Source organism: Xyrauchen texanus, chromosome 45 (genome assembly GCF_025860055.1).
Source record: "Xyrauchen texanus isolate HMW12.3.18 chromosome 45, RBS_HiC_50CHRs, whole genome shotgun sequence".
NCBI lineage: Eukaryota > Metazoa > Chordata > Actinopteri > Cypriniformes > Catostomidae > Xyrauchen > Xyrauchen texanus.
Window position 1 is genome coordinate 312,375 of NC_068320.1, and position 72,089 is coordinate 384,463.

Genomic DNA, 72,089 nt, shown 5'->3' on the forward strand with positions numbered 1-72,089 from the left:
GCTGAGGCTGCGTTTGCCAAACTAAAAGGCCGCTTTGTTTCAGCCCCAATTCTGGTTACCCCTGATCCATCACGTCAGTTCGTGGTGGAGGTCGATGCGTCAGAGGCGGGGGTAGGTGCAGTGTTGTCCCAACGTTCTCCCACTGATGACAGAATGCATCCTTGCGCGTTTTTATCTCACCGTTTGTCCCCTGCCGAACGTAATTATGACATTGGTAATAGAGAGTTGTTGGCAGTCAAGTTAGCATTGGAGGAATGGCGCCACTGGTTAGAAGGGTCGGGGGTACCTTTTATCGTCTGGATCTAGAATACATAAGAATCTAGAATACATCAGAACCGCTAAAAGATTGAACTCTCTAGGCAGGCTCGGTGGGCACTTTTTTTCGGACGTTTTAACTTTACTCTCTCGTACTGCCCGGGCTCTAAGAACATCAAGCCCGATTCTTTATTGCGTGTTTTTGACCATTCCGATCGCCCGTCTACTCCCGAGTGCATTTTTCCAGAGACCTTAATTATCTCTGCACTCACATGGGAGGTCGAATCGAAGGTCAAGATGGCCTTACAAGGGGTAACGCCCCCGGTCGGTTGTCCTCCGAACCGTTTATTTGTGCCAGAGGGATTACGGTCCGACGTTATTCAGTGGGGGCATTGTTCTAATGTGGCTTGTCATCCAGGAGTTAGTCGCACTACATCTTTAGTCAAGCAACAATTTTGGTGGCCATGTATGGCTCGCGACGTCCACAGTTTTGTTTTGCTTGCTCAGTTTGCGCCACTGGTAAGACTTCCAACCGACCCCCAGATGGGCTCCTTCAACCGCTGCCGGTCCCCTCGAGACCCTGGTCCCATATCGCACTAGATTTTGTCACTGCCCTCCCATCCTCTCAGGGTAACACGGTAGTTTTGACCATGGTGGACCGGTTCTCGAAGGCGGCTCATTTCATTCCCTTGCCCAAATTACCCTCAGCCAAGGAGACGGCGTTAACAGTCGTTATCCACGTCTTTCGGCTACATGGCCTCCCGACAGACGTGGTTTCCGACAGGGGACCCCAATTTGTGTCCAAATTTTGGCGAGAGTTTTGTAGATTACTGGGTGCGACTGTTAGTCTGTCCTCAGGGTTTCATCCCCAGAGCAATGGTCAAACTGAGAGAGCCAACCAGGATTTGGAGAGGATGTTGCGATGTCTGGTCTCCAAGAATCCTTCCTCATGGAGCCAACTACTGTCAATTGTGGAGTATGCCCACAATTCGTTACCAGTGTCATCTACGGGCTTATCTCCGTTTGAGTTTAGTTTAGGGTACAAGCCACCGATTTTTCCTAGTCTGGAATCCGAAGTCGCGGTCCCCTCCGCTCACGCCTTCGTCCAGAGGTGTCGTCACACTTGGACTAGAGCCCGTGAGACTCTTCTCCAAGTGGGAGCGCGCACCAAGGCCAAGGCCGATCGCCACCGGTCTAGACCTCCCTTATACGTCGTCGGTTCCAAAGTGTGGCTTTCTACCAAGAACATTCCGCTCCGCTCCGTTTCTAATAAGCTTGCTCCCAAATTCATTGGCCCGTTCACTGTCACCAAGATCATTAGCCCGGTGGCAGTCCGCCTCAATCTTCCTCCAGTGTACAGGAGAATTCATTCTGTGTTTCATGTATCCAAAATCAAACCTGTATTTTATTCTCGCATTAATCCGCCAGCCCCGGTTCCCCCACCTCCGCGACTCGTAGAAGGGGAACCCACCTATTCGGTTAATCATATTCTGGACTCGAGGCGGAGGGGACGTGGTATCCAGTACTTGGTGGACTGGGAAGGTTACGGTCCGGAGGAGATAAGTTGGGTGCCTGCTAGAGACATCCTGGATCACTCCCTTATTGATGATTACAATCGACAGGTAAGGGAGTCTGGGGACGCCAGGAGGCGTTCCTAGGGGGGGGGGGTACTGTCACGGTTCATGAATTCGCTGTCTCCTTCATGTCTCGTGTGATTGTTGTTCTACGTGTGTAAGCGTGTGTGAATGGGCGTTGCCGCTTGTTTCATTGTTTAGTGCACTTGTCATCATTCCCCGCACCAGCTGCTGCCTATTAACTCCCCTATATCAACTCATCACACTCTCCTCGCTTTGTCAGATCGTTGTTTTGTGCCCACAGTGTTGTTTCTTCGTTTACCTGTCTGCAGTCCTGTTCTGGTTTGATTCATGTTCCTGTTCAGTGTATTCGTGGTTTCGTCTCGTCTGGATGTTTACTCGTACTGGATTCACCACTCTTTGTACCAGCACGCTGACCATCTAGCCACTGCGTCACCAGCCCACCCGAACTCCAGCACTGCATTGTTTTCCTTCACTCTAATAAAGAGTTACTTGCATCTTTGCTTCCGTCTAGTGATTGTGACAGTTGCCTGTGGCACTCCGTGACACAAGCTCCACTAGTCTTGGATGCCTTAGGTCATATAGATGGCCAGCAAAATGCAAAAATATGCATATCCCCCCATCCTCTTGCTACACAGGGGAAACAATAATACCAGTTACGCCCAGACAGTGTTGATATCGTCAACCAAATTACTAACGACGAGGCGTAAATTAAGAATCATGACAGTAATTTGACCATTTTAATTTAAACTGGTAACAAAAATATGATGAGAAAACAATTATGCTGCATGATACAATGCAATGCCAACGTTTTTAGAAGAGGACCAAATGTCTAGAACGAATATGGTCGATTCAAATAATCAAATTATTGTATGTTGCAGATTGTGCTGATTGAGCTGGTACTTCATGTAATAATCACTTCAGAGCTCCAGGGTCATTAAATTTTTTTTTAAATGTTTTGCTGGGCAGTTATGTAAACACATGCAAGATTATTTGTTTCTAAAACAAAATCAAATAAATAGAAATGAATATGGATTCTTTGTTCACTGTTATTAATTCTAAATAACTAATATCACAGATCATAACAAAAATGGAATATGTATTCAGTGACTTCAAAATCACTTTATGCACCAGAGACACTAGTGTGCAGCCATCTTGAAAATGTTGTCATGGAACCTCTGGTCCAATGGATGCTATATAGATATCTGTGGTGTTGATGTCAAAATGTTATTAGCTTGTGAAGTGGATTTACAGGTTGTAAAGTTGCCATGAGTATTTTGAAGTCTTCAGGGGATGTCATAACTTAGTGGACATAGCGGCCACTCATGACCTATTTGTGGTCTTATCTACAGGCAAACATCCTCTGGTTCTAGCCCCTTTTCCTCCCTTTGGGTCGGTCAAGATAAAAAGACTACACATGAGGGCATTACACATGTACTGTACGTTGACCATACAATGACCATTCAGGGTGTCTGAACAACTCTTTGTTTGCTTAGGAGGATGGTCAAAGGGTTTGGCCATCTCCAAGCAAAGGACCCATTTGCGGCATCTCCCACCCTTTTCTCCTTATGCAGTTTTCATGGGAAGAGTACATGTAAACGGGTTCAGTGGGAGATGGTGATATCAACAGGGAGACGGTGGCCAACAGCGAAAGCCATCTGTGTTGTGCATCATCATTGTAAATAGGGTTTCAAGGTCACCGCTGCTGAGTTCCCACAGCTTCTCATTACCTCCTTTCAGTGAACCAAGGTTACATCAGCAAGCAAGACCATTTTTAATAAGAAACATATTTTTTTTCTGCAGGGGTGAAAGATGACTACGGATTTTGCCACACTGAAGACATTTGTCTTTAAAAAAAGAGTAATCTTTTATTTATTAATAGCATTTCGCCCTTGAAATCTCCATTAAATGATGAAATAAATGTCTTGTTCATTAATCACAATCGACTGTGATTGGTTCATTCTGATCAGCACTGAGAAAATAAATGCATGCAGTAGACGGCTCCATCTACTATACTTTCATAATAAAGGGGAAAAAGTTTTAAGTAAATAAATTTAAAAAAAGTCTTTGTTGCTTTTTTATTCAAACTTTTGTTGTGATTTCACATAAAAACCCCACAGAGTTAGATTTTCTATTAGTAAATAGTTTTTATTTATGATTATGGAATTCAGCCAACATTATAATAAGATTCAATAAAACTATTCTTCCAGCTTATACTATTTTTAAGCTTTCCCATACAGAAATCCAATATATGAATACATATAAACATAGAATATACTGTTTTTACATAGTACATATTATTATAACTATTTATAATTTATAATAATAATTATATATACAATTATAAAACTATATAAAATTATAGTTCATGCATTTTTTGTATTATTATTTATGTACACTAGTTTAAATACTAGTACTAGTTCCACAATTATTTGGGAAAATATGTTGCACATATTATATATATTTTTAAATATACTAAATGTTGCATATATAGGGAGTTGCGTGGCGCAAAGTGAGGTTTGGAATGGTGAGCTCTGCTCTTTGCTAGTTTTAATTTGAATTTAACTCTTTGTGCCATAAACTGGTGAGATTCGATACACCCTGATTCTTAACTGCTCTAGGAAGACAATATGTCAAAGAATTCAAAATCCTCGGGCTCTGGAGAAATGAAAAGACACTTACGTGCTCAAGCTGAAGCCCCTGAGCAGCAGGCCGAAAGCCAGGAGTCAATTTGGACAGTGAATTGAAGGAAATTCAGCATCAATTGAAGAATGTGTCGGCAATGCTGACGAAGGTCATTGCTGACTTGGAGGATATTGCTGTAATAAGTTGATCGATCACTGCCATGGAGACGAAATTCACTGAGAGGGTTACAAGAGTGGGGGATGTCGAGAAACGGATGGATTATCTGGAGTCATCAAGAGGAAATTAGCTGCTAACCTGCTAGCGACCACGGCAGACTTGGAGCGTGCCTGGGAAAAGTTGGAAGATTTGGAGAATCATAACCGGTGAAACAATGTCCGAATTGTTGGAATTCCTGAGGAAAAAGTAGGCAGAGATATGGTGAAATTCCTAGATGGGCTCTTCCCAAATCTGCTTGACATAACAGGCCATAAGCTGGAAATCAAGTAAGCTCACATAGTTCCAGCTCGGAGATCCGTGAAGGGAGACAGGCCCAGATCAATTCTGGCCAAATTTCAGAGATCATCCAATAAAGATCTTGTGTTACATGAGACGAGGAGTAAAGGAAGGCTTTCTTGGAAGAATAACGACATTTTCTTGTTCCCAGACTTTGCAAATACATTAAGAGAGAAACGTGACCGATTCAAGGAATGCAAGAAACTCTTACATCAGCAGAAGGTCACTTTTGCACTGATGTTCCCAGACAAATTGAGAATAGATACTAAGGATGGCCGCAAAATATTTACATGCCCATAGCAAGCGATGTCCTTCACATTGCAGCCGAGTGAACCAACTTACTGAACATTCACTTGACTGTCTGAGGAAACTGAGCAAATTTTTTGTTTCTTTTTGTGCTGGTTCTGCCATAATTTTATTATTGACACACAATCAATTTTTTCTCATATGTCAAAATGTCAAGTGTTAATATGGGTGGATTGTCTCTCTCCACGTGGATTGTGAATGGGTTGGAGGACCAAAAAGAAGGAAAGTTATTTATTTTCTTAAATGAAATAAATATGATATGGTGTTTCTTCAAGAAACACATCTTTCCCTGCTGGAAGCTGAAAAGGTTGTGAAGATATTGGGTGGACATGTTCTCTTTAGTGCTGGCTCAAGTAAGAGCAGGGGAGTCATTATATTGATAAATAAAAATCTACAATTCAAATGTCTCAAACAGATTAAAGATAAATTAGAAAGAGTCATTAGTGTTTTAGCAAAAATTAATTGGCAAATGTTGATTTAGGCTAATATTTACGCACCTAACGCTGATGATCAGGGCTTTCTTATAGATCTTGAAGGGATGTTGCGAGCCGCTGGCACCCCTCATAATATAATATTGGAAGGAGCCATTAATCTATTGATGGACTCAGTCATTGATCATAGTGAAGCAAAAGTGTGTAAGCCCCCTAGAGCAACAGTGATACTTCACATGATGTGGAATAAATCTTGGTCTTACAGATATTTGGAGACTTTTAAACCCTTCTGGAATGGACTATAAATTTTTTTCATCAGTCCATAAGATTTATTCTAGAATATTAATTTTTTAATATCTAAGTCCCTCATTTCATCTGTTGTTGATTGCTCAATTGGAAACATTTTATTCTCAGATCACGTCCTGGTAAGTTTAGATGTGTTGCTGCATATGGAGAAAAAGTAATCATATAGTTGACGCTTTAATTTATCCATTTTGCAAAATCCTGAATTCAACAAATGTTAAAGACTGAAATCAATGTTTATATGGAGACCAACTGGTCCAGAGCTGAAGTGTCTGATGGCCTCAGAGAATTGACCCAATTAAATTATAGATATAATACTATTTTGTCACAGAAGGTGGAGTTTTGGCTATTCAGGGCAAAACAGTCATACTTTGAGTCGGGGAACAAAGCAGGAAAACTTCTAGCTAGATATATAAAACTGAGAGAGTATTTTTCTACCATTCCTTAGTGAGATCTGCTGGTGGTGAAATTTTTACCTCGGCCATTGATATTAATAATGCCTTTAAAGAACTCTATCTTGATCTTTATAGTTCCACGTCTTCGTCTACTGATGAAGATATTAGAAACTTTATGGAACCATTAGAACTCCCTAAATTGACAACTGAGCCAAAATTCTTGATTCTGAAATAACTTTGGAGGAGCTTGGCTAGGTAAATAAGGCCTTGTTTACAGGCAAGATGGGGCCAGATGGCTTTGCCGCTGAGTTTTTTAGACCTTATGCTACAGAATTGGCTCCACTTTTGTTAGAAGTCAAATCACTTTATTGTCACACTACCATATACACAAGTATATTCGCCATTAATGTTGTGTCTTGCTCTGGAATCATTAGCAGCCGCTATAAGAAAGGAAGATGATTTTCTAGGGAGGGTGGCGGGAGGTATGGTGCATAAGCTTTTGCTTTACGCAAATTATATTTTATTATTCATCTTTGACGCCCATAGATCTATGCCTTGCCTCCACAGAATTATTAATTCTCAGTTAATTAATTATAAGTTCTCAGGATACAGAGTCAATTGGTCTAAATCCAAAGCTTTGGCTCTGACAGCATACTGCCCAGTGAAGGCTTTTCAGCTGGGCATCTTCCAGTGGCCCAAACAAATTTTAAGGTCTTCCCAGCAAATTAGAGTTAATTTTGAACCCTTAATTAAAAGGTGTTTGAGCAATGTGGGCAGGTGGGCTTCATTACATTGATCTATGATTTGGAAGGTTAATGTTTTTCAGATGTATTTTATGATAGACAGACAGATTGTTTTAAGGGATGGAAGTTGACTGGAGCGCCCTCATTTCAGGAGCGGTGCGTGGAGATGGGGTGGGTGGCAGCTTTGAAGGAGTTGTCATGTAGAAGGCTGAGAATCTGGGATTCGTTAGATGGGAAATGAGGCAGTTATTTGGCATTTTGGGGGGACACTTGGGGAGGGCCGGTGGAGAGAGAAGCATAGTTTTAGATGTGTATGATTATTATTATTTTGGTTTTGTGTGTGTGTGTGAGTGTGTATACTGTATGTGACCACAGGGATGTTTATTGAGGGTCAAGGTGGGGTTGGGGAGGGGTAATAGTGGGGGTTAAATGTTGATTCAGTGTTTCTATGTTTTGTTTTTCTTTGTTATCTGTATGAATCAATAATAAAATGTTAATCGGAAAAAAACAATATCATACATGTGTTAAATTTTTACCGCTGACTTGTTTCCCCACAAAGGTAAGTCCTGTGATTTGTAGCCTTCTATCTCTAAATGTGTCCATTATAGCAGGGGGAACGCATCCTAACAGCTGAGAATATTACTGCCAGATACTGTTCCCCCTGTGTTCAGTAAGAAAGAAAGCTCACACAAGTATTACATGGAATACTTTAATAATATTAAAAAAATTAATTGAGCATTCTTACCTTTGGAATATACAATACAGTTCACTTTAGTTGAAACCAGCACAGCAGCAGCTTGCCTTGCTGTCTCAATGTTTTTCAAAAAAGATGTAGAAAGATGGTGATATATTGTTATATAGTGATATATTGTTATATATATTCAGTAAATACTCAAATAAATGGCAGAATGGACAATATTTAACATGTTAACAGAAGAAATTAAGAGAATAACATATTTAAAATGGGGGAATTAATAATATAAATAATACAAATAAAATATATATAGCTATATGATAGATAATTAAGAAGTTTGCATTAAATGTCTGTATCCATTTGCCTTGAAGTACAAGAGGTAGAGTTAATGGAGAATTTGGATATGCGTCCACAGCACTATTTACATATTTTTTCTGCTGCTTTTCCAATTTTCAATTTGACCGATGTCTCGTTTAGGGATCTCTAATGCAAATACTGAAACTGGGTCTTAATTGGGGTGTTCGGTTGATCCAGTCAATGAGCTCCTCATAAGATATGATTAGGTGTGCTGACCTCACAAGCAACTGATGAATGTATATGTTGTTTGTGACATATCTAGCTTATATACACTTAGATATAAGAAATAAGGCTACAGTCCTCTTTTTTTTTCTTTATATGCTGAAAGTAAATAGTCCCCTCAAGTGGTAAGCGCTTAAGCACTGGCTTAAAAAACACTATTATTCCTCAAGGTCATATTGCTGAAGGAATTAACATTGATGCTTACATCTTAACACAATTGTTAAAATGTTATTGCACTACAGACTTCCTGTGATGCCTGCGGAAGGTGGTCAGGAAGGCCAAAGATAGAGGAGAAATTTATGTGTGCAGCATGTTTAGACAAAGATAAAACCTAAAAAATCTGTGATGTTATTTTTTTATCTACAATTTCTTTTGACATTTTCTCTGTAAATTGTGGTGAAAGTGTTGTACAGAAATCCATCAGATTTAGTTTACTGTAAACAGCTGAACTAAAGTGGACAGTAGAGCTCTCTTGTGGCCAAATCACTCAATTGCATTTCTTAAAAAAAAAGCTGGGGTAAAGTGAAATCAGAGAGAGAAATATGATCAATATGTCCATGTATTGCGACTTGTGAGAACGGTCATATATTTAGCCTATACAATCACAGTTATGTGAGTGTGCACACATTTATTCCAAAAGTCTACAACATTAAAAATGAAAACTCTCACAAATATAATATTATTTATTGATAGAAATAAAATGCAACATACATAGGTTCTGTTACCTCGGTTTTTAAATATAACTAGGTGGTTATTAAATTTGCCTTTCACTTCTACAATACAACATTCAACAATCAATGGCAGAGCACAGTCTCTCGGGCGAGCTTTTTGAGAAAGAGCGTTTCCTTCGCCGTTTGGACGGGGGCGGGGTTAGGGGGGAACACAATCTGACGGGGAAACTGACTGCGACACAACGCTGGAGAACTGCAAAATGTTAAGTTTCTCTGGATTTACTACTTATAGGTATGTGTTTGAGTAAAATTAAAATTTTTGTTTTATTCTATAAACTACTGACAACATTTCTCCCAAATAAAAATATTGTCATTTAGAGCATTTATTTTCAGAAAATGACAACTGTTCAAAATAAACCAAAAAAGATGAAATAAATCCAGATAATGTTTTATTTTAGCAGTTTCCAGAGCTGTATATATACTACAATTATTATTCTGGAAGAAAAAGTAATTCTTTAGGAATTTGACCACTCCCGGATGCCGTAGCCAGACGTCACATCGTGACGTCACATCGGGGCCTCTGATCATCAACACAAGCAGACGCTGAATGTGACATGAAACAGAGTAGCGCGTTTTATTTACTAAATAAATTCATGTTGTTTTCTCGCATTGATAACGAGTAAACAGTACTCTGATTATCTGTATATATCGCTATCTAAACATCTGAATGTGAGTGAAATGATCAGACACATTTGACGAGTGATGGATGAAAGCGGACAGAAGTCCCTGTGTGATGATCTGGTGATCATTGTGGAGAATGAAGCGGAGAGTAAGCCGGTGCAGGACAGTGGTGTGATGATGATGATGATGGGTCTGATGGACGTGTGTCCCGTTTGTAAACTGAGTTTCACCAGCAGAGAACCCAAACTGCTGCCCTGCCTTCATTCATTCTGCAAGAGATGTTTACCTTCTGCCTCCACAGCCAGCCCGGCGCAACAATGTAAGACATTCACATTCACACATCAGACACAACCTATTATTTTAGAGGGAAACGTGTCGGTTCGAGCACACTAGGACCTAGCCAGACCAGCTAAACAAGTCATTTGAATTTTTCGGGCCCTAAATATGCAGAGACATCTGTAACATTTGTCTTTAGCACAACCTACGAGATGTAAATAGAGGCCGGGGCTAGTTGTCACACTTCATTCTCGAGTGAACATTTCTCAGGTTAGGTTTTGGCCACAAAAACGGTATTAAACATTTTCATAATATTAATTGAACACATAATGTGATGGTACCATCACAACCACCAAAATAATATCCACACCTGCATCAAAGTGTGAAAATTGTCTGTTACGGTAAAACAATTTTGAAGCACAAAATATTTCATGCAACAACAGAACATACAAAAATATCATTCCAGATAGCACACGTACATATCCAAGATTTCTGTTTTACATGTTTTTATCTGGATAGCATCACAATCTAATGAACATCTACTAAACATCTTAAAAATATCAGAGAATCGTCTCAACCCATCTGACGAATGTCTTATTGATAGGGATGCACCGATGTATCGACTGCCGATATTCATCGCTTATTGCTTTATTGACCAAATTAAAACCATCGTTGGCTATAAGTATGAAATCAATATGAAAAAACAATGCTTTATTTATAATTAACAATCCAGAAATAATAATAATAATATCGGAGTGGTGGTGGCATAGTGGTTAAAGCACATAACTGTTAATCAGAAGGTCGCTGGTTTGAACCCCACGGCCACCACCATTGTGCCCTTGAGCAATGCTCTTAACTCCAGGTTGTTCCGGGGGGATTGTCCCTGTAATAATTGCACTGTAAGTTGCTTTGGATAAAAGCATCTGCCAAATGTTAAATGTAAATGTAAATATCCACAATATGTAGAAGGGTTGGCACTCCTGAGAACATGTAATATTTAGTTTTTATTCTTTCTAGTTTGAACATTAATGTGGACAAACTGTCATAAACGGACGTGGCTGTTGTGAAAGAGCCACTTACAAGTCAGAAGTTTTTTTTAACTCCACAGATTTATTATTAGCAAACGATAGTTTTGGCAAGTCGTTTAGGACATCTACTTTATGCATGGCACGAGTAATTTTTCCAAGAGTTGTTTACAGACAGATTGTTTCACTTTTAATTGACTATATCACAATTCCAGTGGGTCAGAAGTTTACATACACTAAATTAACTGTGCCTTTAAGCAGCTTGGAAAATTCCAGAAAATCATTTCAAGCCTTTAGACATATAGCCAATTAGCTTCTGATAGGAAGTGTACTGAATTGGAGGTGTACCTGTGGATTTATTTTAAGTCTTACCTTCAAACTCAAGTGTCTATTTGCTTGACATCATGGGAAAATCCAAAAGAAATCAGCCAATACCTCAGAAAAAAATCCATTAGTCTGGTTCATCCGTGGGAGCAATTTCCAAATGCCTGAAGAGACCACGCTGATCTGTACAAACAATAGTACGCAAGTAAACATCATGGTACCACGCAGCCATCATACCGCTCAGGAAGAGATGCATTCTGTGTCCTAGAGATGAACGTAGTTTGGTGCAAAAAGTGCAAATCAATCCCAGAACAACAGCAAAGGACCTTGTGAAGATGCTGGAGGAAACAGGTAGACGTGTATCTATATCCACAGTAAAACGAGTCCTATATCGGCATAACCTGAAAGGCTGCTCAGCAAGGAAGAAGCCACTGCTCCAAAAACACCATAAAAAAGACTACAGTTTGCAAGTGCACATGGGGACAAAGAGCTTACTTTTTGGAGAAATGTCCTCTGGTCTGATGAAACAAAAATGTAACTCTTTGGCCATAATGATCATAGTTATGTTTGGAGGAAAAAGGGGGAGGCTTACAAGCTGAAGAACACCATCCCAACCATGAAGCATGGGGGTGCAGCATCATGTTGTGGGGGGTGCTTTGCTGCAGGAGGGACTGGTGCACTTCACAAAGTAGATGGCGTCATTAGGAAGGAACATTATGTGGCTATATTGAAGCAACATCTCAAGACATCATCCAGGAAGTTAAAGCTCTGTCACAAATGGGTCTTCCAAATGGCCAAAAGCATACCTCCAAAGTTGTGTTAAAATGGTTTAAGGACAACAAAGTCAAGGTATTGGAGTTTCCATCACAAAGTCCTGACCTCAATCTGATGGAACATTTGTGGGCAGAACTGAAGAAGGGTGTGCAAACAAGAAGGCCTACAAACCGGACTCAGTTACACCAGTTCTGTCTGGAGGAATGGGGCAAAATTCCAGCAACTTATTATGAGAAGCTTGTGGAAGGCCCAAAACATTTGACCAAAGTTAAACAATTTAAAGGCAATGCTACCAAATACTAACAAAGTGAATGTAAACTTCTGACCCACTGGGAATGTGATGAAAGAAATAATAATAATAATTTTCTCTACTATTATTCTGACATTTCACATTCTTAAAATAAAGTAGTGATCCTAACTGACCTAAGACAGGGAATGATTCTACGATACATGTCAGGAATTAAATATATTTGGCTAAGGTGTATGTAGAGTTCTGACTTCAGCTGTACCTATAGGCTACATGATGAGGAAAACCAGACTTTGACTTCTGAGATATCGAAAATGATAAATGATTTATTGTTAGAACAGTGTAAATTTCAAAGTAAAACAGTGATCTGATGACAAAAGAAGGTAAGTGGTAAAATTTCGATATCAACCAGATATTTTCATATCGTTGCATCCCTACTTATTGAAATCTGAGAGGATGTTACAGATGAGCAAACAACCCCCCAAAAAAATGTCTGCCAGATATGAACACACATCAAATAGAGGTCTGGTGATGTACCTGTGATATCAGGAAAAACATTGTAATTGATTAATTATATAAATGTATTATGTTTAAAAGATGACATGACTCGACATTCATGAAAAGAAAGCTGTGTCTTAAGGACACATTTAAACCTTTAAGTAAAAATCTGCCTTGGTAATAAATATTGACATGTTAAATATCAATATTTATATATTTACACAGCTCACTGGAATACTTGATTCTGATTGGTCGATCGGAGCATTCTGCTGCCAAATACTGGTGTATAGTGAACTGTGTAATTGACTGTTTTCAAGTGATTTCCTACATGGCTGTCTGTTTCATGTCTCTCGTTCTACTCTATGCCTTTTCTTCTTGCATAATAAACCAATTCTGAATAGTTCCACATATTTCATGTGCGTTTATTTCATTATTTGTTAAGTTGACAGCCAGACAGCCATTATCACAAAAAAAGCTTTTTCTTTCTCTCTACTTTTTCTCAGAGACATGTGTAACTTTTGTTATCTTAGCAACCGTACTAAAGCGTACTACTACTTTATTACTTATCCATATCTCTTTCTCTTTTGGAGTCTGTAGTGGAGTGTGTTATGCTTGCCTGTTTATGTTTGGTTTTTAGAAATAAGCATAGACATGTTTAATTTTTATTGTATTAATTTTCGGCACTAAGTCACAACATTTGTCTGTTCAGTGATGTATTTGTATTGTGTGGTGTTGTAACATGTAGTTGGTGTGTTTCTGTGTTTATCAGTGAACACGATCCGCTGTCCGGTGTGTCAACAGGAGTGTATGGATGTTGAAGTCTTGGATAACTTCTTTGTCAAGGATTCCATGGAAGTGCCGAGTAGTACGATGGAAAAGAGCTGTCAGGTGCACGTTTGTTTGGATACAACAATGTCTTTACTGCACTGCATGGGTCACGGCACCAATTAATCTGGTCGGGAATCGAGTTCCATTTTTAAAAAGTCCCATAATCGACTGATTTTATATTTATAACCCCAGTGAGCAGCTGAAGGCGACTGAGACAAGGAACACAAAACTCCATAAGATGTTGATTAATGGAGAAAAATAATCTTTGGAGAAACCAGACTCACTGTGGGGGCCAGTTCCCCACTGACTATCCCCACCCTAACCCTAAACCAGACTCACTGTGGGGGCCAGTTCCCCTCTGACTAACCCCACCCTAACCCTAAACCAGACTCACTGTGGGGGCCAGTTCCCCTCTGACTAACCCCACCCTAACCCTAAACCAGACTCACTGTAGGGGCCAGTTCCCCTCTGACTAACCCCACCCTAACCCTAAACCAGACTCACTGTGGGGGCCAGTTCCCCTCTGACTAACCCCACCCTAACCCTAAACCAGACTCACTGTAGGGGCCAGTTCCCCTCTGACTAACCCCACCCTAACCCTAAATCAGACTCATTGTGGGGGCCAGTTCCCTCTGACTAACCCCACCCTAACCCTAAACCAGACTCACTGTGGGGGCCAGTTCCCTCTGACTAACCCCACCCTAACCCTAAACCAGACTCACTGTGGGGGCCAGTTCCCTCTGACTAACCCCACCCTAACCCTAAACCAGACTCACTGTGGGGGCCAGTTCCCCTCTGACTAACCCCACCCTAACCCTAAACCAGACTCACTGTGGGGGCCAGTTCCCCTCTGACTAACCCCACCCTAACCCTAAACCAGACTAACTGTAGGGGCCAGTTCCCCTCTGACTAACCCCACCCTAACCCTAAACCAGACTCACTGTGGGGGCCAGTTCCCCTCTGACTAACCCCACCCTAACCCTAAACCAGACTCACTGTAGGGGCCAGTTCCCCTCTGACTAACCCCACCCTAACCCTAAACCAGACTCACTGTAGGGGCCAGTTCCCCTCTGACTAACCCCATCCTAACCCTAAACCAGACTCACTGTGGGGGCCAGTTCCCCTCTGACTAACCCCACCCTAACCCTAAACCAGCCTCACTGTGGGGGCCAGTTCCCCTCTGACTAACCCCACCCTAACCCTAAACCAGACTCACTGTAGGGGCCAGTTCCCCTCTGGCTTTTGTTTATATTAAAGTAAAAAATTTGACCCTTTGTTTTTTTTTCTCTCTGCTCTGTTGACAGCCTCAGCTCACATGGTGTTGCTCCCATAACACATCTCTCATGAATTGCATTAGTTGACATTGTATCTTTTGTTCGCAGCTGTGCGTGAGTTGCGATGACAACACTGAGGCGAGCGGTTTCTGCGTGGAGTGTGTGGAGTTTCTGTGCGTCACCTGCATCGAGGCGCATCAGCGTGTGAAGTTCACCAGAGATCACACACTCCGACAAATGACGGAGCTGTCCTCAGGTCTGAACATTAACATGTATCATCAATACAGGACATGAGACGCTTACAGTATGAACGGCTTGATTTAACATTATTCACCTAACTGGCTTTGTTGAGACAGCAAAGTTGATTGGTTGTGCACTAGTTATTAATTAGTTATCGTTGCTTTATGATTAAGATAATTGCTTAGTATGCAAATGAAATTGCATGTAAATCAGTATTACATTTATGTACAGTTTGGTTTTATTACAGTGGCCCCAAAAAGTATTTTAACATTTTAGTCACCCTTAAAAATGTCTGAATGGCAGCCAGTTAGATAACAAAATATCAAAGCAAGTGTCGTATATATGAATGATTGGAAGATCAAGCTCTTGTTTTTTTTTTTAAGCAGAACACTTTTTTTCAGTGTGCAGCAACTATGACAAGCCCATTCAACATTTAATCAGGATTTGTAGGATATGAATTACGTCCATCTATAATTCCTTTTTTACTAGTTAAAATGCTAATTGTTGATATCAGCAATGGAATTACTCCTACTGAAAGTGCCAAGTATCAGTTATCTGAAGAGTAATTAAAGGTATAGAAGTCTGTAACGTGGACTCAGAGAGGGATCCATATGCGGTTTATTTAGCACAGGAAGTTCAGTGTACAGACAGGCAAGGGTCGAATAATCAGGGCAATCAACAATATCAGAGGCAGAGCAGAAATGAGGTAGGGGATCAGGGCACGCAGCAAACAGCAATAGAAGTAGTCCAGGCAGGGTCAAAACACGGGTAGGATAGCACAGGGCATGAATAACGCTCAGAAATGTAGCCGAGGCAAACAAGACTTCACAATGAGTGAACAAACACACAGGACTTAAATAGTTTGAGTCATGTGGAACAGGTTTGTCGTGATCAGTCCAGGTATGTGGGCACTGGGAAATGTAGTCCAATGTTAATACTCAGTTGACAAGACCTCCGGTGGCCGATTGAGGAATCTTCACTGGCGTTCATGACAAAGGCTTTCTTACTATTGACAAACACATTACAGATATCGGAAATTAACATTGCCACTGCCGAAAACCAAATTACACTTATGAAGAATTAGCACATCAGTAGTAAACTGTAGGTATTAATATAAAAGATAGTTTTATGTATTAAGTATTGCATTGCTGATGTCTGTGATTACACTTACAACAGGAGTGAATGACCGATCATTGTCATCATTGTACTAGTGAAAATACAGTTACAGATATAAAAAAAACAATTTACTAGCTGAAATTTCATTTTTGATCTCAAGAATAGTTTTTTCCACAAGTTATGGGGCAAAACATTTTTTTTTCTAGATATCTTTAATTCATATCCTGCACGATTAAAGGCTGATTCGGCTTGCCATACAGGAACTAAATAAAACTGCATAGGAATGCATTTAATATGTTGCGCATGTACTTTTATGAATCATCGTTCACAGAGGCGATGGGGGCGTCCACACAGAAGCCTGTTTTCTGCGACATTCACAAGCAGGAGCCGTTGAAGCTTTTCTGTGAAACCTGTGATCGACTCACCTGCAGAGACTGTCAACTACTCAAACACAAGGACCACAAGTACAGCACACGTTTATATCACATTTACTGACTAAAGGACCATGAGGCTGTAGTAAGAAATCACCTGAAACGAAGATACAAGGATAATAAACACAGAAATAATGTCAGTCCGTCAGTTTTTAAAATCATTAATGTGACACTCATATTTTTATAACTTTGCAAAGACCACGTTAGTCTTGTGTCACAAAAGTCGTGGGGCTATACTTGATAGAGCTGAACTTGGATGGTAGCAGGACATTCCTTTAACATAAATGTATATAATATTGATATCTTCAGCATGAGTTATGATTGAACTGAACAGCTAACAGAGTTTTTCTACAACAGTTACCAATTTATAGAGGATGCATATAAGAACCACAAGGAACACCTGGAAAACATGACCTGTCAGCTTCAGGAAAAGAAGAAATTAATAGAGGACGTATCTAACGCCATCAACAATGGGTAAATATATATTTAAGTAACATTAGCCTAGAGTATCCATTAGTGCTCCTCTTCTTCTGCTCTTGAAGTCTATGGCAGCCCATACATAGGAATGTTTGGCACACTGATAAAGGACACTTTCAAATGTAACTGTCCAGACGCGGAGGCAACTGAGATTCGTTAAAAACTAATTGAAATAAATACAATATTTGTTGTATTTATGTTCAGCTCTAAAATATTTAATTGCTATGAAATTAATTTTGAAAACCCCTTATCCAGTAATCATGAATAACAGGAATAATTTTGGAAATTTATTGTAATAGAGAATTTTCTGTTATATTGTGTTATATTATATTATTATTATTGCCACTGTTCAAATATAATATCCAAATAAAATAAATGCAAATCTTCCAAGTTAATACTATATCTATGTTACGTTTATGTTGTTATTAACAGTCTTCAGCAAGTGGATGAAAATCGCAAGACTGTGGCGAACGAGATAAAAAAATCCATCTGCAATCTCATAATGGAGATCAACAGGAAAGGAAAGATTTTAGTCAATCAACTCGAGGTACTGTTCAATATTTATCCTATTAAAATATGATATATTTGATATGATGTGTTATACATAACTATGTTTAATATTAAGGCGATCACAAAAGACCATGAAACTCTACTGAAAAGGCAGCGACAGGATGTGACCTCACTCTCCACACATCTCGATCACGTGATCAACTTCACTAAGTGGGCAACAGCCAGTAACAGTGGAACTGCCCTCCTCTACTGCAAACGCTTGGTAAGAGTATTGGTCGGTCATTTGGTCCCACATGTGCATTTGAAGTGTTTTTGAATGAATCTTTTAAGTAAACAAATCTTTCTTGTTCATTTTCATTGAATGACTGTGTTCACGTTTGTGTTCGTTTGAGTTAAGGATTTAATGACTCACTTATAACATAAGATGTTCATTTGTCGCCACCTTCTGAGCTAAACATGTAATTTGCAGAAATGGTCAGAGAGCAAATTTCTTTGCAATTCTTCCCATAAGTCCTGCACCCCAGAGTCTTCTCTTTACTGTTGTACATGAAACTGGTGTTGAGTGGGTAGAATTCAATGAAGCTGTCAGCGGAGGACATGTGAGGCGTCTATTTCTCAAACTAAATGTACGAGACTCTGATGTACTTCTCCTCTTGTTTAGTTGTACATCTGGTCTTCCACATCTCTTTCTGTCCTTGTTAGAGACAGTTGTTCTTAGTCTTTGAAGACTGCAGTGACACCTTTGGATGAAATCTGCAGTTTTTTGGCAACTTCAAGCTTTGTATCGCCTTCATTCCTCAAAACAATGATTGACTGACGAGTTTCTAGAGAAAGCCGTTTCTTTTTTGCCATTTTTGACCTAATATTGACCTCAAGACATGCCAGTGTATTACATACTGTGACAACTCAAAAACAAACACAAAGACAACGTTCAGCTTCTTTTAATGAATCAAATATCTTTCAACTGTGTTTGATATAATGGCGAGTGATTTTCTAGCACCAAATGATCCATTTATCATGATTACTCAAGGAGGAGGTGTTGGAGTGATGCTGCTGTCTAGATTTGATCAAAAATGACTTTTTTCAAATAGTGATGTGCTGTTTTTACAGCAGTAATGTCCTGACTATACTTTGTGATCAGTTGAAGGTGAATTAAAGTACCAATTTCCATCCGAAACATCAAAATCTGAACATTATTCCAAACTTTGTCCACCAGTGTACGTTAGCTTTTGCTGTGAAAATAACACACGAGAGCAAGTGATCTCCTGATACTACCCAAGGTCATTAGGACTAATCAAATGAAAAAAAGAGACATATAATTAGGCTGATTTGATGGCAACTTGTGATTGAAATTTAAAGTGTGAAATGTTTGTGTTTAGCCTGTGTAATAACAATTAGATCAAATAATGTAATATGTAATAATTGCGACAGGTGGACTCATGTTGCTGTTCGTCTGACGGTCTTTTTTCTCCTCAGATCACGTGTCAAATCCAGTACCTCATGAGAGCGAAGTGCAACATCTCGTATGTTCCTCAGAGTTCAGTTCGATTCCAGTGTCGAACAACCTTTTGGGCTTCAAATGTTGATCTTGGTAAGATGCTTCCACAATCGATCATTTATGCTCTTAATGTTCTTATGGGCCCATCTCTGGACATGTAATAACATTTGTGACACCCTAAATGACAATCTTAATATGCTAATGAGTATTGTTGATTGAATAACTGCTGTGAAAATCATATGATGCATTTTCTTTCAGCGTTGTCGCTGTTTCTTTTGAATAATGAAAAAGCATTTTATTGAAAAAAGAAAAGCATCTTTCAGTTACTGCTTTTTTGAATAATGAAAAAGGCAAGTGACTTTCTTCATTAAAGTGAAATGAATGAAGGGGCTCTCAATGAATGTAACATTATAATATCAGAAGTTGTCCATATTCCTCATGCGCCATTTTCCAAGTATTTTCATGTAAAACCTGTATAATTAAACTGGTTTAAGGTTTAGACCAACAAGTGGATTTTAAATTCCCCAAACTTTGAGAACAACTTATTTATAGTATGGTTTGTAATATTGTGAAATTCATGCAGATTTACAACTTCTCTTTTTTTGAGGAGATTTTTTCTTTTTCTCCACTATTTGGAATGCCCAATTCCCAATTCGCTCTAAGTCCTCGTGGTGGTGTAGTGACTCGCCTCAATCCGGGTGGTGGAGGATGAATCTCAGTTTTCTCCGCGTCTGAGACCGTCAATCCGCGCATCTTATCACGTGACTTGTTGAGCGTGTTACCATGGAGACGTAGTGTGTGTGGAGCCTTCACACTATTCCCCGCGGCATCCACGTACAACTCACCACACGCCCCACCGAGAGCAAGAACCACATTATAGCGACCACGAGGAGGTTACCCCATGTGACTCTACCCTCCCTAGCAACCAGGACTATTTGGTTGCTTAGGAGACCTGACTGGAGTCACTCAGCACGCCCTGAATTCAAACTCACGACTCCAGGTGTGATAGTCAGCGTCAATACTCGCTGAGATACCCAGACCCATATGATTTACAACTTCAGCATTCTTTAGTTATCAAATTGATATGGCGCTATGTTTTTGTTTTTGGTCAGGATCTATTATCTATTATTATCTACTATTTATTTAAAAAAGTACATTACAAAAGCAATTCATATGAACAGTGACTGTAATACATTTGTTCTATGATGAACATGTTTTCACTTTCTGATTTGAAAGTAATTTTAAAATTAAAAAGTGTGTGCGCGAGGGTGAGCGTGAGGGTGTGACTGCGTGCGTGCGTGTGTGTGAGTGTCCGTGACTGTGCGTGACTGTATGCGTGCGTGTGTGTGTGCATGTGAGTGCGTGTGTGTGTGAGAGCGTGCGCGTGAGTGTGCATGCGAGTGTGCGTGAGTGTGCGTCTGAGTGAGTGTCTGAATGTGTGCGCGAGCACGCGTATGTGGCAATGTGAATATTACAATGAGTGAGAAATCACCTCAAGTTCTCAAATATGTCCATGTTATACTTGACCTATAAAACTTCATTTAAAACATTCGTATTGTGGGATAGGTTATTCACCTAATATTGAAGTTGTATAGTTTATGCATGCATTATCTTTATTTTGTATAAATTAAATTAAATTATACAATTATACAAAAGATCCCTGAAATTCTGGGGTCTATTCTGATAGTACCAAAGGAAAAACTTGCTGGGTTAACTCACCATCTGAGGGTGTCTGGTGCTCTGATGTCTCTTGAGAATGATATGGAGGAAATAATGTATGTATTAAGTTGTTGTTTAATGTGATATATGCCCGGTGATAATCCTATGATGATGTCATCAGAGCATGTGGAACATCAGCACCCTTACTTGCCAAATATAGCCTACTGAATTTAGTTGAGGGGAAAAAAAGGACTGTCTACACCAGAGAACACAAACATACCTGACTTTGTTCCAAATTGCATATAGACTGTGTATAATAGGCTATATAGGAAGTAGTATTTTTAATGCTGTGTAACAGTGTGTGCCCATTCAAAAGCAGCAAGGCGTTACTCCTCTCTCTCTCTTTCTCTCTCTCTCTCTGACTTATTGCATAAAAAACATGAACGTATATCAGAAGTCTTGTTGAACGGTACAATACAACTTACTGAAATGTGTCATATCTCATGTATTCTGACAATCTGTAAATGTTGAAATGACATGGAGAATATCTCATGCTTTTCCGTTAGCGCTCAAGTGACACCAAGTGACAATCGCACACGCAGTCTGTTCATGTTTCATACGCAAGTCTCTCGCCACAAATCACACAGTCAATTAGCTCTTTCTCCATTGCCTCAATGAAACCAAATTTAATACAAATAAATCATAATAAATCCACATAAATACTTATGAATAAATAAAACGACATTAATCCACATTTTCTTTTTACCACATGTTTTTCTCTTTTACTGACACTATATTAACTGATTTGGTTTGGCTAGCTTACCTTGTTGTTTTGATTGTTTCTTAGTACTGTTCAATTAGAATAAGCAGCTTTGCCACATCTTTAAACAAACCTGGGAGCACTCTCACGGGCCTACGTTAGACACACTGTATGTCTTTATCTCATAAACAATTAAATATGATTCAGATACTTTAAATTGCCCTATTTAATTGAGCTTTATTACTAAATTAATTGTAACTTTTTAACTTATTCCATTTTTTCTTCTTGTAACAGTCAAAATAGAGAGCTTCACAACCCCCCGTGAAGCTCTGGCGACCCTCAGTCGGGGTCGTGACCCCCAGTTTTTGAATCACTTAGTTAATGCATTAACTTTGGCAGCTATAAAATACTAAAATAAAAACTAAATATACCAAAAAACTACATTGAAATGACGAATTTAAAATACATATTTCAAAGCTATAATAATGCTGCTTTATTAACCACTAATTTGTATCATGGTTTGCAAAATAGTAAAATATCAACTTCAGCTTTAAGTTCTCATAAATGTTCCTGATTGTTTTCGCAGGTTCTCTAATTGTAGAGAAAATTCCATTCCGTCATCTGAGTGGTCCACAGTCGTTGTCTTTCCATCAAATGAACACAGGGCCCAGACCGGATGGTGTTCAGGGTGGGTTCCTGAGCATGCAGCAGCAACAACAACAACAACAGCAACAGCAGCAGCAGCAGCAGAGACAGAGCACGCTTGTGCAGCTGCAGATGCAGGTGGAGAAACTGAGCCAGCACACCAACCGACATCAACCACCTAATCAGTGGCCATGGTGCCATGGCATACGCTTACCTGGACCGCCCCCTCATAGACCCCTGCAGGGCGGGTCACCATCTCAGTCTTTACCCAGCATGCCTCAACACGGGCGGCGATATAATGCGAGGAGCCCTCCACCTATACTGCAGCCCTCGGCTCTGCCTCCACAGGTGAGGTGCCGTTTTACAGCAAGTGTGCTCTAAATATGGCATTTTTACAGTTGTGCTCATAAGTTTACTTTACCCTAGAACAAACTGTGAGATTTTGTATATTTAGTACTTCCATGAAGAAGCTGCAAAACACACTCCCACACCCATGTTTAAAAGCTCACCTTACATGCATACAGTGCACTAATTGCAAATGATTGCCCTTATTTTACAGAAACCCCCATTAAAAAAATGTTTCAATAATCAATAAATAATATTGTATATTTTTGTAATATTATGATGAACATACATTTCTTTCTTGTTTTTTTATCCTGTCATTGAAAGGACGTATTTTTCCCTCTATCACTCAATCACAGTATACAGATCTGAAATGCAGGTGGAGCACTCACACAGTTAGGAATTCAGTCTGTTTTGTGATCCCAAACACCTTTCCCTCTGTTTCTTTGAATATCTCGGCCTCTGAGTGGACTAGAAGTTTAACCCTCTGGGGTCGACGGACATGCCGGCGCGTCCTGCTGGATATTTTCATCATTACAGCAGAAACAACTGAAATACTCTGTCATTTTTGGGTATACAGATAAGTGTAAGACATCATTAGAGACTATAAAGTGTCTACTTTTATTTGTGTACACTCACAATAACAACAAATCTTGTGCTTTTGTAAAATAAAGAAAATAAAAAGGGTGAGCTTTCAGCAGTCTCTGTGTTCACAAGCATATTTCAGAAACACGTCACAAAAATGAAAACTGAAACTCAGCAAATACTTATCATACAAACATGAAACATATGTCTAAAAAAGCTTAAAATGTCTACTTTTAAATAAAACAATTTAAATTTAAAACAATTATTCTCCTGCAATGCAATCTGTTTCAAACAAAGCGATGTACAGTTTTTCCAAGGCTATCTAATTATCTGTAATGTGATCACACCCATCAGCAGAGCGCGCCATTCATACGCTGATGTGCTGAAGCTATCAATGCAAATGTACACGCCCCCAGCCATGAGGTCTGATGTAAACACAACTCAACTTTTCTGCGTGTTTGTAACGATACACAGGCGACTGTGAGGTTTGATTGAAACACATTTCATTAATTTTTCTACGCGTTTACAACGATACACAGACGAGAAAGCTCCAGGATATTATTGAAGAGTTAACATTTTCCGCAGAATAAGAGCGGGAATCCGATGAATGTTTAAAGCAGGTATTTAAATTGTATGCTGTATGATATAAATATGATATGTAATATGATATAAAAATAATATGAATGTTTAGATTATATTTGATCTTGTGTTTATGCTGCCTCATTATCATCAACAAAGCTTGTGCTTGCAAATATGTGTTCAGGTTAAAAGAGTAAAATAAACTTTAAATATGCCCATATTAGAAAATCAGCATATTATAATGATTTCTGAAGGATCATGTGACACTGAAGACTGCAGTAATGATGCTGAGAATTCAGATATGATCACAAATTGCATTTTACAATATATTAAAATAGAAAACTGTTCTTTTAAACTGTAAAAAGAGTTCAGAATATCAATGTTGTGTCTGTATTTTTGATCAAATAAATCCAGTCTTGGTGAGCAGAAGAGATTTCTTTTAATGGTAGTGTAGGTCTGAAATTAATTAAAGTCTTTATGTAAAGAAAATGTATAGTCAGATTACTTCTTTTAACTTAAAACTTGATTTTGATCATTAAGTCTCCTCACATTCATTCTCTTTCTGTCACATTCCTCATTGATAGGCCAGGGGAGGGGTCTTTGTCTCCTCAGGTGTGAATTACAATCAATATTCATGATAGTTCACGCCTCCTCGCATATGACCTTTCTAAAAGTGTCTTACAAAAGTGAAATGACTATATTGTTTTGTATGAATGAGTGATCAGGATGGTTTTCACATTATTTTGTAGCAAAAACTCTAGGCTACAAGATCCAGTTCTCAAAAGTCTTGTGGACAAATATTTAGTATGTGTTATATGACCTTATTTCAGTGACCTAACATTTTAGTTTTTTAATAAACCACGCATAAACATTATTTTCTCAAAACTACTCTAAGTCTACTGGACTTTATCCTCTTACCACTACCCTATCTTCACATAGCCCGAGCTTTCTGCGAGGATGCCAGACCCCCCCTTTATTTTTCCCTTTGGTTTGTTATTTATTATTTTTTTTTAAAACACCACACCCAATGTGTCTGTCTCTTGTTCAACCTGCCTCACCCTCAAGATTAAGGAAAATCTTATACCTCATTCATGTGGTCCCTTAAATATTGTGCTTTCTTTAAAGCTGCACTACAGAACTTCTATAGACAACCTAAAATCCCAAGTAACTTGCGGAGAAACATTTTACGTCAGTTGTGTTTGACATTGCTCTTCTGCACGGATGAATCTCGTGGTTTGAGGAAGCCTGTTTTGCCTGTGATCATGGAGATTTTCATCAGCAGAGCCTTTTGAAAAAATGCATTTATAACCGAGATATTACTTGCTTTGAGGAAGACAAATAACACTCTTATTTACAGATTTATGATTTTTCAACTTTTACCCACCAAACTATCTTTGTATTGTACTGCACATATAAATGCAAGAGGTGAAACTTGTGGTATGGCTGATATAAGTTTAATGGATTAGTAAACAATATCCCCAGAGTCATTTTCATTCATTAAAGCATGAGAACCAATAGCTAAATAACATACCAAAATATCATATCCAAGCATTATAGCGAGTAAACAACTTGGCAAAAACAATTCAACATCCATCTGGAGACTGCTGTGCTGATGACTTGACCGTCAACACAAACCGTGACGCGATCGCCAGCTCTTCATTCTGTGCTTATGGAGAAATAATGTAAATCTGCAATTTCACGTCCAATTCCACCCGATTATTGAAGGTTTATTGTAGTGAATTAGGGTAAGGCAAGGACAGGGTTTTGAATATGGATTTTCACTTATGGACTTGTGTTCATTTTTAAACAAAAAATCGTACGTAGTGCAGCTTTAAACTAGAAGAATAATTGTGTAATTCTGAACTTGATGTCTTTGTTTCTCATAGAATCTGAGTGGACTCATCAATAATCCCATCTACCCTCCTAAACCAGTGGAGGTGCTGCCGAGAGGACGCTATCCCCACAATGCTGCTGTCTCTGGTGCAGGTTCACTTCCTTCTCCGCATGCTCTCCAGCAGGTTAGTGTGATAAAACACAAATTCTGAGCTTCTGTGCAGAATATTGACTGATAGCCAATTAATTGGCCAATATTTGCCTCTATTTTGCGTCAGCTGATAACCATGCCGGTTTGGTTTAGTGACAAAAATCTATTTATATATATATATATACACATGACTGTATAGGCATTCTTTTCACCATCTTCTGATCAGTGAATGGATACTGAACCATTTGTGCCGAAAAGTGATTAATTGACGATCGATTAATCAATCGAGCCTAATCAATTAAATTATTAACAATGATTAATCAATCATTGATTTATCATTAACATCCCTATATCCTACCCTTTTACATACTTGTGCATTTGATCTTACATATAAACTTACATTTCTTGTACATTTGTCAACTACCCACATTGTACATTTGAACATTATTTCATCAGTTGTCTCTAGAAATCAGCCTCAACCATTGAAAACTCAAACTAAATGTTTGCATATGTATTTGAATGTGTGTTCTGAATATGCTAAAAACTCTGTTGATTTCTTTGAAGCAAAACTTTCAGGTGACATCGTACCTGAACAGGAGATGTGAACCCAGTGTGCTTTTGTCTGGTCAGAGGCAGAATTATCCCCCAGCTTCGCTCTCCACACCATCAGATCGAGCTGGTACGCTTAATGATCTAAAACTCATCTAATGGTTGTGTAGTTCATTATAGACTTTAATCAGAGAAAATGTGACAGTGTGTTCAATGTGTTGAACCTCTTTGTCGATTAGGGCTGTACCATACAGTCATATATCAATAAATTGCGATTCTTTATTATTCTTATTGTACTGATATTTAGATATTTCTATTTTGTATTTATTTATGCTTGAATTCGTATAATTTCCTCTGAAAATCCCCACATTTCTCAGGTCACCTTACTGGACACACTGAAAACAAACTGAAAACCAATTATTTTATTGCGATGCATTACAATGTATTGAATTATATTAATCATGACATGCATCGTATTTGAGGAATTTGGTGACACCCAGCCATATTGTTGATTATTTAGCAGACATAAACATCCATTTAGTCTAGACGGACTTAAGTCTATAATATTTATTCCATGAACAACAAGTATGTTGTGTAAGAGCAGTGGTATACACCACCCGTCAAATGTTTTCAGACTCCTACTTATTCTTTATTGTTAAACATAATTTAAGCAAACCAGAATATTCTTTCAGAATATGGCCATTTTCTATAATACACATTTTGAAAGTTATAAAAATAACTGAAAATGCTTAGAGTACAGACAACCATACATTATTGCAACATTTGTTCTCAGTACGTTTCATTTGTCCTAATAATTTCTTTTTGTTAGAACATGGATCAATCATTTCACAACTTCTGCAGATTAAAATGATTTCAAACACCACAAAAACCTCTTACTACAATAAATGTAACTTTTAGTGGAGTGAATTAACTCTAGATGAGGTTTCTTTGTCATTTATTTTTGTTCACTGATACATTCAGCAATAATTTTTGTAAATCACACCTTAACCAGTTGGGGGCAACAATTGAACGTCTGAGTCATTAAACCATTGATAAAGAGTCATCTAATTATACTTTATTCAAATGTGTGGCTACAAATCTACTAAGAAAATGTTTTCCCCACAAATGACAGCAAAGCATAGATATCATTTTTTGAAAACAATATTAGCTAAAAATAACAGATTTATTTACGTCCTGATGTCATTGTAATGAAATCAGTCACTTTTACTCATAATTCATCCTGCCACTTTTTCTCCTTGTTGAAGGAGATTACCAAAGTAAACGAATGACACTCCTCCTCTCCTTCAGTTGGTCAACAGATCCTCACTCATTCAGCAATGGGGTAGATGCGCTCAATGGGTCAAACCAATGAAATGCTCCTTCACAGCCTGCACTCTAATGCTATTGTCTCACGCTATTATCAGTCTTTACAGGCATGAAAAGCCACTAAAGCAGTCTTTGCTCTTCAAACTAGAGCTTGTTGGCTTTGAATGGGAGAGATGTCAGTGAACAAGAAATATGATCGAGTGTATGGAGGTTAACAGGAATGATTCATTCACTTAAAAGATGATTCCTTCGCAAATGAAACATCACTACTGTATGCAACGTACTTGTAGAAAGCATGCAGCTAGCAAGATTTACGTTGCATCAAGAATATTAATGAACCATGGGAATTTTTTATCAGCGGCGCTGCTGAATGCATATAGGGCAAAGACTGTGAAAGTATAGTAATTACATAGTGAACAAAAATCATACTAAATTAACTAATTTCATGCATATAAGATTTGAAGGCAAGTCAAGCTTTATTATAAGCCCAAGGGGCGAGTTTTGGTGCAGCATAAAAATGAGGAAACATATAATACAAATACATTAAAACAATAATTAAATTAAATGACACTAACATAAAAACACATCATTCAAACACCTTACAAGTTTAAAAGCCTTACTGCAGTGGGGATAAAGGATTTCCTATACCGATAACTTTTATGTTTTCTAGGCATACTTTAATGAACACCAGAAGGAAGCACTACAAATTCATGAAACAGTGGGTGGTTAGGCATTCTGTAAAACAAACCGTTCAAAAATATTTGATAATCCGTTCTGCTTAATGCCTGTGATCTTACCACATTGGTTGACAAAACCATTCAGTGTGTTTCGTACAGTACAGGTACAGCAAAGTACAGGTTCGATGGAAGATTTATAATATATGCTCATAAGAGTCCTACTGATATTAAAAGAAGAGAGCCTTTTGCATAATGCCTCAGCATTGCGTCAAAACGCTACTTGTTGTCAATGATAGTTCCAAGGTACTTGTAACTACTAGCCCAATCCACCATTTGAATATTTATGAATGTTGGTTGCGGGACAATAGGGCTAGATCTAAAATCAATTACCATATCTTTACTCTTGTACATTTACTTGCAAAAAATCATTTAGATTCATAGATTTTCAAAACCATGAGAAACGTACAATTAGTTAAGTGTGTCCAAACCTGTTACTGGTTGTGTATATTTATGTAAATACACCACATCTTCTCTCTTTTCTTTGACCTTCAGCACAAGGAAGACTGTTTTCTCAAATGTCTGTCACCTCGTCGGAACCAAAGACCAAGTAAATATTCTACTAATATTCTTCTGTTAATTGGAGTTGTTTGCTGCAGTGATGTTCTTGTGTTTGCCATTTTCATTTGTTTGTGTCTGCATTATTTTGAAGTTCTGGGCTCTGGAAGCGAGTAGAGGCCCCTCAGAGTGGTCCTTCAAACCCCTCTACTAAGAGAAGGCGCAGGACATCCCCAGGCCCGGTTATTGTCATCAAAGATGAACCAGAGGATGATGATGAAGTTCATTTTGTAAGTGTTTATTCAAACAGTACCTTAGTCTTTAATAGCTAAATGCTGAGCAGATTTTATGAAACACAAAAGAATGTTATACAGGTTTTAAACAAAATGAGGGTGAAAAAATGATTACAGAATGTTCATTTTTTGGTGTATTTTTGTCTACGTTAGGTCAAGAGCAGTGCTAAAGCCAGTCTTCCAGACAGCACGGGTGTTCAGTCCCAGACGCCACAGCAGGGTGAGCAGCCATCAGAGACAACCCCAGAAATAGATGAAGACCCCAATGAGGACTGGTGTGCAGTGTGCCAGAACGGAGGAGAACTGCTCTGCTGTGATAAATGCCCCAAAGTCTTCCATCTTAGCTGCCATATCCCAACTCTTACTGCATCACCAAGGTAAAAGTGTCATTCTTGATGGGGCCGTGTGTAATTTCTGGGCCACTAGTGGCACCAAATAAAATTGCAATTTGGTTTAGTGACCCAACTGAATGGGACATAACAATACTGGCCAACCAATAGCATGAAATTGGGATGTGACTATCGGTTTGGTTGACCAGTGGAAGATGGGTGTAGTGTTTCAAACTTGTTTGAAAACAGTAATTATTTTTGACAACGGAAGTGACAGAAATTATTCACATTTCTTAATCTTAAATTTATAACCCCAAAATGGAAATCATAAACAAGACCCCAGTGAAAATTCTAAAGTACTGAATGAAATTGATTGCATAATAAAGCTTTCACCTACAAGATGAATCTGACAAATCTGATTGTGGTTTCTGTTTGTATTTGTAGTGGTGAGTGGTTTTGTACATTCTGTCGTGACCTTACCACACCTGAAATGGAGTATAACAATGGTTGCAAAGAATCAGACAATGTGAAGAAGGATCCGGATTCTGAAGTATTTACTCCTGTGGATAGACGAGTATGAACAACTTTTCTTTCAGTTTTATTATAGTTAAGTTGTTCCCAGACCTGTTCCGGAGGCCCCCAACACTTGTTGTATGCATCATTTATCTGACTTTGAGTACGAGCTGTTAAATGGAATCAGATGTATTTGAAGAAGCCAGATCTTGGATCAGTGCCAAAAATGTGTAGTGTTGAGGGGGTCTTCAGTAACGGGTTTGAGAACCACTGATTTTGTTGACTCCTCATCAGAGTGGCTAAAATGGTTTTATATTTGCAAAATATTTAGAAGTAGGATTTAAAGACAACTTTCATGATACATTTGTTGTGTTCACGCAGAAATGTGAGCGGCTGCTGCTTCGTCTTTACTGCAATGAGCTCAGCACAGATTTCCAGGAACCTGTAACACCATCAGTAAGATCAAATATCTAACATGCCATTCTAGATAATGACATTTTTATTGTTTTTCAAGGGAAAATATAGGTAAACAACATCAGCAAAATCAAACACAAAGAGCACAATACACAACTGAACATACTCGAGTATAAAATACAGTTTTTTACATACTGGCCAATATTTGGCTCTATTTTGCATCAGCTGATAACCATGCCTGTTTGGTTTAGTGACAAAAATGATAGTACAGTACTACATACTGTGCAGGGTAAACGTTCGTTGGTGCTACTGCTGAGTCCATGGCTGAGAAAATAACTGTCCCAGTTAAGTGTTGTTACTCCAGATGAGATGTAAGATTGAGCCAACCATCTGATGACAGCAGACTGAATAAAAGCTGCAGGAACTTGCCTAAATGTGCTGCGAGATAAAGCACCATGTATAGAATGTCCACAATTGATTGTAACAGTGACCCATCTTTGGCACCAAGATTTTACAGGAAGTACTCCAACGCTTGGCTGAATAATGTTTCAGAAACTGGGAGCTGATTACATCAGGTTCTGCTGCCGGATGGTCAACAAAGTGGGGAGGTGATGTCTTCACTGGGTGGTAGAGGTAGAGACTGAAAAGGGTAGCATATTCAGTTTGTGGTAAAGGTTGAGAAGGGGACTTTAATGGGTGAGGCGTTAGTGTCTTTAATGGGTGGTTGAAGCAGTGTAGTTGTCTGGAAAAGGGAGTATTTTCATTGGGTGGTAGTGTAGTGGTCTAGTATGGAGAGGTAGTGTCTTCAGTGGGTTGGAGAGGTAGTGTAGTGGTCTAGTATGGAGAAGTATTGTCTTCAGTGGGTTGAAGAGGTAGTGTAGTTGTCTAGTATGGAGAAGTATTGTCTTCAGTGGGTTGTAGAGGTAGTGTAGTGGTTAGTATGGAGCGGTAGTGTTTTCAGTGGGTTGTAGAGTTAGTGTACTAGTCTAGTATGGAGCGGTAGTGTCTTCAGTGTGTTGTAGAGTTAGTGTACTAGTGTAGTATGGAGAGGTAGTGTCTTCAGTGGGTTGTAGAGGTAGTGTAGTGGTCTAGTATGGAGAAGTATTGTCTTCAGTGGGTTGTAGCGGTAGTGTAGTGGTCTAGTATGGAGAAGTATTGTCTTCAGTGGGTTGTAGAGGTAGTGTAGTGGTATAGTATGGAGAGGTAGTGTCTTCAGTGGGTTGTAGAGGTAGTGTAGTGGTATAGTATGGAGAGGTAGTGTCTTCAGTGGGTTGTAGAGGTAGTGTAGTGGTCTAGTATGGAGAAGTATTGTCTTCAGTGGGTTGTAGAGGTAGTGTAGTGGTATAGTATGGAGAGGTAGTGTCTTCAGTGGGTTGTAGAGGTAGTGTAGTGGTATAGTATGGAGAGGTAGTGTCTTCAGTGGGTTGTAGAGGTAGTGTAGTGGTATAGTATGGAGAGGTAGTGTCTTCAGTGGGTTGTAGAGGTAGTGTAGTGGTCTAGTATGGAGAAGTATTGTCTTCAGTGGGTTGTAGAGGTAGTGTAGTGGTATAGTATGGAGAGGTAGTGTCTTCAGTGGGTTGTAGAGGTAGTGTAGTGGTCTAGTATAGAGAGGTAGTGTCTTCAGTGGGTTGTAGAGGTAGTGTAGTGGTATAGTATGGAGAAGTATTGTCTTCAGTGGGTTGTAGAGGTAGTGTAGTGGTTAGTATGGAGCGGTAGTGTTTTCAGTGGGTTGTAGAGTTAGTGTACTAGTCTAGTATGGAGCGGTAGTGTCTTCAGTGTGTTGTAGAGTTAGTGTACTAGTGTAGTATGGAGAGGTAGTGTCTTCAGTGGGTTGTAGAGGTAGTGTAGTGGTCTAGTATGGAGAAGTATTGTCTTCAGTGGGTTGTAGCGGTAGTGTAGTGGTCTAGTATGGAGAAGTATTGTCTTCAGTGGGTTGTAGAGGTAGTGTAGTGGTATAGTATGGAGAGGTAGTGTCTTCAGTGGGTTGTAGAGGTAGTGTAGTGGTATAGTATGGAGAGGTAGTGTCTTCAGTGGGTTGTAGAGGTAGTGTAGTGGTCTAGTATGGAGAAGTATTGTCTTCAGTGGGTTGTAGAGGTAGTGTAGTGGTATAGTATGGAGAGGTAGTGTCTTCAGTGGGTTGTAGAGGTAGTGTAGTGGTATAGTATGGAGAGGTAGTGTCTTCAGTGGGTTGTAGAGGTAGTGTAGTGGTATAGTATGGAGAGGTAGTGTCTTCAGTGGGTTGTAGAGGTAGTGTAGTGGTCTAGTATGGAGAAGTATTGTCTTCAGTGGGTTGTAGAGGTAGTGTAGTGGTATAGTATGGAGAGGTAGTGTCTTCAGTGGGTTGTAGAGGTAGTGTAGTGGTCTAGTATAGAGAGGTAGTGTCTTCAGTGGGTTGTAGAGGTAGTGTAGTGGTATAGTATGGAGAAGTAGTGTCTTCAGTGGGTTGTAGAGGTAGTGTAGTGGTAAAGTATGGAGAGGTAGTGTCTTCTGTGGGTGGCAGATTTAGTGTAGCAGTCAGGAATGGGAAAGTAGTGTCTTCATCGGGTGTACAGGTATTTACAGTGCATCCGGAAAGTATTCACAGCGCTTCACTTTTTCCACATTTTGTTAGGATACAGCCTTATTCCAAAATTGGAACTGTAGCTGTAACATAACAAAATGTAGAAAAAGTGAAGTGCTGTGAATACTTTCCGGATGCACTGTATGTTGTCTAGAATGGGTGAGGCGGTGTCTTAAGTTGGTCACAAAAAAATTCGTAATAGTAATGTTGTGCTGTACCTGTACTCACTACCCACCATAGGATACTGACTTCAGAAGTGGTACATTAACAGACTCTTATTGCTGTTAAACTTCAAAATACCATCATAGTAATTGCAATGAACAATGTCGTCTCTTGTGAATTGGTTCCACATGTGATTTTGATCAGACCATTTCATGAGACTACAGTGTTTGTATTCCTCATTTTGTCATACTCGGTGCTGGTCTAGTTTTTCTATTTATTTTGAAGCCAAGGCCAGACTATGTTTCCCAGGCCGTAGCTTTGCTATCAACTGGATGTCTCACGTGTTCTCTACAATTCTATGTTAGATCTTAGCTAAAAGCATCCAAACACCCAATATCAAATCTTTCCATTTAATGACCAGAACTGTTTTCTCTTTGGCGTACTTACCCTGTTTTACTCTTCAAATTTCAGTCGATGCCAGAGTACAGTGAGATAATAAAGACACCAATGGACCTCTCTGTTATCAGAAGCAAACTGGAGAACACTGGATATAAGACCCCAGAGGATTTTGTTGTGGATGTCAGGTTGATTTTCAAAAACTGTGCAACTTTCCATAAGGTATGTCGACATTGGTTGTGTTCCATTTCAGATGCTAATAATATGATCATAAAGATCCTGATACAGTATCTTCAAGAACTTGATTCTACTTAAAACATACAACTTAGTGTTGGGGAGAGAAACTGACATACATTAGTGATGCTACTAACTTAACTACATATTTCAATAATGTCCGCTGTTTTCAAAATAATGTGCATTTTCCAGTAACAAGCTAATTTTTCAACAAGTAGCAGTGTAGCTTGACAAAAAGGTGTTTTTATCACTGTTTTTATGTCACATTAGATTGTGCGTGCAGCTTTAGAGCTAAGCACGCTGAGAAGTTGTAGCTTTAAAGATAAAGCTCATAAATTAAAAGTAGCTTCCCTGAATAAATATATATATATATATATATGATAAACAGTGGTTGCTGCTTGACTGGGCTGCACCATGCAAATCTAACATCTGATGTTGAGTTTTAATGTTTTTTAGGAGGATACTGAGATGGCTAGTGTTGGAACTAATCTGGAGAATTTCTTTGAGGAGCAGTTGAAACTCTTGTATCCAGAACGAACGTTTGCTGGCATAAAGGAGGAAGATGTTGCTTCTGTGGCTCCTGAGAAAACTTCAAGTCCTTCATCAGAGACTGCTCAAGATACTTTGCAAGAAGAGGTAATTGTGGGACCCTCCAGTGAAGAAGTCCCTCAGGGAGAATCTCATCCTACAGATATGGAAGAGGGGCCAGAGAAGTTGAACACCCCTGTGGACTCTTGTCCTGTAAACACAGGCACAGACACAGACAGTAAAGCAGCTCAGGATCTGGAGGGTAATCAGACTTCCTCAAAGAATCTTCCTTCATGACTGGATGGTGACATAAACACTGTCGCAAGAGCGTGAAATCTCATGGATCATTGGCAATAATTTTATTGTATATGTTAATTGTTTTAAGCATTTGGAATATAGGCAATGCAACCACTACAAATGTTATATAACAATGTGATGTGTACTATAGGCACAATCAAATAATAATAATAATAATTTGAGATTTCCATTTAATTGATAATGCAATTACCCATACAACAAACTAAAGATCTGACAAACATGCTATTATTATGCCACTCATTATTTTCACATGTAAATGAGCTTTGCAGTTTGCTGCAAATTATTGGTAAAAGTTAGCAGCTCTTCACCGGTAGTGCTGAATCTGCTGCAAATTGGCGGCATGGGTACACAGGAGTAGAACAGAAACTGAACATAAGTCATGTAATTCAAGTAATCGTTCTTTCGAATTTTCAAATCGAACTTTCTCTTATGAAAATCAGAACATTCTCCATTGTTGCCAAAGGTTTGCCGGAGGTTCACCACTACCGCTGAGGAGCTGCAAACTTCTGGCAAACATTTGCAACAAATCAAAAACTCTTTTGCTCATTTAGATTTGTTTAAATGGATGTGCCGTTATTTTTTTATTTATTTTTTGTGGAACAGAAAATTAGAAATTTAAGCCGAATCTTCACAGACCTCTTTTCCATACAACAACATTTCATAGTAATCATCTGTCAAGGTCTAAAATGGAAAAAAACTGCCATAAAAGTTGTCCATATAATTTGTTAACTTTGTGTGAGGAATAGTCCCAGTTTTTTTTACTGATAATCTTACCCCTGTTGAAGCTTGCATCCAGTGCGGTATCAAAAGGTGCATTTCCACCATCAGGCCGAATGGTTCGGAGCATGGTGAGGAACGGTTCCAGTAGCATTTCCACTTTCTCTGCCTGGATTTCTGAGCACGGTTGGCTAACCATGCTCAACAGTGCTGGTGGAATGCCTTTAGTAGGTGGCACCTCACAGTTGTCAATATGCCAATACCAAGGTAACTCATTTGTTTCTAGGTAGCTGGCAAAGTTTTCTGTGGTGAGGCTGATTTAATAAATGTCTTTTAAAAATAGTGTATGTTTGGTGTATCTTCATGATTTTCTAAGACATTACAGAATCATTTTCTGCAAAGCTGCTTTAAAACGTGTTTTGTGAAAAGTGCTATACAAATAAAAATACATTTATTCTATAATGATGCTTTAACTAGTATCATTCATTATTTTTCTACATACCTTTTTCTTCAGATGGGTAGATTACACTAACTAGCTTAAACTCGCATACAGTGCATCCGGAAAGTATTCACAGCACTTGTTTTTTTTATGTTACAGCCTTTTTCCAAAATTGATTAAATTCATTATTTTCCTAAAAATTCTACAAACAATACCCCATAATGACAATGTGAAAGAAGTTTGTTTGAAATATTTGCACATTTATTAAAAATAAAAAACAAAAAAAATCACTTGTACATCAACCACTCAAAATTGAGCTCAGGTGCTTCCTGTTTCCACTGATCATCCTTGAGATGTTTCTACAACTTGATTGGAGTCCACCTGTGGTAAATTCAGTCGATTGGACATGATTTGGAAAGGCACACACCTGTCTATATAATGTCCCACAGTTAACAGTGCATGTCAGAGCACAAACCAAGCCATGAAGTCCAAGGAATTGTCTGTACATCTCCAAGACAGGATTGTATCGAGGCACAGATCTGGGGAAGAGTACAGAAATATTTCTGCAGCATTGTAGGTCCAAATGAGCACAGTGACCTCCATCATCCGTAAATGGAGGAAGTTTAGAACCACCAGGACTCTTCCAAGAGCTGGCTGCCCGGCCAAACTGAGCTATCGGGGGAGAAGGGCCTTAGTCAGGGAGGTGACCAAGAACCCGATGGTCACTCTGACAGAGCTCCAGCATGTCTCTGTGGAGAGAGGAGAACCTTCCAGAAGAACAACCATCTCTGCAGCACTCCACCAATCAGGCCTGTATGGTAGAGTGGCCAGACGGAAGCCACTCCTCAGTAAAAGGCACATGACAGCCCGTCTGGAGTTTGCCAAAAGGCACCTGAAGGACTCTCAGACCATGAGAAACTAAATTCTCTGGTCTGATGAAACAAAGATTGAACTCTTTGGCCTGAATGGCAAGCATCATGTCTGGAGGAAACAGGCACCACTCATCACCTGGCCAATCCCATCCTACAGTGAAGCATGGTGGTGGCAGCATCATGCTGTGGGGATGTTGTTCAGCGGCAGGAACTGGGAGACTAGTCAGGATCGAGGGAAAGATGAATGCAGCAATGTACAGAGACATCCTTGATGAAAAGCTGCTCCAGAGCGCTCTGGACCTTAGACTGGGGCGAAGGTTCATCTTCCAACAGGACAATGACCCTAAGCACACAGCCAAGATAACAAAGGAGTGGCTGCAGGACAACTCTGTGAATGTCCTTGAGTGGCCCAGCCAGAGCCCAGACTTGAACCCAATTGAACATCTCTGGAGATCTGAAAATGGCTGTGCACCGACGCTCCCCATCCAACCTGATGGAGCTTGAGAGGTCCTGCAAAGAAGAATGGGAGAAACTGCCCAAATATAGCTGTGCATAGCTTGTAGCATCATACTCAAAAAGACTTGAGGCTGTAATTGGTGCCAAAGGTGCTTCAACACAGTATTGAGCAAAGGCTGTGAATATTTATGTACATGTGATTTATTTTTTTATTTTTAATAAATTTGCAAAGATTTCAAACAAACTTATTTCACGTTGTCATTATGGGGTATTGTTTGTAGAATTTTGAGGAAAATAATGAATTTAATCAATTTTGGAATAAGGCTGTAACATAACAAAGTGTGGAAAAAGTGATACATTCCAGATGCACCGTATATTTGTATTATTTGAAAAATATGTTGTCAGTAAATGTTGTTTTTAGCTAGTCTTTGAACTTTTACCTTTCTGTGTGTCCATGTCCGGTGGCATACACAACCCCTCAGCAAATAATGGCAAACCTCTCCTTTTTGCATCATGGGCCATGTCTTTCCTGTGCTTTAGCACAATAAAAAAAGGTGAAAAAGCAGTCCTAAAAACTGAAATATGCAATCATCCTCCATGGCGAAATTGCTCAAAGGTTTACCTCTCGTGCCGTCTCCAACTGACATAAGTGTTACGTACATTAAAGCACCACAGTGGATATATAGCTGGTTGAAAAGCAGCTTTAGTCGTTGACGACAATATTGCTTTGTTTTTTGCCAGTGTTTGCCAATCGAATTCTTTGTTTTTTAAACAAATACAGGCTAAATGCTTCTTTTTAATAAACACATTTACAGGGTTGGGAAGGTTAGTTTTAAAAAGTATTCCACTACAGATTACAGAATATATGCTGTAAAATGTAATTTGTAACGTATTCCGTTAGATTACTAAATACGTTTGATCTCTTCTTCAGCACTGGTTGATTTTTTTCACTCTAAATTCTCATTAAGAATAAATTTTTGCAGTACATCTTTGCCCTAATATCAAAGGTCTTACTAGAGACTGAAGTTATGCTCTAATGTGAATTTTCTTCATAGAATTCATTATAAAATATATTCACACCTGGTAACAGATATCTGTTATAAGTATATATACGTATATTACTTATAGCTTTCTATATGATGTTACAGGCTACATTAGTTAACATTTCTTGTAAAAAATAAATTAAATACCCTAAAGCATTAAAAACATTGACAAGGCATGTAATCATGTATTTATTGGATTTATGTTTCACCTGTCAAAACGTTTCTAACTGTTTTTTTTTGTTAAGCTGTAGAAACAAGATGTAGCTACTCTATTAAGCTCCAAAGGCAAACTTCCTCAATGACATCATATCCACCTTTTCACTCACAAACAGTGTGAAAGCGCTCGTATAAATGAAACTAATAGTGTTTCACCGCTGTTCAAATGCTCATCGGATTGCATCATTTATATGGATGAACTCTACTGAAGAGATTACTAATATATTATGAGTAATATGTTATGAATCAAAATACTTTTGAAATGTAACAGTATTCTGATTACCAATGATTTAAATTGTAACTGTAGTGGAATACAGTTACTAATATTTTAAATATGTAATCCTGTTATATAACGTATTCCGTTAATCCCCCAACCTGCACATTTATTTATTTCTGTATTTCCTCCAATATCATAATGAGGCTATGATGATTTTAGTTGTTATAATTGGTCTTTTTTCAATTCTCATCCTCTTAAGAATGTGTCACCATTCATCATATGTGGTGTCATGTGCGGTCTCATATTTCATGTGGTCGTCAGTTAACGGGAGCTTCCAGCCGTAACGACTGTATCCTAAATTCTAAAGAGCTCATCAACATAAGAACATTTAGAAGACATGGCATTTATAATTGCCCTTGTAATAACTATTCTTCTATTCAGCGTCAGGATGAAGAACAGATCATTGTTTAATGGTTCATATATCTGGACTGGTTACAGCAGAGGGTGGTGAAATGAGCCCATCACCGGCTGTGCTACTTAATATTTAGGAATAGTTCACCCAAAAATGATAATTCTCTCATAATTTACTCAATCTAATGCTGTCTCAAATTTGTATGATGTTCTCTCTTCTCTGGAACACAAATTAAGATATTTTGATGGAGATATGAGATGTTTTAGTCCAGTTTGGTTTACTTTTTTGATGTGGTATAGAATTGCAGAGATCAGCTGCAATTCTATACTTTATAATATTTTAAATATTTTACACAGTGTTTATTATTAAGACGTGTTGCTGAGGTGCACTCAGTAATTACTTCTGAATAATGCTTAAAATAATGAGATGAAACCTTCAGTTATCAGATATCAAGACATATGATCAGAAGAATACTAATCTAAACTATCTATATACAGCAGAAAATAGTTCTTGTTGTATGAAAATATGCTGTGCCAAATATAACTTCTATCCCGTTATTTGATTCTTTGCATACTGCACGTACGCCACTAGATGCCAGTATCTGGTATCTTATCAGTAATCTGACAACTTCCACATTTTGTTCAGTAACACCAAGATAATACTGAATGAACTGGTCAAGGATTCGCAGCACTCTGCCACCACCACGCTCTCAAGTGTGCCATTGGGGCAATTGATGTGTGCTATGATTAAATTAAGGCCCCAGGGGAGGCTGAGGCAGGCGATGAGTTACATCACTGGAAGAAGGAGGACAAAGAGATGTTGAAGAGCCAGAGCTGGAACTTCCTTTATCATTGAGTGATTGATCTCAGAGAATGTCTCTGCACCACCATTGTTGAAATGGTTTTAAAAAAAAACGTACAACCATGTTTATAGTTAATGCAATACAACATTAGATTACACTGCCTGGCCAAAAAAAAGTCACATACTATAATATTTCGTTGTACGACCTTTAGACTTGATTACGGCACACATTCGTCGTGGCATTGTTTCGTCAACCTCATGCAGCACCACAGCATTTATTTCTGTCCAGAGTTGCATTAATTCTTGTATTGATGACGGGAGAGTCTTCTCCAGCACGTCCCAAAGACTTTCAACGGGGTTAATGTCAGGACTCCGTGTGTCCTCATGTCCTCATGCTCTTTGAGCCTGATCAATCTTGGCATTGTCATCCTGGTATCGGCCGTGCCATCAGGGATGAAAAATCCATTGATGGGATAATCTGGTCATTCAGTACATTCAGGTATCAGCTGACTTCATTTCACTTGCTGAGCTCCGACCTGACAACTGAAGATCAAAACACTGCCTTTTTTTCTATACAAAAGGGAGTGTAAAGGAAGTTACTATAGTATTAAAGTGAAAGTTCACCCAAAAATGAAAATGCTATTATCAGTTGCTCACTCTCATGTGTTTTAGCTAATAATTATTTGTAAATATATTTGTGCTGTTTCACAAGTGGTAACATTGGATATCATTAAAAACGTTTGACTCTTTTGTCTGCAGTATTTCTGTGTGCTGGTCAGAGATCACACACAAACTTTACTATTTGTATGAATGAACTGAGGCAGAGATTCATGAGTGCACACAGATTCTCTGCTCTCTTGTTAAATCTCCCGGTTCTCGTATAGTGTAGATTTAGGGTTTGGGCAACGTACATTCAGTAGATGTGCTCTCGCATGACAAGCATTTTCTCTTGACATTTAACTGTATTGTAACGCCACAAAGCTACAGTCTGTTAAAGGTGCACTCAGTAATTTTTGGAAGAATGTTGAGAATGTTGAAGTGACTTAAATTGGCTTAAACTGACACCTAATGGCCTGGATACTGAATCATTTAAACACAGACGATTTCTGTTACCAATGATATTGTAGAAATTAACTATACACTGTAAGCCAAAATTAATTTAATTTATGAATGAAAAAGTCCAATAACAGGCCAGTTACTGAAATTAAGCGAGTATTATTCATCTGGTCATGTGATGCTAAAATAGCTGCCCCCATGAGGTACCCCTGCTCCATGTAAAATAAAAGATCTATATAAGGTTGCTGATTTGACTGAACTCTTCATCTCACATGAGCGGTCAGGACTTTATACATATGTTCCAAGTGAAAAGCCAATTGAAGCATTCTAAGAGCTCTGTCATTAGTTGTGTAACTGGAAGAATTACACTTCATCGTCGTTCTTCGACAGACTATGCAATCTGAGCAGCATTCCTGTTGTAAATCTGTATATTATCTTATATATGAAGTCTTCTAAATAGAATGAGCCCATCTCAAAGTCCAAAACTTTTTTTTTTTTTTTGAGATTGTAGTTTTTTGCTTTAAAATAACAACGTATATTAATTCTGAAACTTGAGAAGTGAAGCCCAAAGTGTCTTCTTTCAAAAGATACTACAACAGTGTCCATACTCCAAGGGGAGCCAGTAGATACAGCCATTTAAGTTGGGTATATCATTTGCATGGTTTGTGCTCGGGAAGGTGGGGCGCACATCGACAGATGAAACTGTGATGTCATGCTCCCTCGGAATGCTCACATCATGGGCTCGGTCTTCCTAGTGAGTAGGGCATAGGGATGATGAATTGGATTGGAACGCACCCATTACGTGATTTGGGTGAAGGCGACTGCAAAATGGGGGAATCTTACTGAATGAAGTAATGAGAGCCCGTATGATAAGCGTTGACTGTACATGATGATATGCCTGAATAATTATCTTAATTCCCCGATGGGGAACGCTCGGGCATGCAGACTGTGAATGACAAGTGAATGAACCTTGACCGAGTTGCCCTCATGAGATTATGCGATTGCCTGCCATACTACGAGAGTGAATGCGCTCTTGACATGAAATACTGGCTTTTGATATTGATGCGAATGCGTTATGATGAACAGGCAGCGTTGCAACTTTGTGATGAACAGGTAGCATGGCAACGGAAGGTCTAGACCCATGACTAGATCTGAATGAATTTGATGGATATGAAAATGACTTAGCTTATTTCTGATGGAAGCCGGCTGCTGCCTGGGCCGATGATTTTGCAGGATTCGCCGGGTCCTGCAATGCGATTGAGAGAGATCTCCTGAGTGAATGAGATATGGGTGAAGATCCGGGTTTGCTGGTTGTTTACTCCCCATGGGTTTGATGTTGGCAAAAGTTGAGATGAAGTGACGACGTCGTTGGAAAGGGAAGGCGGGCTTCCAGAGATGTGCTGTGCACTGGTTATCATGGGGCCTGGAGAGGTTGAAACGCATCTAGTTGCAGTGTTAGCACACCGAAACGCAATGTGATAGATTGTGAGCGGACTTATAAAGCAATGGCTTACGTGCGATTGGCTAGGAGTTACCCAGCTAATGATGTGATGATGTACACCTGCTGGTCTTCCCGCTAGGACTACGCTCCGCTTCCATTGATCAAGATAGAATTCTTTAAAAGCATTATTAATATCAATGGCCGAGGTAAATATTTCACCACCAGCAGATTTCACTGAGGGAATGGTGAAAAAAGACTCTCTCTGCTTTATAAATCTAGCCAGAAGTTTTCCTGCCTTGTCCCCCACTCAAAGTATGACTGTCTTGCCCTGAATAGCCAAAATAGTGTTATATCTGTATTTCAATCGGGTAAATTCTCTGAGGCCATCAGAAGACATTCGGCGCTTCAGCTCTGCCTCTACACTTTTAATATTCCCTTCCAATTCCACAAGTTCTCATGCTTTGGATTTGTTTATGAATTAGGTATACTGTATGATCTGACCCCTAAGAACCACCCTAAGTGCCTCCCAAGCCACGTCCACAGAGGATACTGAGGGCCAGTTGGTCTCCATATAAACATTGATTTCAGCCTTTAACATTTGTTGGAATTCAGAATTTTGCAAAAGGTATACATTAAATTGGCATCTATTTTTCGCCATATGTGGCAACACCTCTAAACACACCACGACGTGATCTGAGACTAAGCTGTTTCCAAATGAGCAATCACCAACAGATGAAATGAGGGATTTAGATATAAAAACTCTACTCTAGATTAGATCTTATGGACTGATGAAAAACATTTATAGTCCCTACCAGATGGGTTTAAATGTCTCCAAATATCTGTAAGACCAAGATATTTACACATCGTGTGAAGCACCAATGTTGCTCTATGATGCTTACACACTTTTGCTTCACTATGATCAAGGACTTGAGTCCATCAATAGATTAATGGCTGCTCCCAATATTATATGATGAGGGGGGCCAGCGGCTCGCAACATCCCTTCAAGATCTATAAGAAAGCCCTGATCATCAGCGTTAGGTGCGTAAATATTAGCCAAAATCAACCTTTACCCCTGAATTTCTGTTAAAACAATAATGACTCTTTCTAATTTATCTTAATACTCCCCTGCTCTTACTTGAGCCAGCACTAAAGAGAACATGTCCACCCAAAATCTTCCCAAATTTCAGCTTCATGTGGGGAAAGATGCGTTTCTGGAAGAAACACTGTATCATATTTCTTAAGCTTAAGAAGAGAAATAACCTTCCTTCATTTTATGGGGTGCCCCAACCCATTCACATTCCACGTGGAGAGAAACAATCCACTCATATTAATATTTGACATTTTGACTTATTAGAAAAAATGGATTGTGTTTCAAAAATAATATTTTAAAGACCATATTCCAACATTAGTGCTTCCCCAAGAACCAAACAAACAGAAAAACGAAAACCTGCGCATTAACCCACGCATGACAGCTCCAACTGGCGTCCATCCCTCTAAACTCAAACAGTCCATGTACACCTTTGGAGTCCCCTCGACAACTTTGCCATCAAATTTTCCACAAACAGTCGAACGAATGTTCAGTGAGCCGGCCTACTCTGGTGTGATAAGGTAATTTGTTGCACTCATCCAGCAGCAATGTCTTGCAAGAAATACTCCACAAAACAAACTCCAGCCAATAGGAAGCATAAGCACAAAGAATGTGCAGATACATCCACAAAACTGTCCTAAAGGAGTGTTATTCCACAAAACAACTACAGCCACTAGGCGGACACCGCACAAAAAGAAACAAAAAGGCGCTCCGTTTCCACAAATAGTCAAGTGAATGTTCAGTGAGTCAGTCCACTCGGCTGCAGCATGAGTACCACAAAATAACTTATTCCATTGACATTATAAAGGACATCACTTGATGTGGGCAAGTAAATGTTTTACGACCGTCCTTAGCATCTATTCTCAATTAGGCCTGGAATATCAGTGCAAAAGCGACCTTCCGTTGATGTAAGTGTTTCTTGCATTCCTTAAATCAATCACGTTTCTCTCTTGTCGAATTCACAAGTCTGGGAACAAGAAAATGCTGTGGTTCTTCCAAAAAAGCCTTTCTTTACTCCTTGCCTCACGTAACAAAAGATCTTTATCGGATGACCTCAGAAATTTGTCCAGAATTGATCGGGACCTGTCTCCTGCAGTGGAACCTTGTGAGCTTGCTGTGAAATTTCCTGCTTATGGCCTGTTATGTCAAGCAGATTTGGAAAGAGTCCGTCCAGGAATTTCACTAAAACCCTCTTCGTCCTCAGGAATTCCAGCGATTCAGACGTTATTCCAACGGCTACTGTTCTGCATGGCCTCCATCTTCTCCCAGACATGCTCCAAATCCACCTTGGTGGCTAGCGGATTAGCAGATAATTCCCTCTCCAATGACTCCAGATAATCGCTCCATTTTTCGACATCCCCCACTGTAGTAGCCACCTCTTAGGAATTTTGTCTCCATGGCAGGGATCGATCGACAGCAAGATTCTCCAAGTCAGCAACGACCTTCATCAGCATTGCCGACATGTTCAACATCTCTTGCAGAATTTCCCTAATTTCTCCGACCAAATTGACTTTCTGACTCGGGCCTTCTCGGGGGACATATTGTCCTCCTAGAACATGGAACAGAGTATATCGAATCTCACTGGTTTATGCCATTAATAGTGTTAAAACTAGCAAAGTGTGCAGAGCTCGCCATTCACACGTCTGGACCTTGCATGGCGTCACGTGACCATATATAGCACTTTTCATACAAACAGAATGCAACACAAAGTGCTTAACACAGAAAAATACCTATTCCCCCATAGACACAGAAAGCATTAAACAATATTATAAATAAAATAATAAGGAGACTCAATAAAATCAGGGAGTAAGGAATTGGGAGGTGAAATTAAATTAAAAGCTAGACTAAAAAGAAAGGTCTTAAGTTTGGTTTTAAAAAGATCTACATTCTCTGCTGCCTTCAGGAAGGCTGTTCCACATATGTGGGCTATAATAATCACCATTAACCATTAGGGAACGTTCTGTATAAGTTATTTTTAGGTTGTCTTTTAGGTTGTATTTTATGGTTGCAAATATAAAACCTAATAAGAATGTTCCAAAAACGTTATTATTTGGTTCCCAAAAAAATAACCAAATGGGAACCAAATGCTAACGTTAGGGGAACATTCTGTGATTGCTAGTTAATGATCACTAATTTTATATTGCCTGTACAGGATGTTTTGGATTTAAAGGCAGCTTTATTGATCACATATACAAAAAGTTGATTGATTATGGCTATTGGTTTAAAGGGTTAGTTCACACAAACATTATAATTCTCTCTCATTATTTACTCACCCTCAAGACATCCCAAATGTGTATGACTTTCTATTTCCAATCTCTTTATTGTGGTATTTAACAGGACAACACAGATCAGCAAACACATGGAAGAAATCAGTATACAAAGAAATGTCCTAATTGTATACATATTAACCCCAACCCTCACCACACACAAACCTTAACAAATTAAGGCACGAGGGAGACAAATGAATGAATTAGTGCCTAGTATATATCATTCATTATCCAGAACTATCATGCTCTAGTAAGCTTTTAATAAAGTTAATGAAGGAATCCCAGGTTCTATAAAAGGATTTGAGAGATTGTAGGATCATACATCTTAATTCTTCTAGATTTATGTAAGCGAAAATGTTTTAGATCCATCCGTCATGCGTTGGAGAAGAAGCGCACATCTATTTTAGAAGGATATTCCTTCTGGCTAACAGTAGTATAAGCAACAACCTGACCAGTGAAGACAGTACAACCGGGATAGGGCAATTTCTACATAAAGTGCTTTTTTTCAGTGTGTCAAATACATTGGACCAAAAGGTTAACAATCGGTTAAAACATATGAACATGATCAGCGGGGGATTGTTTACAATGTTTACAAGCTTCATTCTAAAAATGTAGCTAATTGAATGTTCGTCAGAAGGACTCTATAGGGCACCTTACATTGTAGCAGGTCATGTCTAGCACAAATTGAGGAAGAATGCACCTGGTTTATAATATGACACCATTGATCATCATAATGAGTGTACAAAGGTCCCTTTCCCAAATTTCCTTTAAAGGTCCTGTCAGATCAGTATTCGTAAGACGTTAATGGTTATTTTCAGTCTTATCTGAAAAATGCTAAGGTAGATTAAACTTAACTGACTGAGACGAAAAGGAAAATCACCTCTTCTTTGTACACATCTTTAATTGCAAGAAGACCACTGCATGCCCAAATACGGTATGTGGAGTCGGAACCACATAGTGAAAAATAAAATGTATTTAAAATAGGCATATGTACGGAAGCTCTATGCAGTCTGAAGGATTTCCCAAACTGGGTGTAAATTTTAAGTGAGCTGGAAACTACTGGATTCAATGGAATTCTGTTGGCAACTAGAGGGAGCAGGGAACTTCTAATTGAATGTAGTGCATATTTAATTGAAGAAATTTCAGCATGGACCCAGGGCAGGCAATCATTGGATAAGCGGGGATTATTCCAGTATAGAGTCTTACTAATATTGCAAGTCCAGTAATAGTGCTGGAAATTCGGAAGTGCCAGGCCACCTTTCAACTTAGTAAGTTGAAGAATAGATTTATTGAGACATGAAGGTTTGTTGCTCCAGAGAAAAGATCATATTGTACCATCCCAAAAAAAAAGATGAAAAAAGAACTAGTGATATAAATTGGGACATGTTGAAAGAGATAAAGATATTTAGGTAGAGTTATAATTTTAATAAGGTTGATATGGCCAGCTAGGTATTATGGAAGCTTAGACAATCTTGCCATATCTTCTTTAGTTCAATCAATTAAAGATAGGAAATTATTACAAAAAAGCTGACCCTACAAATTAGTGGAAAATACCCTTAGGTATCTAAGGAAATTGTGCCTACAAAATCTTCCTAGCTTCGGGTTTGACAGGAAATTGTTTTTCTGTACATTTATTTTATAACCAGATAAATGACCGAAATGGTCTAAGACTTCTAAAATTGCAGGAATGGAAGAAGGATTGGAGACAAATTGTAGTAGGTCATTGGCATAAAGAGAAAGTTTATAAACCCAAATATATTGGGTTAATATATATATATATATATTAACCCAAAACGAGAGATACCTTCATAAGTCTCAAGGTTGTGGAGCCATATTGCTAATGGTTCTATAGCTAAATTAAAGAGCAGGGGAGAAAGAGGTCATCCCTGGTGTGTCCCCCTATATAGGGAAAAAGAGAGGGATTGTGTGTTGTTAGTAAGTACAGAAGCATACATTTTAAGAAGCAAAGAAATGTAGGCCTCAGTAAGAGTAGATGGAAGATCGTCTACCTTTAAGGAATCATTGTATAATGTTACTGGGACAGAAGATAAACGAGAACTGAAGGTTTTGTAATATCTATTGTAAAGCCATCCGGTCTGGGAGACTTGCACGATTCCATAGATCTGATCACATCTAGTATTTCTAATTCATAATAATTTGTAATTAGGTCACCCAGATTATTAGCAAGGCTTATTTTAAGAGTGGGAAAATTCAGTGAACTGAGAAAGTGAAAATTTGTGCTTTGAGTTCTCAATGAGCTACCTGACATATATAAATCAGCATAATAATTGGCAAAGGCTACATTAATACCAGCTTAATCGAACAACAGCTCCTCTGTCAGGGATTTTATATATGGGAGCAATCTAGAGGTGCTAGCAGTATGCGTTTGATGCGCTAGGAGTTTCCCAGCTTTATCACCTTGTTTGAAAAAAAAAAAAATACCATCAAACCATGGAATATAGGTAGAACAGGTATGACATGTGGATTTCCGGTTTAGTCGTTCAGCAAATGTTCCCAGTTGGCGTTACTAATCCCTCAATTCAAATACAACAGATCTAGTTAAAATTCCACAGATCTAGTTAAAATTATATCTAAATATGGCTGAGGGAGATGAAGGGGAAACTGAATGTAAGGCAAGAGAAAGAGGGGAAAATTGATGAAGATGGCGAAGTTGATTGACAAAATTGCGACTCTAACATATCTGTGCATTCAATGGTTCCTAAAATGGATATTCAAGATAGTATATGAGCCATACACTCTGAGATTCTGGCCCTACATTCAGACTTCAAAGGTGAATTGAAAGAATTTAGTAAAAATTTCAGAGATGACATTAGGAATGACTTTGCAGATTTCAAAGAGGAAATTAATCAAAAACTTGTTGAAGCCACAAATACCCTGGAAACTACGGGACGAAACTGGCTCAACCCGGAGATTGTAAAATCTTGCAACGGTATTGGGTGTCGACCAGCCTGCTGCTCTACAGATGTCTGTTAGAGAGGCGGCGTTCGTCAGGGCCCAGGAGGATGCCACACTTCTAGTGGAGTCAGATGCCCTGAACCTAGTGTGCTAGGCTTCAGTCGCTGACTTCAGTTGCTGCTGACTCCAAAGAAGGAGATGGCGGGCAAGTTGCTACATGCAATGTGAGCGTAAACCACCGTGGCGATTTATATGTGCTACCATCGGCATGTTATCTGTCCGGACTAACAAATGCTTGCCCTGGATCAACGGTCGAAACCTCTGCAGAGCCAGCAATACAGAAAAGAAACTCGAGGTAGTTGACGATGCCCCAGCCTGACTTGGACACATCTGTTGCGACAACGACATGCCTGGACACTTGTTCTAGGGAAACCCCTGCCTGTAGAAATGCAAGGTTCGTCCAAGGGCTGAATGCGCGGTGACAGACCGGTGTGATTGCCACGCAATCCATACCAATGTGCCATGCCCATCTCAAGACTCGAGTCTGAAGCCAGTGCTGAAGTGGTCTCGAATGCACCAACATGAGTGCCGTAACAACCGCTGAGTACGCCATATGCCCCTGGAGCTCTTCTTCTGAGGAAAATTGTAACTCTTCGTCACTATCCAGGAGTTTTTTCACTTGTGTATTGTAATGTCTTTCAAACGCGCAGAAAAGTTAATTAACTTTATGTTTTTAAAGTACAGTCTGGGGCGTTTACTATTTGATTAGATCATCTCAGCACATTAGCGTATGAATGGCACTCTGCTGGTGGGTGTGATCACATTAGAGATAATTCGCTGAGAAACTGTACATCGCATTGTTTCATTCAGATTACATTGCAGGAGAATATTTGTTTTAAATTTAAAAGTAGACATTTTAAGCTTTCTTTAGACATATGTTTCATGTTTGTGATAAGTATTTGCAGATTTTCAGTTCATTTGTGTGACGTGTTTCAGATATATTCTTACAGCTCACCCTTTTTATTTTCTTTATTTTACAAAAGCACAAGGTTTTGTTGTTATTGTGAGTGTACACAAATAAAAGTAGACCTTTTATAGTCAAAAATGATGTCTTACACTTATCTGTATACCCAAAATGATTTTTTGGGGCATACAGACGCGGCCGCGTCCGTCGACCCCAGAGGGTTAATACCGTGCCTGTTGGCTGTGCAAGAAAAAAGTACAATAAAAGCCTGTATTATTTTAATACCAATGAAGGAGTCAGTATTTGTAATCATTATTAATGTTATTAATGAATAAACATAATATTACTATGACAAACATAATATAACATAATTTAAACATAATGTACTGTTATAAAAAAGTTGTTAGAGTTTTTGCAGAATTAGAGGTGTCAGAATAATTGGCACAGTAATGGCATACTATCACACTACACTTATTTCTGCCACAGACTGACATAGCAGAAGTAGTAAGAGTAGTATGTGAAGTATGACATTGTGAACGCAGCCCATGGAACATGTTTAAACGTTGTTATATTGTGAGTATGGCCAATCGCGAATAAATGGTCGTCATTCAGAATTTGTACAGCTCAGCTGGCTGCTCTCGAATCACTCTCGCGGTACTTTGATGTCAAACGCAATGGTGGCGCGGCAGTGGAGCCAACATTTCTAACCGACATGCACTGCTTCAAGTCCAGTGCCGATCATTCTGCGCAATGCTGCATGAAGTGCTTGGTGTCCACATTCCATGGTGTGAATTTCAAAAATATTGCAGAAACTTTAAAATTCACCTTAAAAAACCTCAAAGGCCCTTTTAGTTTTTTTGGTCCAAATTTTTTACTTTATCTAATCTACTTCATATTTGCACCATGAATAGAGGATGATGTGACAATCATATAAGTACAAGTTTCAGCCTCTTATGTTATCCAGAAGCTGAGATTTGGACATCCCATGTACAGCCTATCCTATAACAAATGTGGCTGTTCATGGACAGAGGAATTTTGAAGTTTTGATGGCTGAACATGCAGCAGGATGAAGTGCAGAAACACCTAAATAGTTTTTTTTATCAGATTAAATGATTATGGAGCTTAAAAAACATCTGTCCACATACTGACTATATGGAGCCTTTCAAATAAGTTGCAGGTGGGATGCTGTATTGGACAGTTTATTTTTCTATGGTATCCCAAGTAAAACTTATTTGATGGTCCTAAGATAGGTGGTCTCTAGACAATCAATTTTAAAGACATTTATTATTGAAACATAATTGTCATTTTAGGTGCACAAGTCAGCCAATTAAGCACTTAACAAACTCATTCAGACTTCAAACTTTGCTCACTGTCAAATGGTCCCCTGAGAAGCTATAGATTTTAAATTTGAGTCATTTGGAGCTTTCTGAGGGGTGTCCATGAAACAAATCTAGCATTCAGCGTTAGTTCAGGCATGCCGCGTAGTCAAGCTCAGCTATCAGCTGATACCCAGTCTATCAGCTGATCCGATTCATACGCCTCCAATTAGTTCTTCAATCAAGGGCCTTATTTACAGGCATTTTTCAGTCTATCTGCTTAGCTGCTTCCACTGCATGCTTGCAAACGTAGCTTCTCGCAAAATCAAGCAGAGAAAGCCTTTCAAGACGAAAGCAACGCTTCTGTCCGTCGGAGCTCTCGCCTTGCGAGTAAATCTTTTAGTCCTCCTAGCATCATTGATTGGCCACTGCCGAAGTTACTGGAAACCTTGTATAGACACGATATCCCGGCACCGACTGGAGCTACGCATAAAGAATTGTTTGCTTTGCTCTGTGAAAAAATTGTTGCACCCAAGCGGGCAGGTGGTCCAGCCATCTCAAACCGAGCAGTCTACTCTTCTTCAGTCCAAAGCAATGACCCAGTGTTATCAGCATTGTCCAGCATTCAGTTTTCGCTCTCCGACATGAACTCCAGAATTCAGGCTTTGGAGTCCGGTCCATCATCTAGGTCCTCGGCAAATCTTCTCTTCTCCGGCCCGTCTCTCGAGAACTCCACTTCAGGCACGGCGCGGCTGCCCGTGTTTACTCCGCAGCTGGATGATTACGTCGTCAACGCGGCGACTATTCCGCGAAGAACGATGGGAAGTGCAGCTCCCGTGTCTTCAGGCTCTCCATTCTTTCCGCCGGCTGCTGCGATTTCTCATCAGTTGAGAAGCCAAATTGTGGCAGGTAATGATGTCAATCTTGTAAAAATATTACTGTGCTCAGAAATGAGTGAGAAGTGTGTTGTTGATTGCGACAGCGATCCCCGGCTTTCAAAAATGGTAACACTAGCTGAATTTAACGTGGCTTTTGGGGTTTACAGAGATGTCATTTGCGAAATCTATCCGTCTCGTAGAGCCGAGCTGGACACATATTTAGCAATTATTTCTGACTTGGCTTTGACTTATGGAGGAACTCTCTTCTATGACTATCACAAATCATTCTCTCCAAAAGCTGCTATGTTTATACAACGTTTTAATCAGAGACTGGACTAGTCTGTAGTCGACTTAACCCTCATATGCAGACATTTCACTGGTCATCAAGCTCTCTCCTGCTCGATTTGTGGCTCTCATTCTCACACTCTCAATCTATGCCCAAAATCTGTGTCTCCCCTATCTTCTAAGCCTGGTTTTCAAACTATTGACTCTATAAGGTAACACCAGTTGCTACTCCATTGTGCTATAATTTTAATGAAAATGTTTGCAAATTTTATAATTGTAAATATGTTCATGCTTGTAGTTACTGCGGGGACAGCCACCCAAAATCTGTGTGCCCAAGACGAACCCGCTTTATGAAAAAGGAGAAAAAGAAATAAAGCCATCAACCCCAATCAATGTTCCAAAACTGGGACAGGCTCTGAAAAATCATCCTAACCGCTGCTTTGTCAATTATTTAATAACGGGACTTATCCAAGGTTTTTTTGCAGGATTATTATGGTTGCCTAATCATTCTTTTTCCTGTAGTAATTTGTTTTCTGCTGTAAAGGAACCTGAAATTGTCGATTCTTTGTTGGAAAAGGAAGTCAAGAAAGGATTCATGATTGGGCCCTTTGATAAGTCTCCTTTCTCAATTTGTTGGATTAATCCTATAGGAATTGCTACCCGAAAATATTCAGGGAAGAAGCGCTTAATAATTGACTTGTCTGCCCCCCCATAATGACGCTGCTCAAAGTATCAACAGTCTTATTCCTCTAGCTCCGTTTTCTCTGTTATACGCAACTGTTGACGATGCAATTAAATTCAAAAAATAGCAGGTAGGGGTGCATGGCTTGCAAAGGCAGATATTTCAGATGCCTTCAAAGTCATGCCTTTACATCCATCGCAGTGGCATTTATTTGGTGTTAAATGGAGGGAAAAATGATATTTTTCGGTCAGGCTCACTTTCGGCTGTCGCAGTAGTCCAAAAATATTTGATACACTATCGGAGGCACTATGTTGGATTCTCCTTAATAACTGCAAATTACCGCACGTGCTCCATCTTTTAGACGATTTTCTGCTTGTGGATCATAAAAATGCAAAGCCAGAGAGATGCATTTCGGCGTTAAAACACACTTTCGCCGATATAGGTGTTCCCCTTCCTGAGGAGAAAACTTTAGGCCCTCTTAAAGTTATTGAGTTTTTAGGCATTACATTAGATTCTAATTTAATGCAAGCCTCGTTGCCCCTTGAGAAATTAAATCGCATTAGAGAAATCATGAGAAATGCTCAGATGTCCACATGTTTTTCAAAAAGAGATTTGCTTTCTCTACTAGGCCATCTTAATTTCGCGATGCGTATAATTCCCCAAGGCAGGTCTTTTATTGCCAGACTCCTCGATATGTCCAAATCAGTTAAAGATCTTAAGGACATAGTTACCCTAGATGCAGGCTGCAGATCAGACCTCAGGTTCTGGTCTTTGCTCCTTAATAACTGGGATGGCATTTCTTTTTTTCATTACGATGATCTGGAGTCTTCTGCAGCCCTTAAATTGTATACAGATGCTGCGCTTTCTGTCGGTTTTGGGGGGGGGGTTTTAATGGTCAGTGGTTTGCTAGTAAATGGCCAAAGGAGCTGATATCCATGCCTGATAATAATATGTTGGAATTATATCCCATTGTGATAGCTTGTATTTTGTGGGGCAAACAAATGGTCCAGAAAACAAATTCTGTTTTTTTTGTGATAATGAGGCAACTGTTAATATTATTAACAAGGGTCGCTCATCAGTTCCGTTTATCAACCGATTCGTCAGGCGCCTTACTTGGGTATCGGTTTTGGATAACTTCATTTTTCGAGCTGCTCACATTCCAGGCTTAAACGATCAAGTTGCTGATTCACTTTCTCGATTTGAATTTCAGAAATTCCACCTCCTGTGTCCAGGTTCAGCATCAACCAGCTTGGTCTGCCCTCCTTTCAGCCAAACCGTAATAGATTAGACATGACCCTTCTATCTTATTTTCATTCAGCAGCTAAGTACATGCGCAGGGGTCTAGCAACATCGACATTAAAAATGTATGACACTGCTTGGTCTCATTTTAGTTCTTTTTGTGCCACCTTCTCTGTAAATGTACTTCCTGTCAATGTTTCATATGTTAGTGCTTTTATAGTTCACTGTTTTGAGTCCCATAAAATGCAGCCTTCATCCATTAAAAGTATGATCGCCGGCATCCAATTCCACCTGCGCTGCTTGGATCCATCTACCTCCAGCTTGCTCGAAAATTCATCGATTCGTCTCCTGCTTAATGGACTTAAAAAAGAGAAACCTAAAGGCAATGATCATCGTCTCCCTCTCACACTTCCACTTTTGAGAAAATTAATATCACATCTGAGAGCGGGATGCTTTGGGATTTATACTGATATGATGTTAGAATCTATTTTGCTTACTGCTTTCTATGGCTTTCTCAGAGGTGGCGAGTTCTCAACACGCACAGATTCCTTTAATCCGTCACATGACCTCACAATATCTGATGTTTCAGTTTTTTCTCACCACTTCACCATATTTCTGAAACACTCAAAATCTGATAGGAACAGGGAAGGAGCTTTTGTTTACGTTTCTGAAACTAATTCTGCTTTTTGTCCTCTATCTTCTATGTTGGCTTATCTGAGGAGTAGTCCTCAAGCTCATCCGGAGGACCCATTATTTACAACGGAGGAGGGGAAGCCTATGTCCAGAGCCTGGTTTGCATCCTGCTTCCGCCTGCTTTGTCTATACTGCGGGTTTCCCCCAGGGCGTTATTCAGCTCATTCATTGCGTATAGGGGCTGCTACAACGGCTGCTTCCTCTACTCCCGTTTCTACCCTTAAAGCTATGGGAAGATGGTCTTCGGCAGCTTATGAATGGTATCTCCGGCCAGATACTCGAGCCATCCTTGAGGCTCAGAAAGCTATGAGTGATGCTTGTGATCTGTAGTTGAAATAAATATTGCTTCAGTAATTAATTGGCTTTTTTTTATTTTTTTAATTACAGCTTATTAGATCTAGCTTCATTTCTCTGGCTATCTTCACATTAAAATTTTAGCTTATTCCTATAAACTAAATAAGGTTGGCTTCTTGAACGCTCATTTCGATCCTCTCCTGGCTCTTCGTTTTAGCAAAAGAGCCAGGGATGATTGCCTGGTATGGTCTGTTGGGGGGATTTGTTTGCTGCTTTCCCAGTTCTAAATGGGAGATTGTCCCAAGAAGCTGCTGCTGTTACCTGACTAGCTTTCATGGAGCTCATGAAAAGGATGGGTAATTCAGAACAGAGCCATACCGCCAAATGTAACTTAACAATCATGCAAATAAATATTTTGGAAAAATTATTGTTTTTGGTATTTTTGACTCAAGTGGTCCTGACTGAACTATAGAAATTAATGGAATAAGTTGCTTGTGGGATGCACCCTGGAAGAGCACCCAGAGGTCCCACGAACCCCAAATTTCACATGGTGACACGTCGAGTGGCCCTTGTCGAAATACTAAGGACTAAGGCCTAGGATACAAAAACGTTTTTTTTTTTTTAATTATTTTCAATAGATCTCTCTGCCTGTCATAGGCCTAAATGCACCAGTATATTTACAAGATAATTTATAGTTATTATGATGAGTTTTGGGATTACACCACATGCAAGACACACAGGGCTTCCCATTGAACACATTTATATAACCCACGAGTCTTGAAAATGTTGATTTGGCATGAAAAATGACTGTCCACGGACCACCTATTTGGCGGCCTTGAAATAGATTGCATGTGGGCACTTCCTGTGTGAACTGGTGAGAATAACCTTAACTTTGGTGCTAAGACCTGGGGGTCTTAGCTTAACAACATATTAAAAAGAGTTTGGGAATTTCTTAAAAAAATCAAGAAAGAAAAATATTCTAGAAAAATAACTGTCACTTTTCATTCACAAGTCAGCCAATTAAACACTAAACTAACTAACTCAGACTTAAAACTTTGCAAATGGTCTAAGGGGCCCCTGAGAAACTAAATATTTCAAACTGGAGTCATTTGGATCTTTCTGAGGGGTTTCCACGAAACACCCATAGAAATGACTATAATAAGTTGCCCTTGGGATGCACCCACGGACCCCATATTTCACACCGTGATAGCCCGATGTCCCTCAAAAGACATATCGAGAGCACAGGGCTCAAGATACAAGGAAATACTTTTTAGAGTTTATGCAATATTCTCTTACACAGGCCTCTTGCACTCAAAGCTTAACAGAGCCTCTTGAATTAGAATAGACTTGGTCTAGGGTTGGGATTTATACTCAGGAAGGATCTAGAGACCGCAAATTTAAGTGCCTGATTCGGGGCCCCTGACAGTCGAGGATCTCAAATTTCAAGGTCCTGTGACCTTTGAAAGCCCCTTTTCTAAACGTCCCTCTTGCAACTTAAACAATGCAAAATCCATAAGCAGACCATGGACACTGTCCCTTCTTGGGACAAATAAGTATTAGAGTGAACGCTGGCGTGACTGTCGCCGCTACTCACCGGCAGAACTTTGGCATACATTTTGACAATACCAGCGAATTTTCAGACAGATAGTGCTTCAATCTGATCAAATTGAATCATTATATCGCCTGTACAACATTGGTTGCTACTTATGACCAGTAACTGTTGGATTAACACTCTTCTGTGATCCCGACTGCGTCCTAACATCTTCACCGCTGCTGCTTACCTGAGGATCTGCTTACCTGAGGATGACGTGGATTCGCCGGTCGGTTTTCTGGCTCGTGCTTGGCTGGCTTCTGGTGTCTCTTGCCCACCTGCAAGTTGACGCTCTGTTCCAGTACTCTGTTGCTGAGCTTTTGAAGCTCCGACGCCATGTTGATGTCCTCCAGCCCCCATCTGGTTGCTCCATTCCATCGGACATCTTTTTCCAGCCGAACCGGAGATATATTCATCGTGGACCGCGTGTAAGCACTTTTACAAGAATTCTTATTCTTCCATTCCAACTTGGTTTTCCACACGCCGTCGTTCTCGCAACCCCAGCCGAGGTGCTAATCACAGTAGTCTGGCTAGTCTCCCTAAAGTGGCTAACTCTGCCTATAAAAGTAGCTCTGCCACCGTGAACTTTGGTCTCTTGAACACTCGCTCTCTCAACAACAAGGGTCCACTAATCAGAGATGTCATTATGGACTATAATCTTGACTTTTTATGTTTGACTGAGACCTGGCAGCTGACTAATGATTTTATTCCCCTTAACGCGTCTGCCCCGCCGGGGTTTGTTTACAATTGCCAGCCCCGCATTGTTTCATCGCGAGACCTGGAAAGTTTTGCCGATTCCTGTTTCTCCTCTATTTTCATCGTTTGAGTACTCTGCCTCACTGTTGCCCGGACCCTCGCCCACAGTTGTGGTCACTGTTTACCGTCCCCCAAAATATAACAAAGCTTTTCTAAATGACTTTTCTCAGCTTTTCACTCATCTTTCAACTCTATCTCATAACTTAATCATCCTGGGTGATTTTAATATTCATATGGATAATATCAGTTCTCCGCTCTCCAGAGAATTTTCATCTTGCCTGGAAAGCCTCGGTCTGCATTTATATATCGACTCTCCAACTCATTGTGGGGGCATATACTGGATTTAGTCTGTTGTTCGGTGTCATCCCTCTGCCTGTAAAACTCACTCTGTTGCCTTTTCCGACCATATGCTTATTACTTTTAAGATCACCCTTCCGCTATCTAAACTGACTCTTCCTCGCACCATTTCTTTCAGGAATATCAAGGACATTAACACTGTCACCTTTGCATCTGATATCAATAATTTTCCAAGTGTACCTGCCTGCTGTTCACCTGATGAATTAGTTTCCCACTATAACAAACACCTTCACACTCTCTTGGACACTCATGCTCCTATGAGATTCAGATCAGTCTCCTTCAACCGTTCAGCACCCTGGTTCACTCCCGCCCTCACCTTCTGAAATCCCAGGGCCGTCAGCTGGAGCGTCTTGCTAACAGAACTGGACTCACCATTCATAAAAATATGTACATGGAACATGTCAATTTGTATAAGGATTCTCTCTCTTCAGCTAAATCTGCTTATTACTCACACTTAATCCACTCTAATCATCATAATTCTAAAACTCTGTTCTCCCTCCTCACCTCCATTACAAAACCTCCTGATTCTCTTCCTTACCATATGCAATCTCAAGACTTTTGCAATAAACTTATGTCCTTTTTTGTTTCCAAAATTACAGACATCCATAAAGACCTGACCTCATCTGGAGCTGCTGCTTCTGGAGGCAACTTTAACACCCCTTATCCATTCCCAACTACTACTTTTTCAAGTTTCGACCTTCCCTCTGTTCAAGCCATTTCGGACATTATTCATAAATCTAAACCCTCCACATGTCAGCTCGACCCACTTCCCACCAGCCTGGTTAAATCCTGCTGCTCTTCACTTGCCCCTCTCATCACTGAGATTATTCACTCCTCCCTAAGCTCTGGTTCAGTCCCCCTTCACTCAAAATTGCCTCGGTCACACCCATTCTGAAAAAACCTGGTCTGGACCCCACTAATTTTAGCAATCTCCGTCCCATATCTAATTTACCCTTCATATCCAAAATCCTGGAAAAAACAGTTGCTTTTCAACTACATACTCACCTCATGTCGAATAGCATCTACGAGCAGTTTCAATCTGGCTTCCGTCCCTTCACAGCACTGAAACCGCACTCATCAAAATTTCAGATGACCTTCTTATGGCTTCTGATTCTGGGTTACTTTCAATTCTCATTCTTCTGGACCTCACAGCAGCTTTTGATACCATTTCTCATCCCACCCTTCTCAGTCGATTATCATCTATTGGTATCACCCACACTCCCATAGCCTGGTTTACTTCATACATCTCTGATCGCACACAGTTCATACAACTAAAAACCCAGAAATCCGTTACCTTCCCCGTCTCACTGGAGTGCCCCAAGGCTCTGTATTGGGGCCTCTCCTTTTATCATATACATCCTCCCTCTTGGTCACATCCTCCGTAAACATAACATTAAATTTCATTGCTACTGCGGACGACACCCAGCTCTACCTCTCTACTAAACCATCTTCTTTACTCCCACCAACCTCTCTTACCCTCTGTCTCCAAGAAATTCACTCTTGGTTTTCATCCAACTTTCTCAAACTGAACAGTTCAAAAACCGAAGTCCTCCTGGTGGGCACACCTCATACCCTCTCTAAAGCTAATAAAGTTTCCATTACCATTGATAACTCAACTATCCTTCCCTCCCCTCAGGTTAAGAGTCTGGGTGTCGTCCTTGACAGCACTTTATCCTTCCACTCTCACATTAACAGCATCACCCGGTCAGCCTATTTCCACCTGCGTAACATTTCCGCCTCCGTCCCTCTCTTACTCCAAAACCACCGCCATCCTGGTTCACAGTCTTATCACATCTCGGTTAGATTACTGCAACTCACTCCTGTTTGGCCTCCCTAATAAGTCGCTCCAGAAGCTGCAGCTCCTACAGAACTCTGCTGCACGCCTGATTACTCAGACCCCTATTTTTCATCATATCACTCCCGTCTTGCAACAACTTCACTGGCTTCCTGTCAAACAGAGGATCATCTTTAAAATACTTCTCATTATTTACAAAGCAGTTCATAACATGGCTCCTCTATATATCTCAGATCTTCTCCATTTAAACATCCCTACTCGTTCACTCCGGTCATCTCACACCTGCCATCTTTCTGTTCCCCTGCTCGTCTTGTCACAATGGGGAACAGGGCGTTTAGTCGCTCTGCTCCCCATCTTTGGAATTCCCTCCCTCCAGATCTTCGTACCATCAACTCATTTAATCTTTTCAAATCCAAACTCAAAACTCACTTGTTTAGACAATCATATTCCGCCTGACCCATATCACCTCAATGTTGTTTTGCCAATTTTATTGTTTACTGTTTTAATGGTTTTTATCTGTTTTGTACAGTGTCCTTGGGTGTCCTGATAAGGCGCTTTAAATAAAATGTATTATTATTATTATTATTAAAAAGGTCATAGGGCTGCAGAACTCTGGATACTGACACAGGGCACCATGATGAGATATATATGTTAATTTTGGGACAATCAGATCTTTCTAAGTGCTGTACACAAAAAGCCTATGAAAATGAACGGAATAAGTTGCGAGAGTAACTCCTTCCTGTCTCACACCCTGAGGTCCGACGGACCCCAAACTTCACTGGCTGGTTGTGTGAATACCTCCAAATGTCATATCTAGAGAACAGGTCTCTAAAACAAAATTCAATTTTCTTAGCATTTTATTCTAGACTCTCCCCCACAGCCGCTTTGCTCACATAGCCAGACAGAGCCTTTGTCATACAGGGATAGGGTTAGAGGATTGAGTAGAGAAAAATACATCTAGAAAGCATCTAGAGCTTCAGAACTCTGTGGCAGGATCGAGGGGGCCCTGGACTACCACCGTTCTGAATTTCAAGACCCTGTGACATCTTTATTATAGACATACCACTTGCCACCTATTTTGGCCCATTCAGTAAGTCGCAGGTGGGCACTTACTTCATGACTAAGTAGTAACACAGGAAGTGCCCGTCAGTGACTTATTCAATGGGCCTCAGTTAGGTATTCCATGGACAATGCATTAACAAGAGACAATTAATTCACTTATTTGTATTTATTGACCAAACAACATGTACAATGCCCAGGACACAACAACACATTTATGCAATTTAAATTCACAAACATATATATTTTGTATAAAAAAAAACATCTGTCAATGGACAGCCTACGTGGAGCTTGTCAATTAAGTTGCAGATGGGCACTTACTATTTGACTCAGCAAAAATATTGCTTCTGAGCTAACTAACTGAGCTAACTAGCTGACTTTTCTCAACTAAACCACTTGTTTTACACCCAGAACAGTCAAATAGTGGTATTTATCAAAGTTTCAGTTCAAATAAAGTGCATAATTTGAATGGGGGTCTAATAACGGCTCTGGGGGATGCCCAGGCACCGCCCGTCATGAACTGTGGCGATGATGTGCTTGGATGGGACTAAAGTGTTATTTAGTAGGTAAGGGGACAAATAGGCATTCTGTGGATGTAAGGAGGACTGTGGTGAAGTTTAGTGTGGAAGGAGACACCGTAGGCACTTCATGGATGTGATGAAGACCATTGGGAAGACTTGTAGGTAAGGGGACAAAATGACATACTGTGGACACTTATAATGGAGCATATGGGGAGTAGACCCTAGGACACTGGTGGACATCCCCCTGTATGCCCGTTATAACATGAGACCACCTCTAGTTGTGTCCATACATTGCCTTTGACCCCTAAGCCCTGTCTTCCGAGAGTAATGGAGAAGATGCCGACTCGTAACTTATATAGCTTTCATGGGGGATCCAAATAAAATCTACGGTCAATCGCACCACCTATTCGACCATGGAATATGGGAAAATTTCCACGAAGGTGGAAAGGTTCCCTTACAGAAGGACGCAATAGAGCCTGTCCCTTCAGCCGAGATGAAGAAGGGGTTTTACAGCCCCTACTTCATCGTATCAAAGAAAGGCTGTGGGTTGCGGCCAGTCTTGGACCTGCAAGTTCTGAACCGGGCCTTACACAGACTCCCGTTAAAGATGCTGATGCAAAGACGCATTTTAGCGAACATCCGGTATCAAGATTGGTTTGTGGCGTTCTTCCACGTTTCACGACACAGGCCATTGCTATTGTATGCTTTTGAGGGCCGGACATATCAGTACAAGGTCCTCTCCTTCGGTCTGTCCCCGTCACCTTGCACCTTCACGAAAGTCGCAAAGGCAGCACTGCCCCGTTAAGTGAAGTGGGCGTTCGCATCCTCAACTATATTGACGACTGGCTGATTCTAGCTCTCTCACAGAATTTGTTGTGTGCTCACCGGGACCTGGTGCTCAGGCACCTTAGCCAGCTTAGGCTTCGGGTCAACTGGGAAAAGAGCAATCTCTCCCCGGTTCAGAGCATTTCTTTTCTCGGCATGGAGTTAGTCTCAGTCTAGATGATGGCGCGACTCTCGTCGAACTGCCACCATCTGTTCAGCCCTTGAATGGACCAGGCATTTCTACAGGCAAGAGTTCCAACTCAGAGACGGCAGCGTAGGACATCCAGGGTCCAAGCCCCCCTTGAGGCTATGAGCACACTTTGCTAAGAGTGTGGCGGCCTCCTGGGCCCTGACCAATGGTGCCTCTTTGGCAGACATCTGCAGAGCAGCAGGCTGGGCAACACCCAACACCTTTGCAAGGTTTTACAATCTCTGGGTTGAGCCGGTCTCGTCCCATTTGTTGTCAGGTACGAGCAGGTTAGTTATGGGGCAGCTGGCCAGGTGAGAGCTCTCCACATGAGACACTGCCGACAAGACTCGGTAAGACCATGTGATGTATTTCCACTCAATCCCCCCCCCCTCGGGTGGGGTATGATCTCCGAGGTGACACTCCCTGACGCGGACCCTATATGGCCTCCAGCTGAACGATTTGTTCCTTTTGGGGAGAAAAAAGGAGAAGAGGGTCCCTGTTTTGGGGCAGTCGACTTCCCGAGGTGTAGGGGACCATACAATGCTTTTGAGAGCATTGAGGGAGGTTACATGACAGCCAGGTGAGCTGGCACGCATGGGTCTGCTGTTTTGCATCGCCAGTCCACATTACACAGTTCAGCTGTTGTGGCATTTTGTAAAGGGATGCCTAGTGTCACTACATCGACACAACGTCGATGCTGATGCGAAGACGCATTTTAGCGAACATCCGGTATCAAGATTGGTTTGTGGCATTCTTCCACGTCTCACGACACAGGCCATTGCTATTGTATGCTTTTGAGGGCCGGACATACCAGTACAAGGTCCTCTCCTTTGGTCTGTCCCCGTCACCTTGCGCCTTCACGAAAGTCGCAAAGGCAGCACTGCCCCGTTAAGTTCCTTTTGGGGAGAAAAAAGAAGAAGAGGGTCCCTGTTTTGGGGCAGTCGACTTCCCGAGGTGTAGGGGGCCATACAATGCTTTTAAGAGCATTGAGGGAGGTTACATGACAGCCAGGTGAGCTGGCTACGAGGCACACATGGGTCTGCTGTTTTGCATCGCCAGTCCACGTTACACAGTTCAGCTGTTGTGGCATTTTGTAAAGGGATGCCTAGTGTCACTACATCGACACAACGTCGAGTGAGTGAGACATAGGGAACATCCTGGTTACTTTTTGAACCTCTGTTACCTGATGGAGGGAACAAGACATTGTGTCCCTCCTGCCACAACACTGAACAACCCGCTGAAATGACAGGAACCCTGTCTCGGCTCCTCAGAACAAAAACTGAATGAGTGGTTGCAAGTCAGCTCCTTTTATGCCCGTATGTCCAGGGGAGTGGAATGAAAATTCCGCTTGCTAATTCCCATTGGCCTTTTCTCAAAATCAGAGGTGTTTGGGGCTCCCAAGGACGACCCCTAGTGTCACTACATCGACACAATGTCTCGTTCCCTCTATCAAGGAACAGAGCTTATGAAAGTTACCAGGACGTTTGTTTAGTAAAATAGTTGACAGATCTTTGGTGGACATGAGAAAAATAAGATATTTTATATATTAAAATGTCAAACTCAATCTAAAAATACTATTTTTCTAAAGTGTTTAAATAATTATTCATTATTTTGAATTTAAGACCCATTCACCTCAAAAACGGAAAATGCAAACAACTGTCAGTTAAGAAACATCATGGCAATATCAAGCAAATTGAAGCATGGGGTGCACAATATATTTGTGTAATATTATAATATGCTTTCCCCTAATGGATAAAATTTGATATTTCTGAAATAAATAGTTAGAAAAATATATCATTATAATCAATGGTTAAAGAAATACCCTAAATTATAGAATTATCTTGCAAAACACTATTGTGATCAATATTTATATAGAGATGTGGTTTTATATTAGGTGAATACATTTTTTGTTTCTTCATGCCTTCAGAAATTCTGAATGCCAAAACTGAGTCCTCCACTCAAAATGCCAAATTGTGGCATTGAAACTCGTATATGATGCCTATAAATATTTTCCTACAAACACTTTGTACAGCAAAATAACTTCAGAGACTGTAGAATCTTATTTAAATTATGATATATTTTATGATATGAAACACTTCCAATTCGCCTACCGTCAGAATAGGAGCACAGAGGATGCCATCTCTACGGCACTTCACTTTGCCCTGTCCCACCTTGACAATAGCAACACCTATGTGAGAATGCTGTTCATTGACTTTAGTTCAGCATTCAACACCATCATCCCCTCCAAACTGATCACCAAACTCAGTGAACTGGGCATCAATTCCTCCCTCTGTAAATGGATTCTGGACTTCCTAACCAACAGACCTCAGTCTGTTAGGTTAGCTAACCACACCTCCTCAACCATCACCCTGAACACCGGCGTACCACAGGAATGTGTGCTGAGCCCTCTCCTTTACTCCCTCTTCACCTACGACTGCACACCTGTACGTGACTCTAACACCATTGTCAAGTTTGCAGATAACATTGGTCTCATCAGTAACAACGATGAGATGGCCTACAGGGAGGAGGTCCAGCACCTATCATCGTGGTGCACTGACAACAACCTGGCTCTCAACACTAAGAAGACCAAAGAGCTCATTGTGTACTTCAGGAAGTCTAAAGCTGGCACACACACACACCCATTTCTATCAACGGGACTGAGGGGGAGCGTGTAACCAGCTTCAAGTTTCTGGGTGTGCACACCTCTGAGGAACTCTCTTGGACCCTCAACACCTCTACCCTGATCAAGAAGGCTCACCAGTGTCTCTTCTTTCTGAGGAGACTCAAGAAGGTCCACCTGTCTCCTCAGATCCTGGTGAACTTCTACCGCTACACCATTGAGAGCATCCTCACCAACTGTGTCTCAGTTTGGTATAGCAACTGCTCTGCCCATGACCGGAAAGTACTCCAGAGTGCCATCAAGGGTAAACGATGCTTGCGTATGGCATGCAGCATCATCAAAGACTGTTCCCACCCTAACCACAGACTGTTCACCCCAATCCCCTCCGGGAGGCGTTTCAGGTCTCTCCGCACCCAAACCAGCAGGTTCAGAGGAAGTTTCTTTCCTGCGGCTGTCACCCTACTGAACTCTAGCTCTGCGTCCCGGTGACAATTGACTACCCCCCCCCCCCCGGACATTACCCTATCCCACCCATTCTGTTCTATTTATTTATTAAAAAATGTACAAACTGTAATTACACCAATACATAGCCATATTCTACTACTGTTCATACTATTCATCCTGCACATACACTTAAAGCTCTACATACTGTACATATCTGTGTGTATGGTTCATACAGAATATCCATTTTCTGTATGAGCCAGTAGTTTTATAGTTTTTCTTACTATATATTCTGCTAATACACTGCATATATCTATATTATTCTACTACTATTTTAATGTCACTGCTACTACATTGCACATATCTGTACATGTTGTTCATACACTGCTCATATTACATAGCCATATTTATTCTGCTCTTATAACACTGCAATATATTTCTTGTCCTGCCCTTGCACCACATGTCTATACTTGATTATCACATTGCACCTTTCTACTTTTTTGCACTTCTGGTTGGATGCAAACTGCATTTCGTTGTCTTTGTACTTGTACTCTGCACAATGACAATAAAGTTGAATCTAATCTAATCTAAAATGAATTTTGGTCTTAATCAAAGGTGACAATCGAGTTGGATAAAATACTTTAAAAACATCACATCATACTACATTTAATTGCACTCATATACATTTTTAAACCAAATCATGGCAAGATTTTTACAGCTGAACAATTTATTGAAAATGAAATGAACAAAACTGTAGAATGAAGTAAAACATTCACATAAATAATAATAATAAAAAAGCATAAACTGCTTATTAATTAACATTCTAATTAAAGACTTATACATGAAATAAGCAAAAATTGCGTTCAGTTTTACTTTATTGAACAAAAAAGATTATTCATGAAAATGCAATGTAACATTAAAAGGATGGTTAAGTTTTAACCAGATGAACACTTTACCTAGTAACATAAAGAAAACATTAATTTGGCTTCAGACCAGTTTGGCAACTTTGTTTTAGGAGTTTTGGGAAAGATAATCAAAGACGCTTGTTAGACTCACAGTCATTCCTTTCAGAGATATGATGAGAAATCCAACTACAACTCACATAAACATGTGCTTGAGGAAAATGACAGCTCTGCGTATGATGTAAAAACAAAGATTTAAACTAGCTTCATCTCTTGAATCTCTTTCTCTTAAAGGAGAGTTCACAGAAACGTTTCAATTCTCTCAGTATTTACCTTCATTTAATGAAAGTGAATGAGAACACAAGCTTACAAATGACAAAAAAGCACCAAAAAAAAAAAAGAAGTCAGTCTGACATGTGTGCTTTATTCAAAATCATTCGGTTTCATTATATGGAAAAAGGAAAAACAACCAGGATATTATTGTTATACAACTATTGTGCTCTATGGAAGAAATAAAATCATGACATGAGGGGAACTATTCCTTACAGAACAGAATAGGCAACTCTGGATCGGTGTTGTATGACAATAAAGCATGTTCATATAGAACAATGTCTGATCATCAGTTTAGATGAACTAGAGTTCTTTCCTCCATTCCCATGTACATCGAAAAAAAAAGATTTAGTGGTGAAGTAAATATCGCAGAAACGTTAAAGTACTTTTCACACTGAATAAGTTAGTTTAAGCCTGAACTTGAACATATTAAGTCAATTCTACATTTGTATTTGATTCAGACATATACAAATAAATGCTGTAGTTATAAATAAATATTATTCATGATTGTTTTTCATCATTACAGCTTGTCATCATGTATCAATCCTAAAGTAGAAAACCTTGTCATATTTATTCACTAATTTGAGTACATTTCACAGCTAAATAAAATAAGTACATTTAAACTTTTGGAAGCTTGTGTTCCCAGCATGCACCAGGCTTGAATAACTAATGAGCTTGTATTGTTTTTACCGTTTGTACATTTATTTACACTGTTTTTATTGTTGATTTTGTTTTTACATTTGGTAACATCTTAGTTTATAATCTACTCAAAATGATCTGTTCATTCCCCGTGGAAAGTGTCTGTGTAATGTGTACATGATTAAACAAGATTATAAGAAGTGTTCAAAATGTGCAATGTTCATTTAAAATGTACTTAATTTTTTAAGTACCATAACATTCTGTATGTTAGTAAAAGTTACTGTATTAAATGAAATATGTAAGTTACATTTACTCACTTTAACCAGTATTATTTCATGAACAAATTTTATACCATTAAAATGTACTTACAAAAACTGTGTGCAAAAACTTGCAAATATTACTACTCATTCTCGTTTCTTTGAGGGGCCAGTGTATCTGGAGATCTTTTGTGACATCTAATCCAAGAATACAGTGTGACAAATATTCACCTGTAACAGATTAATGTTACAATGTAGCCACGGTCCTAAATGAACTTTATGCCACACATGCCAGCGGAGGGCAAATTGAGAACATTTACCAGCCTACATACAAATAGTTTCTGGAAATAAACTGTATTTTGAGTTAAACAATATCAAACTCTCAGAGGCTGATTGGGATGAGATTGACCAATCTTTTAAGGTGGTCTTGGATGGATTGGTTTGGTACGGATCAGAATGTGATTGCAGTGTTCATATATGCCTAAACGAACCAAACTAAGGGAGAAAACACGGCAGGTTCTGAATCAGATGCTCCAAACAAACAAGGTGTGAAAACAACCCAAACACTGAAAACAAGCCATATCTATCTCCGTCTCTTAAAGACACCACTGTACACACATCAATTACACCTTCATTTGCAGTAAATGGGTCAATGACAATTAAGGATGTCTATGATGATAAAAAAAGATGTAATATTAGAAATGTAAATATATTTGGTTGGTTGAAACATTTTTATAACACTAAATAAAATGTTTTGATTTAGTGACTAAAAATGTCAAGTAATGTTAACATGTAGTAGAATGATTTCAAACGGATACAAACCAAGTCCTACCCAGAGTATCTATCATGATATTTGTAAAAAAAAAAAAACATATATATATATATATATATATATATAATTAGTTGATAAGAATAATAGTGCCAACAGTTTCTAAAGCAGCCCTGAGCAATTCAAGCTTGAAGTACCACCTGTTTCCTCGAGGGGGCAGTAAGTGAAACTTTAGCTGTTTAGGCAATACACGTCTCAGACTGATTGTCAAATTCAGTTACAAAATGGATTGCTGTGACCTGCAGGCCAGTGATTGGCTTGTGTTCAATAATAAACATAAATGCACATAAACAATACACTGGATTCTGAAGCCACATTATATCTTATTAATGCTTAAAGGCGCAGTCACTCTTATGTATTTGAATTATCTGAATATTGCAGATGTTTTATAATACACACGCATATATATATTATTTATAATTATTTAATTATAACAATTTAGAATTATTTCATCATTATATATTGAATTATTGTTAATTCAATAATAGTAAGTGAGAGGCTTTCTCAGCAAATATTATATATGCGATTAATAGCGAATAATTTGATTTATTAAATCGGCACACTAAAAATAATTAATTAGATTATTTATTTTATCGATTGACAGCCCTAATATATATATATAACAAAATGTAAGTGCAAATATGTGATGTTTCTCATAAACTCATGAGGGTCTGAAGGGTCCTCTCTGTTTTCTGGTCACGTTACACCACATTGACCTGTAATAGTTCAAACAAAACTGCCTCTTTTATAAGAAATATGAATAAAATGATTGAAAACTACATTTGCTAACATTTCTTTTGTCAAAAATCTATCAATAAATAAAGAAATGAGAGATTTTCTTTTTTATAATCTTTGGAGAGTTACACCACCTACAAAATATGAATTAATTTTAAATCAGAAATGGAAAATCTTTCAAAGTTATTATAGTAATCTTCAATACAAATAAAACGTGAATGTTATTGCTATAACCTGCAATTTAGTGTTCCATCATTGACCCAAATACAGCGCACAATCAAAACATTGTTTTTAAGATCTGCTCATTTCAGTTTCTTAGCTAAATTCCATAAAATGTAATTTGAGTAAAACTGAGTAATCTTTAAAAAAATGAAAGTTTATTTGTATTTTTTATTATTACATTTGGTTGACAATTACACAATTCAATTTGGTGGAATTTTATTCTGAAATGAAAAGCTGTAAACCTTACAAATAGACAAAAATATTTTTTGAGTGCAAATAAAATAGGGGCACACATATTTAAAATTGACAACGAATGTTACCAAATGTCATTCTAAACATCATCATTGTTGTAGATAAGAAATACTTTGGCCTTTCCCCTGAAAGAAGGCATTTTCTTTGCCTAACACTTTTTTTTTATCTTTAGATCAGAGGTCGGCAACCTTTTTGACATTGAGTGCCATTTTATTAATTTTCCTGGTCAATCGCTGTGCTGACTTTCTTTTTGTTAAGCCACCCATTCAGCTGATGACAGCACGCTGCGTGATCTGAAGGGTGGAATACATCAAGACTGAAATAAAGGTGCGGAATTTATATACAAAAAATCGTCTACTCTATCGGCGTTGCTTGTGTGCCAGTGATTATCCCTCCACGTGCCAATACTGGCACTCGTGCCATAGGTTGCCGATCCCTGCTCTTGATGCTCATGAGTGTCTCCTCAGTTAATATCACTTAGACATGAACTTGATTCTAAGAGTGACTAATATTGCACAGAGTTGGATTTCCTTTTACATAACTGTGAGACATTGGATTAAGTTCTACCAGAGCTGTGCACCATTCAGAATTAAAATGAATTTAAATTCCAATTCAATTCCTGAATTTATCTAAATTGCAATGCAATGAATTCCTTTTCCTGTCATTCCAATTTCAAATCTAATTCAACATCCTGGGTGTGGCCAGTTCAATTCAAATTCCAACTCATGAATTGAAAGAGAGCCAATTCTTCAATTCTGAATTTTGCCCAACCCTGGTTTACACAGATCTGTTGGACTCACTGGCTTTTAAATACACCTTCAGCTGTCGCTTGTTCAGTCTATAATGTGGTGGTCATATTTTAGTCCCAAACTAATTGATTTTACAGGATTTATTAAAGGCACAGGTTTCTGCAGAGGTGTTGAGAAGGAATCTATTGTCTTGATTATGGCTCCTCTTCTGGGATCTGTGAAGGAGAAAAAAGAGCAACAAAGTAAGTACGAAAGCAAAGCTAGAGAAAAAATACATAAACCTGTAGAATTGCTTAATCACACACAATCTATAGCTCTCATCAGACGACTAAACATAAAAACTCACTGCCATGGTACTAGTATGTTGTGAATGGTTGCCAGGCTTTTGTTTTAAGTATTTTTAGCATGTTGCTAAATTGCTAAAGTTGCTATATGTGGTTGCTATGGTTTTCTGGGTGGTTTTTGGATGTTCCTAGGTTTGTGTCCTTGTCGCTGGTTTGGCACATAGGCTGAGTGTGTTTGTAACTTGTAGCCTACAAAACATCCTGGTTACTTTTGTAACCTCCGTTCCCTGATGGAGGGAACGAGACGTTGTGTCGATGAAGTGACACTAGAGGCCGCCCTTGGGAGCCCCAAACACCTCTGATCTTTGAGAAAAGTCCACTGGGAATTGGCGAGTGGAATTTGCACACCACTCCCCCAGACATACGGGCATAAAAGGAGCTGGCTCGCAACCGCTCAGTCAGGTTTTGTGCTGAGGAGCCGAGACAAGGTCCCGGTCATTTCAACGAGTAGTTCAGTGTTGTGGCAGGAGGGACACAGTGGAGACCACACCCTGCCAGAAGGGGAGGAAATTGTGTGAAAATACATCACATGGTCTTACTGAGTCTTGTCGGCAGTGTCTCATGTGGAGAAGTCCCTGTGGTAGGTCCTACCCCGAAGGAGGAGGAGCTCTACAACATGGCGACCGGGGGCAGAGGAGTCTCTGCCCAAGGAAGACGCAGGTTTACCAACAGGGAAACCATGTCACAGGAGATACATCACACAGGGTTACAACCAGCACATGCGGAGCACCTACCCCAGTAAAGGGCTAAGTTAGCACACATACTAGGCTGGCAGAAAGTCTCTCCCCAAACTCGCCTACCTCAGGGCTAAGGAGGAAGGATATCCAGGGTCCACAACTTCATGAACAAGACTGGGGGTGACCTGCTGCGACAGCACGTCACAGTGTTGTCCATCTTGACCAGCACATGCTTGCCCTGGAGCAATGGCCGAAGCCTCCACAGGGTGAGCATTGCTGCCAGCAACTCAAGGCAGTTGATGTGCCAATGCAGCCGCGGGCCAGTCCAGGAACCGGCAACTGCATGCCCGTGGCACACGATGCCCCAACCTGACTAGGAAGCGTCTGTCGTGACGATAATTCACTTGGAGACCTGCTCTAGGGGAACCCCTGCCCATAGAAATACCAGTTCTGTCCAAGGGCTGAGTGAACGGCGGCAGACCGATGTGACGACCACACGATATGCCCCATGGTGCCATGCCCATCTCTGGACTTGAGTCTGAAGCCAGTGCTGAAGCGGTCTCATATGCATCAACCCGAGCGCCGTGACTGCCGCCGAGGATACCACATGCCTCAAGAGCCTCTGAAATTGTTTCAGTGGAACCGACGTTCTCCGCCTGAATGCCTTCAGACAGTTCAGCACTGACTGTGCGTGCGGTCGCTCGTAAAGTGTGCCAACAGAGAGACTGAGTCTAACTCCATGCCGAGAAAAGATATGCTCTGAACCGGGGAGAGCTTGCTCTTTTCCCAGTTGACCAGAAGCCCCAGCCGGCTGAGATGCCAGAGCACCAGGTCCCTGTGCGCACACAACAAATCCCAAGAGTGAGCTAGGATCAGCCAGTCGTCGAGATAGTTGAGGATACGGATGCCCACCACTTCCCTTAGCGGGGCAAGGGCTGCCTCTGCGACCTTCGTAAAGGTGCAAAGTGACAGGGTTCAGACAGAAGGGGA

At 39.7% G+C, this 72,089-nt stretch overlaps 1 protein-coding gene across 1 annotated transcript; it reads left to right on the forward strand.

Annotated features, from left to right (window-relative positions):
• The first annotated feature begins 9,696 nt into the window (after positions 1 to 9,696).
• trim24 (tripartite motif containing 24) lies at positions 9,697 to 35,857 on the forward strand. The gene is made up of 18 exons (XM_052118099.1): positions 9,697 to 10,110; positions 13,705 to 13,823; positions 15,146 to 15,293; positions 16,725 to 16,857; positions 17,182 to 17,298; positions 17,734 to 17,848; positions 17,927 to 18,073; positions 19,288 to 19,402; positions 22,315 to 22,721; positions 25,766 to 25,897; positions 26,428 to 26,542; positions 28,968 to 29,022; positions 29,125 to 29,260; positions 29,417 to 29,640; positions 30,037 to 30,166; positions 30,487 to 30,561; positions 33,713 to 33,859; positions 34,328 to 35,857. The coding sequence occupies exons 1-18, from the start codon at positions 9,873 to 9,875 to the stop codon at positions 34,694 to 34,696; spliced, it is 2,922 nt and encodes a 973-aa protein (XP_051974059.1). The 5' UTR covers positions 9,697 to 9,872; the 3' UTR covers positions 34,697 to 35,857.
• Positions 35,858 to 72,089: the final 36,232 nt, after the last annotated feature.

Excerpts from the sequence above, each read along its gene's own strand:
- trim24 (XM_052118099.1), top strand. The coding sequence starts at position 9,873 with ATGGATGAAAGCGGACAGAAGTCCCTGTGTGATGATCTGGTGATCATT. Across the intron at positions 16,858-17,181 it reads CTCAAACACAAGGACCACAA|TTACCAATTTATAGAGGATG; the intron begins GTACAGCACACG and ends TTTCTACAACAG. Across the intron at positions 25,898-26,427 it reads CTCCGCATGCTCTCCAGCAG|CAAAACTTTCAGGTGACATC; the intron begins GTTAGTGTGATA and ends ATTTCTTTGAAG.